The sequence below is a fragment of the Girardinichthys multiradiatus genome, chromosome 3 (genome assembly GCF_021462225.1).
Source record: "Girardinichthys multiradiatus isolate DD_20200921_A chromosome 3, DD_fGirMul_XY1, whole genome shotgun sequence".
Lineage (NCBI taxonomy): Eukaryota > Metazoa > Chordata > Actinopteri > Cyprinodontiformes > Goodeidae > Girardinichthys > Girardinichthys multiradiatus.
This window is the reverse complement of record NC_061796.1, coordinates 6,583,382-6,638,624: the sequence shown is the minus strand read 5'-3', so window position 1 is coordinate 6,638,624 and position 55,243 is coordinate 6,583,382. Positions and strand designations below refer to the sequence as shown.

The 55,243-nt window shown below is 41.4% G+C and overlaps 4 protein-coding genes across 5 annotated transcripts; 1 reads left to right on the top strand and 3 right to left on the bottom strand.

The window, feature by feature from the left end:
• Positions 1 to 323: 323 nt before the first annotated feature.
• On the bottom strand, positions 324 to 16,354 carry zgc:66448 (uncharacterized protein LOC327401 homolog). Its single transcript, XM_047360617.1, has 2 exons — positions 15,866 to 16,354; positions 324 to 4,928 (listed from the first exon to the last, which is right to left on the bottom strand). The coding sequence occupies exons 1-2, from the start codon at positions 16,248 to 16,250 to the stop codon at positions 1,468 to 1,470; spliced, it is 3,846 nt and encodes a 1,281-aa protein (XP_047216573.1). The 5' UTR covers positions 16,251 to 16,354; the 3' UTR covers positions 324 to 1,467.
• Positions 16,355 to 16,687: 333 nt separating this feature from the next.
• Positions 16,688 to 24,794, bottom strand: si:ch211-261d7.3 (nuclear receptor coactivator 2). Of its 2 annotated transcripts, XM_047360619.1 has the most exons (4): positions 24,673 to 24,794; positions 23,673 to 24,382; positions 19,357 to 19,782; positions 16,688 to 19,277 (listed from the first exon to the last, which is right to left on the bottom strand). In XM_047360619.1, exons 2-4 carry the CDS (start codon positions 23,926 to 23,928, stop codon positions 18,460 to 18,462), a joined length of 1,500 nt encoding a protein of 499 aa, XP_047216575.1. In that variant the 5' UTR covers positions 23,929 to 24,382; positions 24,673 to 24,794; the 3' UTR covers positions 16,688 to 18,459. The 2 variants fall into 2 exon arrangements, with proteins under 2 accessions (XP_047216575.1, XP_047216574.1); XM_047360618.1 differs by having other exon boundaries at positions 23,673 to 24,789.
• Positions 24,795 to 27,829: 3,035 nt separating this feature from the next.
• prss1 (serine protease 1) lies at positions 27,830 to 42,241 on the top strand. Its single transcript, XM_047360767.1, has 12 exons — positions 27,830 to 27,969; positions 28,048 to 28,204; positions 28,308 to 28,561; positions 28,661 to 28,797; positions 28,888 to 29,035; positions 34,376 to 34,455; positions 40,681 to 40,695; positions 40,802 to 40,868; positions 40,947 to 41,103; positions 41,207 to 41,460; positions 41,560 to 41,696; positions 41,787 to 42,241. Exons 1-12 carry the CDS (start codon positions 27,930 to 27,932, stop codon positions 41,934 to 41,936), a joined length of 1,596 nt encoding a protein of 531 aa, XP_047216723.1. The 5' UTR covers positions 27,830 to 27,929; the 3' UTR covers positions 41,937 to 42,241.
• A 6,220-nt stretch (positions 42,242 to 48,461) lies between these two features.
• Positions 48,462 to 54,831, bottom strand: si:dkeyp-84f3.9 (zinc finger protein 208). The gene is made up of 4 exons (XM_047359277.1): positions 54,823 to 54,831; positions 53,343 to 53,417; positions 53,078 to 53,201; positions 48,462 to 52,036 (listed from the first exon to the last, which is right to left on the bottom strand). Exons 3-4 carry the CDS (start codon positions 53,189 to 53,191, stop codon positions 48,632 to 48,634), a joined length of 3,519 nt encoding a protein of 1,172 aa, XP_047215233.1. The 5' UTR covers positions 53,192 to 53,201; positions 53,343 to 53,417; positions 54,823 to 54,831; the 3' UTR covers positions 48,462 to 48,631.
• Positions 54,832 to 55,243: the final 412 nt, after the last annotated feature.

The following is a 55,243-nucleotide window of genomic DNA, read 5'->3' as shown; positions in this document are numbered from 1 at the left end:
ATGCACAGGAAAGGGAAACTATATATATATATAAAAAAACAAGAACCTTTTTTATTGTACAGCAATAACAAAAGGTTCCCAGCATCATACTGTCCTAGGCGAAGCTACTCAATTTTTTTAAATAGGGAAAATGAGAATCTGAAGTTGACTCAACCTATAGTGGTGGAATGAAATGGTTATTCACAAAAACCCATTTAAGCACTCAAAGGGTGGGATTTGGTTTTGTAAATATAAGTACATTTCTATGTCACGTTTATACAGGATCAATTGGAATAAAGAGTATCACCAGTTTAATGTCGTATTGTTAAAAAGAAGAAGACAAATCACAAATGGAAGTTTGGTTTATTACAAAACTCACTTCTTAACAGTGTCATGAATAATGAGTTAATGGCAGCTAAATATTTATGATTCCAAGATTCATTTTACTGAAAACTCCGAACATAAACGGACCTTTTAAATAAAAAGATTTTGTTAGTTTTGTTATTGATAGTTTGGATTTCAGTCAGATTTCCAAAATGGTGACTTTACCGTTTGGCGAGACATTTGGACCCAGCCTGTGGCTCTGTGTGCCTACAAGAACTTTCTAGAAAAAAACACACTTAAAGGCCATCAGTTTGAATTTATACAGTTCTTAGCAAAAGTATTCATACCCCTTAGTTAAAAAAAAAAAATAGATCTTGTCACGTACAACAAAAAATCCATTGCATTGGAATTTTATGTGATAGATTAACACTAGTATAATTGCGAAGGGCAAAAAAAACATTGCAAGGTTTTTTTCATGATTTTACAAAGAAACTGGTGTGTTTTTCGCATTCATAGGTTTACTCTGTTACCACCAAAAATAATTCAGTGCAACCAACTCTCTTCAGAAGTCATGTAATTATTAACTATTGAATTATTAAACAAAATGTGAAAGACTTAAAGAGGTATAAACACTTCTGCATGTCAATATATGCTTTCAATAAGCACCTTTGAACAAGTTGCGCCGTGTCTAACAGGGTGAGGTCACACTTTTGAGTCTACTTTAAAAACACAAACTAGGGCCTAGAATACCAAGACAGCAGACATGCAGACTGTACTCAAAAGGCACACAGTATACTGTACATGGAGAAACACAGTACAAATGGTTCAAGACATGTGGACAGAACTAGAAAATTACTAATAAGATCTAAAACTAGACATAATTGGCAATAAATGAATTGTAGCCTGCAGAACCTCATTAATCTGCACCCCTGAAATGATCTTAAAAGACAGTGAAACCAGTTAGACACACATATACATCCTATATTCAAACACACTGCACATTCTTACATCAAACTTTAAAATCAAATGTGCAAATTGGGCCTGGTTTCACTCACATCTGTTATTTCCATCCACTCAATCATACAGCAAAGTGTCAAATGAATGAGGTTCTACAGACAAACAATTATAAAAACATAACTAAGTTTTGTTACTAGTGTACAAACGTCATATCTCCCCCTGTGCATGTTGCAGGTAATGCATCTGTAGATCCAGCTCCCGGGAAACGGAGAGCCCGCATATCATGCAGTGGAGAAGCCGCTCCGGGGGGAAAGGCAGACGGGATCCGAGTTTGTGAGGTTCGGTCTGCGTTGGGAGCTGAGGTAGGGACAGGGTCTGCGGCATATGTGGCCTCTCACTCATGACCGGCTGTGGTGTGAAAAAGATATTTGGGTGCGGAGGTCTAGGCATTGCGCCGACCGCAACGGAGTGGAGAGGGTGAGGGCCGGGCAAAGCGAGAGGAGGGAGCGGAGCAAGCGGGGGTGAGAAGAAAGGAGAAGGCTGATTTATGATGATCTGAGCGGCCGTTGCCATCGGTTGCTGCTGCAGCTCCTGTCCGCTGCCCGGTTTGAGCTGGCTGGAGAGCAGAGTCTGAGGTCCGATGGTGTTATTCTGGAAGCCCCACACTGGAGTCCCCATGCCCTGGCTGAAACGATGAGGCTCGTACTGGATGGAGATGGGAACCTTCTGTGTGGGGGTTTGAACACCGCTCCAGCCGGGTGAGACCTGTTTCTGCTGTAGCTGAAACTCTTGATTTACTAATTTTTCCACAGAGTTCAAAGACTTTGGAATCCCTGGAGGTGTTTGAAGGTCCCACAAGTTGTTAGTGACCCCATGAGAGCTGGGAGCTGAAATTGGCATGGTGCTGTTTTGGTCCATTTGAACTGAGGTGGGGGCACCTGCAAGGCCAGAAACCCATTGTTTCTGCGGCTCGCAGCCATTCCATGCCTTCTCTGGCTGAGTAACAGTCGAAGACATAACTGATGGAGGGCTGCTGATGTCCCACAGTCTATCCTCCTTCTTGGGAGGCGTGGACGGCTCGGGACCCCCCGGCCACCTTGGCAGCTGCATGTCCTGGCTGAGCCTGTTTGGGGAGCTCTGAGAGTTTGTTAGTGGAGCCGGCCGGATACTCCACAGCGCTGCTCCGTCCATGTAGGATGAGGGAATAGAAAAATCGTGCTGCAAGGAGCTCGTGGAGGCCAGGGCTGTGGATGTTGGAGTGCTGCTCCACGAAGAAAGTTTGTGTTGCCTGTGCTGCACTATCTCACTAACTACAGAAGGGCTTGATTTTCTTGGCATATGAGAGCCCAGAACAGAAGAAGTGCTTTCCTTAATGTGGGAGTCTAAGTTCGGAGCCGATCCAGGGCCCAATAAGGACATATCTGCCCACCCTGGAGTTCTCTGATGATGATGCTGCTGATGCTGCTGCTGCCCCGGCTGCATTGGAGCATCAAATTTTAGAGGCTGAGGATGGTGCTGTGTGGGTGGTGCAGACACCTCTCTTCCATCCACGCTCCACTGCAGCGGTTGAGGATGAGGTTCAGACGTCCACGTCTCACTCGGATGCCTCGTCTGTGAATCCATGCGAGACAGAGAGGACTGCTGGTGCACTTGTCGGTGCAACTCAGGGTCTCTGTGAGGTGAAACTGGGTACAGATGTTGTTGAGGAGTAACTATCTCTGAGACCCCGGATGGTCTAGACCACCCCCACACTAGCCTCCCTCCTCTCTTCCCCCTGCCCCTCATCCTGGAACCGACAGGCAAAGAGCTGTAATGGCTTAGAGCCTGCTTCTTGCGAGCGTGAATCTTCTGATGAACCAGCAGGCTGCTAAACCAGGAAAAGGATTTATGACACTCCTCGCAGCGGTGAGGCCTCTCCCCCGTGTGTGTATTCATGTGGTCCCGGAGCAGGTAGGCCAATCCGAAGCTTTTGTCGCACAGGTCGCACTTGTGCGGTTTATCGCCGTTATGCGACAACATGTGATGCTGGAGCTGGGTCTCGTCGCTGTAGCCTTTGCGGCAGCTTGTGCAGCGGAACGGCTTCTCCTGGTGTAGCTTCTGGTGAGTCCTCATGTTCTGCAAGAAGGCAAAGTCCTTCCCACAATCCGGACATTTGTACGGCTTCTCGCCTGTGTGGATAATGAGATGTTGCTGCAGGTAGCTGCTGAACCTAAAACCCTTGTCACACACTTTGCACTGGTAAGGCTTGTCTTTGGAATGTATTCGCATGTGCAGCTCTAACACTGAACGGTGTCTGAACGTTTTTCCGCACTCTGAACACTTGTAGGATTTAATACTTAATACCTTGCGCTGCGCGTCATCGCCACTTAATTGAGCTAACTGCTTTTTTGGTGCGGTTAACCTTTCTAAATACTGTACAGTTGATCCGTGGGCACTTATCAGATGTCCTTTTAAACTAGATTCCTCCCGAAAAACACTGGGACAGTGGGGGCAGGTGTGTCCCTTCTCCCAATGCTTGTTGGTCGCCACTGGAGATTGAGGCGTCCTCTCGAGCTTCTCATATTCCTCCTCGTGGAACTGCATGTGAGCTCTCAGGTTAGCTGGAACGTAGAAGGTCTGGGGACAGAGAGGGCAGCTGAAGGTGCGTTTCGTATCCTCGCTCTTGTGAGTGTTTTCCTTCCCGGGACCTTTAACCACCTCGTGTCCAGATGGGCGCGGTGGTTTTTCAGGCGGCTTGCCCAACGAGTTTGTTTCTTGCAGCCTGTGCTGGCGGCAGTGAGCCTTCATGTTCTGGGCAAAGGCAAATTTTTTGCCACATTCGGGGCAGCGGAAAGGCTTCTGGCCTGTGTGTAGGTACTGATGCTGATGGAGTAGGCTGCTATACTTAAAAGTTTTGCCGCAGATGTTGCAGAGGTGAGAACGGCTTTTGTCGACATGCTTGCGCCGGTGGTCTTCCATGACGGAGTAGTGTTTGAAAACCATGCCGCACTCTGGACACTCGTACGGCTTGAGAGCAGCGTGTGATTTCTGGTGGAAGCGCAGGGACATGATGTTGGGAAAAGTCTGACTGCACTCTTGGCATTTAAAGGTGCATTCACGGGAATGGGACATCATGTGCTTGGTGACAGACACTTTGAACTGGAAATCTTGCCGGCACAGCGTGCAGTGAAAAGGCTTTTCTGATGCATTGTTGCAGTTGTGGTCCCTCAGTTTACTGACTGTAGAGAAGATCCTCTTGCATTCTGCACACTGATATCTAAACGGCGCTTGCATTTCGTCCTCCATCTTTGTAGTCTCCAGGTTCTCTTCTTTTTCTTTGTGTTCGTTCCTGTGTTTGATGAGGCTGCTGCGGTGCTGGAAGGTAAGGCCGCATTCTTTGCAGGTTAGGGGAAGGAGCTCATCTTCATGCGCGTGAAAGTGCCGGTGCAGGTTGAACATCTCGCGCTGTCTGAACCTCTTGCCGCACTCCTTGCAAACGAAACGGCACTTTCTTTGTTTAGCCGTCGGAGCAGCCTCTTTGTCGTTATCCTCCATGCCGTCTTCTCCAGCCCCCAGGTCCTCAAAAGGCAACTTCGCTGGTGAACGTTCCCCCTTGTCAGTCTTTTCTGAATCAGCCTCAGCTTGCGCATCCTGCCTCACGTTGTTAACAGTCTGAGCAACTTTGAGGTCTGAAAGAGAAAAGTACATCGCAGGAGACAGCTTTAAAACCAGTTGGATCAGTACTGCAGATCTATGGTATTGTTATTTGTAGGGCTACCACAACTAGTAGACATATTAGATAACCATTATATAGATTATATTTATTGTAATAAACCCACATTTTCTAACATCTTTCGTTTTCAATGTAAAAATCTCTAACACTTTTCTTAAGCTTTCTGATCTTGGTCACTAAAATCTATCAGTTGTTGGGTTAAACACCTGGTGATTGTTTATTAATCTGGACAGTTATTATTTAAAAGGCGAGTTTTAATGGACAGCCCTTGAAACATTACAGCCATCCATGGCTGCAGTCTGCAGCCGTCCGTTTGGCTCGCTTTGTGTTTCCTGTACTTTTCAAACAATCATGATGATGTAAGAGAATATGATTATTGATTATAAATATTTATCAAATATTATATTTAAAATCATAATGCAGAAGAAATCAATTCTAACCAAAAATAATTTGTTATGAAGAGATCAGAGATACACTCTGGTGGAGTGATTATTGGGCTCACAGTACTTAATAATTACAATTAGTTAATCATCATTAATAACTGATAATTATGGGAGGTGTAGTAGCAGTTAGTTTCTGGTCAAAATGGGCGATGACCCAACAATGAATAAAGTGTGAGACTGAACTGGAAATAAACCAAATTTTGCCTCATTTCAATCATGAATTCAACTCCAAAAAGAAATTATGATTCTATTACACAAATTACTCAAAAACTAATGTAAGAGACTTTACCTTTCAATGTAACTTACAAGTATTTGGCTTGTATTTCAATTATGTATTATTGTTGAGTTTATATATATATATATATACTAACATTAGCTAAATAACTAAACAGTGATTAAAACTGCAGCAAGGCTGCCACTATAAGATTTTAGAATAGTTTTTAAATAACTGATTAATCTAAGCAAATCTTTATTAGTTCTCCAGACAGACGTGTCTAACTTGATGGTGCATGAAAGTTTGTATTATTTATAGGTTTATCCTGTTTAAAAGTGATTTCAATATTCACATTATGCTCATTAGGACTGAACAATATCAGGAAACTGCCACTGCTGAATTATAATGGCAAAATTAACTATTAATATTATCATCATGTCTCCACCACTTTTGCATCACGGACACTAAAAATGCACAAGTGTGGGCTTTGAGGGCGGAGAAAGTATCCAACAGGCCAAATTTATTTTTGGTATGCAGAATACTGCACCCAAGCAGTCCACTGCAGGACTGCACACAACAGTATTGTGATCACTATTTTGATTTGGTATTTACTGCAAATGCAATTAACTTTAAGTAAAACGTGATTAAGTAAATTGATTTGGTTTTAACCAATGTTAATCAAAAAGAGCAGAAAGACATTTTTAACTTGCATTCAGCAGCTTTTGAGAATTTATTGTCGCTTTATTTTTTTTGGCTCAGTAGCCCACAGGTGTGGTCTCTGCGGTGGCCTGCAACAGAACCGGACCGGGTCCAAACCCCTTCTTTATCATCACCGAATGCAAAGTAGTGCCACTCTTAGACAAGATTGGCTTTTAAAGATATGTTTGTAAAACTGCTTATTTGCCGGTGAATCGGACACTTTAGCCACCATCTCTGTAGCTCAGAGATGAACACCACCCGCACCATTGACACGCCCCACCCCTCTCCGCCGCATTTCTTGTCGGTCAACTTACAAAAGAAAATGGCCACTAGTGCAAGAAAAAAAAACAAAAAAACAACTAAGAAACTGAAAGAGAATTTCACCAAAATTATGGTGTCGATGAGGTCAACAGGTTGACATAATTGATTTTGTTGACTAGTCACCAGCGTCCCAGTTTGGACGCTCTTGCAGAGGTTTTGGGTTTAACACAGAAGCATGATGCACGTTGGTTTATGTTGAACACACTGCTGAAACACAATCATTTGGGACATGACCATCTACTACGATTTACACTGAATAAATGTTTAAATGAAAGATCAAACCAGAGTCTGGGCCACAGTTTGATTAACACTGGGCCTGCCTGTGTTAATGTGCAGACTTTATACAGCTGACTGTATTCATTTTGCTTCTGCTTGCAGCTCATGATTAACATTTAAACCAGACAAAGTCATAAATAATGCATACAGTTAATATATGCAACTGTAGTTTTTATAAGACATTATAAATATAAATATTCATAAACCAACCAATCATCTCACTAGTTCATCTCAACATAGGCTGCACCTTTCCAGGAAGTCCTAAACTGCTCTAGGAAGAAATAGGAGATTTCTTCATCTTAGAATCTTTAGTAGAAAAAACAGTTTATTTAAGGTCATAGCAGGTTGGATGCTAATCAGTGTCTGCTTGTTATAAAAGTACTAAACTACTGTTAAAGCAAATACAGAGCCAGTCTAACTATCTGGAAGGGAAGGTAATTATAAATCGTTCTGTAAGGATTATGATTATTCATTAATTAATATTTATCAAGAATTATAATTTAAAATCATAATTTAAAAATAATAATAATTTCTTAACCAAAAATCATTACTTACGAATAGAAATCAGAAATGTCCTCTGGTGTTGTGATTATGGGCTCAAAGCTCTTTAATAATTACAAATTATTAACCAGAACCACCAACTGTCACTGTTTATTCAACCACTTCACCGAAGGTGGGGGAACTTCGACCTTGTTTTGACAGATAAATCACTCTTGAACGAAATAAACACAAACGCTTCTCTTAATTATATATATGAAGATTTATTGAAGCCAAATAATCCTGATATACCATTATTCTGGTCCAAAAACCTTCACCTAACTAACAAGCACCATTCTACACAAAGGGAATAAAAATGACTACCTAACAATGATAATAAAAGAAAAACATATATGAATGCCCATTTAGTGTCTATGAAGATCAAACCAGTAGTTTGATCTTCATAGACACTAAATGTGTAATTTAGTGTCTATGAAGATCAAACCCAAAGACACTAAATGTGTAATTTGGGTTAAATGGAAAGAGAAATAATCCTCTTGTGTTGATGTCTCGATTCCAGCTGATAAAACGGTGGGGCCACGCCCCTTTAGCCACTAGCAGCTGAATGCACTGAATCTCGAACAAAGGGTCATAAACTCTGAGGCGGGAACTTGGTGGAAAATCTTCAGCAATACAACTGGAACAAAGAGTGGTCGGGTGAGGCCCAGTTGCTTTGAATGAAAAACTTTTAAAAGTCCAACTTCTAACTCCTGGCTGATTTGGGATCAGCCGGACAAAACATTAACCACCCACAATTCAACAGCAAATCAAAACACAGCTCAGCATAACATAATTCAATCAGTAATGCAGGCAACAAGTTAATACCTGAGATTAACTACTGGTGATTCTACATCACCTTAACTGCCTCATCCTGTCCAGACCTCTAAATGCACCTATCCGGTTTAATATAAAAAGAACTAAATTATGTTGAGGTTAATTTCGGCTCTCTGATCGAGGAGGGATCAGGTCTGAAGAAAAGGAAGGGAAGGGGGACCACGCGTCCATGACCAAATTAAAGAAAATAAATGGTAATTTCTCATCCGTCCAGGAGGGGAAAAGATTAACCTTTAGTCGACTGAATCAACAAGGAGGAAAACTCATCTCCTTGGACATAGAACATCTGTGGGTTTCCACCTGCGCCGTGTGTGGCGTGGTCTTCGATCGGTAAATAAATCTCCTGAACTTCTCGTATCAGACAGATTTCCAGCTTTCAAGCTCTTCCGGGAATGGCCTTGTGGAGCAAAGGTTCGCCTGCGAGCTTTTGTTTCTCCAGATAAGCGCCTCTGTTACGCTGTCCTGTGAGACAGGCGGGAAATGGCAATGAAACTTCATCTCCTCTGGGTTTTACACTCTTGATGACGTCAGAGCCGCAACGTCCGTTGAGCTGCATGTGTCAAAATGTGCGACCAAAATGGATGGCGCCAACAGTTCTGAGCAAGACAATTAATAAGGCTCACATGATTGGCTGACTGAAGGGGAAAATGAGGCAGGGAGCTCCGTTCTGTATCCAAGAAGTGAGCTGACCTAAACTTCAAAATTGATCAAATATCTGTTTCCTTCTCAGGTCTAATTAGGAGTTTCAATCCTAACTGTATGATTGTCCCTCTATCCCTTCTAAACTAAGATAAGATGTGGAAGGTTTGACACATTCAAACCATAGACACCATGTCATACTAAACATTTAACATCAACCAAAAATAAATATTATTGTAAATGAAGGAAGGTGATAAACCTTCACTACCCCGAGTTTGTCTCTAATGACGGAGCATCAGCGAGATGAAGGTTGTTTTATGTAAACAAAGGGAGAATGGCAGAAAAACGTCATCGTTTTGATGGTGTGCGGTTATGTTTATAAACATAAGATTGGCTGCAACTAAAGTGAGATTTGAATTTGTCTAAGTGATGATAAAAAAGTGATTTGGTGAGGAAGTTAGTGAAAGAGCACAGAACTTTGGAAGATGAAACGGTCCAAGGGTTGGTTAACACCTCATTAATAATTCATTTTGTTCATGCTGCAGGAGCCACTTTGGGATTAAAAGCAATTTTGCACTTTAATGCATCTTAAATGTTTGTTTACATCTTTTCTGGCCTGCAAAAACAATGCAGAATTTGGATGGTAAATAGATTAATTTGGGAAAAAAGGTCATTAATGGTCAAGTCCAGATATTTTTGGAAAATAGTTAATTATATGTTCAGAAATTAGCTCTTTAAAGATGACAAGATGCTCCAGCTCAACTGATTAGGGACCATGTAGAAACCTCTAAAAGGAAACCTCTGCTTTTCTATCATCTGCTTTTTCATTTAGAGCCACGAGGGAATGGAACATTTCCTGATGGTTTCAACATGTGAGCTTTCCACGTTTTTTCCCCATTGAGTCCAAACGTTGGCGTTTTAGTAACCAATACACCGAGAATAATGAATACAATTTAGTCAACTGCATTCTACGTTTTAACATTCAATAAGCTTTGAGTTTATAAATACACAAATCTTTGTGATGAGCTTTTATATGCGTGTGTCAGTGGAAAAAAGGAGACATGCTTCTTGTTAAATTTTGTGACAAGCTGTGTCAATTATAACATCAACTATGAACAATCCCTAGGTGCAGGTTCTGGAAATTGATGATGCTGTTTAGAAATATTGGGTGATTCGACCTTCTGTTTATATTTTTGACCTGGGATCAAATATTTACCGTCTTCTGAAACGCCTGAACACCAACAGGCTGAAATTAGATAAATGCAGCAGCTTCGTTTTCAATCTGCGCCTCTAAAGGATGGAGACCCTGACGGTGTCTTAGCCACCATCCTTCCCTGCTGATCGCAGGTTTTAAGCATGGCATTATTCAAAGATAACTCTGTAAACTCCTTCCATACATGAAATATTAATCCCATTTTGAATATCTACAGATCTACAACACTGTTCATAGACGTCCCTACTTCAATGCTCAGGCATGAAAGGTGGCAAATACCTGCCTAAGTTATGTTCCATCTGATATTTTGACCCAACTCAGTAAGAGTTGCAGGATTAAAACTTCTCTTAATCACTAATTCACTTTTCTTTCCGCTCTCGGTGGAGGAGGACGCTTTTCTCTGTCTCCCGCACCCTTCCATATCTGCCCTGGTTCAGCTCTATGTCTTGTCTTCTTTTTGGAGCCTCTTTTTGCATATCTTCCAAATTCTGAGTTATGGATTTGGTCAGCTGGTCTCTCAATGCAATTGATTATATTTTCTCGACGAGAAGACAGGGTGGAGGGGACCCTTGGGACATTTTTCTCCGGATACACAATGGACTCCTGGCAGAAGTGGAGGATTGTGTGTCTGTCGATATTGTCAGTCGAGGATGTCGAAGATGTGTCCACAATTGGATGTTTGATGACAGGATTTCTGCTTTTTATAGTTACCTGGCATATCGAGAAATTCAAAAAACATTGGCAGCTGTTCTGGCCGTTGTAAGGCTGCCTGGCATGTATGATGGGATCTGCAGAGCGATCAACACTCAGACTGAGATGTTACGTGAGCTGAATCGCAGACCGGATGTGATCCTTACACAGGATCGCAGGCCGGTTGCGGTTCCTGGACTCAGGGGTGAAATGGGATAAATCCTGGAGAAAGTTCTTCGCTCGGATCTGTCGGAAAGGACCTGGAAATTGGCTGTTTGGATTCACCATTGAGAAGCACCAGCGAGACTCTCAAGGCTGACGGAAAATTAAGAGACAGCCTAACCCAAATAATTGTTGTTTTTCTGAGTCTGGCTCCCCTGCGCGGCCTTGATGGCTGGCTATCTTCAGCTTCTCCTGGAGGTTATGTAAACATGACGCTCTGCTCCCTCTGCCCCCTCCCTTCCCCGAGGACATCTGTGGACCTGCTCAGAACTTTGTCGCCGGTTGGTGAACCTTCCATCGTATCATCAAGGACAATGGCATCTGTGACAGTCCTTCACGGACTTACTTTGCACACACTCACATGCACACACACACATGCTCAAGATAAACATATGCACCCCTTCACACCGCCTTCAGCGTTCCCGGCATGATGTTGTTTTGTAAACTTGTTGCTTCTTTGTGCTGAGGTTTTTTTGCAACCTCAAACTGAATCCTGCTAAGGATAAAGTGTGAAATATGATTTTTTTTTCATCTTCTTACACATTAGTGTGGTCTCTTTTCTCATCTACCTAAATGTGTGATTTCATTACTTTTCATAGATTTTCAGATTTCTCAGAAGTATTACCAGCAAAAACCAAATATTATTAGTATTTGAACATTTGAACTAAAGCTGTTTTTAAACCAATGACCAGAGAATTTTAGATTTCTTAAAAGGATTGTATTACAACTATATCATACCAGTGTCAGCCAAACATTATTAGTATTTAAAACATTTGGACTAAAACTGTTTTATACCAGTGACCCAGCTTATTTGAATGATGGGACCACAACTGCCTCATACCAGCGACCTCAAGGATTAATATTATCATTTTTCTTCTAGCACTGGATAAATTCCTTACTACAGAGGACTTAATGAGCTAATTACCTCTATTAGAAAGATTGGATTAGAACCAGCTCTTACCAGTAAACTCCCAAGGATTATTAGGATCATTTGATTTGTTTTTCTGTGTTTGATTTTTCTGTATCATTGTAATGTTTTTCCTCATGTACATCGCTTTGAGTGCCTTGTTGCTGAAGGGCGCTCTATAAAGGCAGCCAAACGTTTCCTGAATATTTCAAGGTCAAAACACGACACAGAACACTAATTCTGGCATTTAACTTATTTCTCTGCTAATGCACTAGAAGGCTGCTGCTACAAAGCTCTAGTAACAGGAGATCCAGACCGTCACTGTTGATTTGGATGTATGATAGGATTCACTGCGATGTCGAAAAATAAAACCCAAGACACCTAAAGGTTTTGCACCAGAACTGACTGGAAATTGGACCTGTTCGTAACATAATCCACTCTTGGGACCTTTCCATCAACGAGGTTCCGGTTTTTAACATGTTCTGGTAAAAGTACCCGTTTGGTTTTCCAAGAGCCAAGTCGGAGCCACGTTATAAACATCTCCAGCTGATGGTTGATCCTCCTGTTTTATTCTGTGTTCAGATCATCAAACATCAGTAATATTCATCCAAGCATCCCTGCTAACAGCTGCCCTAATATCGCCACCCTAGTTTAATAAAGCTGTTTCAACAACAAGCGGTGCAAGTGAACGCTTCACAATCCTAATCTGCTGATCTCTCATCTGCAGCTGGAAAACGGGAATTAAACAGGGCAAGGTTATTAATATAGCTCCATTCATACACCAGCCAATGTAAAATGCTGTATGGCTTTAAAGGGAAGGCAAAAAGAAACCAACAAGGACCTTAGAATTTGCTTAAAAGACAGCTTAACATGTCAAACACTTAATAAAAAGCATTGTTTACCAAACTAAAGTTTAATTTTAAACTTGAATCCAAACCTAATCTGAGACAGGGCAAGATTTACCAACACCACCCAGTTGGTATTAAAAGCCAGACTGTGTAAAAGAACTGAGTCCAAAATAACATTTATGAATTCAGGGGAAAATAATCAGCTGTGCGCGCAGCTATAAGTGGCGCACTGACCTACTTTAACTCTGAAGGGTGATTTCAACATAAACTGCAGGAATATGGGAGACTGTCAGCTCATGTTATTCTTAAGCTTATTTGACATTTTATCACCGTTAAAGCGCTGTTTTCTTTTTGTTTTAAGTTCACCCGATCAAAAATTATTTCAAACATAGAGCTCACTGCGTTTTGATTCACTGCTGAGCCTCTTGGTCCCAAGGAAAGCAGTTCCTTCCTCTGTTCCAGCAGCTAAATGGTGCTGGAACAGCACTGGTTTTTCAGGACTACAACCGGACTTTCACACAGAGAAAACAGGTGCTAAGTAAGCACCAGCAGCAGTTAACACTAGAACTCCCAAGCCCGTCAATTTGACGGCGAGCATTCTGGATGCGAGGGCGGTGATGACGTCATCGCATTAACGATATAAAATGTTGTTTTTGACAAGAATTAATAATAGTATTTGATCAAAACCTATTATGTTTTATTATTATTTATAAATAGGACAAAAATAATACAGAGTAGTGGGTACATTTAAAAAAAAAAAAAAAGCTTTACTAATCTGACCAAAAGCTGGACAGCTCTATGTTACGCCCCCCTTTCACTTCGCGGACATAAACTAGTGCTAAAAATGCCTTCAACTCATCCACACTCATGACCGAGAAGGAATTATCTCCTAAAACTGTGTGGGCCTCAGCCACCCTGCAGCCCTGAACGTGGATGAGCATTTCGGCATCCACCAAGCAGAGAAACGCGGTCTGGACATCTTGGATTCAGGCTCTGACGCCTCCCTCTACTTTCTTCCTCCCCTACCACTGTCCACACAGTGCCATCCTTTCCTATTTCCTCCTCCTTTCCAGGTGTGCACTCGTCTTGCGATGAAAACGCTGTAAACGCAGAATAGATTGTTGTTCCTGGGCTACTATATCTATGACCTAACTTATTATTTCTTTTTCCATTATTAGTACCTTGTTTTTTAGTTTCTCTCCTGCCAGGGAGCTGGTTTGCTGGATTTATAGCTGGGCACTGGGCACCTGGCTCGTCTCCCTGTCTCTGAACCTGCGCTGATTGTGGCACTGTTGCTATAGTTTATTGATTATTAGTTTACTAATCTATAAACTATAGCCTAAAATGATAAAATCGTTACATAGGCTAGTCTTTTACTTCCTTGAAATAATTCACCAAAACCTCCTGCTAACGGGACAACTCGTGTTTTTTAGCCGGGGGAGGCTCACTCTCTGACCCGTTGTCACTGGAACTGAATGCTGACTAAGAGCTGTCAGAATCCCTCTCGAACCCAGAATCACAATCATGTCATTTTTGAAGCATTTCCAATGCCTCTTGAGCAGAAAATATCCTTCTAGAAGCTATTTGTAGGATGCCAACAATCTCCTTCTCAGACTGCGTTCTAGAGTGGCGGTTGCTAGGCAACGCTCGCTCGTATACTAAGCCGCGGGAAAAAATATCAATGTAAATAATAGGACTGTCAAAATAGCGGCTGTGGTAGTTAGAGGTAGAAATACTTAGATCTTTTATTTACTTTGTTATTTTTTAAAAATAGAGACATAGGAACATACAAGACACAGGTTCTGAAAAAAGTCAGGATGCCAGGAAAAGTTTTAATAAACCAGAGTTATGGCGTGTCAAACTTTCAAAACCGTCAAATTGACAGCCCTGGGAGTTCTAGTGTTAAACAGTGGAAACTGGTTTGGAGGAAAAGGCCATTTGAACAATACCAGCAGTTCCATTAGGAAGAAATAACCACCGAGCATGAGACAGCCAAAGGTTTAGGTTTAGTTTCATCAGACAAAAACCCTGGATGCTTTCTTTCTTAGAATAATTTTGCCTTGCAACCCTACTCCATCGTGCAGACAGGTGAGAATAGAGATTGTTCTCCCATGTAGGATGCAACTATGTAGCATGTAGTACTAACCACAAGTACCTTTTAGCAGTCCCCCGATCAGTTTCAACATCATCTTTCAGTTTCTGTAATGTTCCTGTTGTCCAGCATTTTCTCCAACTACTGGTTACTACCTTCACTGGGCCATGACGTATATGTATATATATAAATAAAATGTTAGAGATTTCTTTTGTACCCCTTCTAGTGACTGATACCTCTGAACAAGGCGATTTTCTTGATCCTTTGTGCAAATTTAGACTTTAGCTAAATGATACGAACGTCTGTAAAAATCCTACTCGGAAACCTGAAGATTATTTCTGGGTTTTTCAGATTTCAGCAGGTATGAACTGAATTAAAAGGTGTTTCATTTAAGTATTAGATGAACAGTGAGCTAATTTATGCAACTGTGTTACTGCAGCTGTGGGTGTGAATACTTATTAAACAACCTTACCAAGCTATAGGCATCTTTCTAAACAGCAGTTTTTTCTAGTAATTCGGGGTTTTTAGAAAATATATTTGCTCTATAAAGTAGAGCAAGATGAGGAGAAGATGAACGGCTTAAAATATCTTGTGGTGGTGCTGTTTAATTGTTGATCATTTCCTTGAGCAGCAGCGGTGGAGGTTTTACCTCCGGGTATATCACCCAGCCCTTATTCTTTGCAGACCTGGACTGGGACTACAGTCTGATCAATGGTTAAATCTGGAATATGATGGGATATGATGTTAAAACAAACACATTAAACAGTAGAGTAAACACTGCCACGCTGGTGAACCACATGCATAAACGCTGGTGATCTACAGTGTGGGGTCCTGGTTTGATTTCGTTGTGATAAATTTCCTCAGCAGAGCTTGCAGTCTGCACAGAACCAGCAGAGTTTACCTCGGGTTAGCCCGGAGCTAAAGCTAACTCTAACATGCATCAACATTGTTGGCATACCACTTTTATCCTTTTTCTTCGTGCGGGGTTTCGCCCCTTCCTCGTCGTCTTCAGCCTCTGACCAGTCAAAAGCCTGCTGCTGGTTGTCGAGGGCCTCGGCCATCTTTTCGGCCGCTGCTCGGTCCTCCGGTAAGACGCATGTCGTTTTGTCTGCTGCTCCAGCACCGGACTCGACACGAACCCCCCCAGAATGGCTGGCAACACAGCCGCCGCCGTCATCCTCGGCTCCGGGCTCACAGCCTCCCGTTTTATCGCCAGCCCCCTCATTCGTCTGGTTCGGGCTGCATCCCGACTCCGCCGCCGCGGCCTGCTCCCCAGATGTTTCCACCTCCTCTGCGGGGGTTTTCTGTCGATTCGGAGACTTCGACGGGTCTGCGGCGGCCATGTTTCACCCATGCACCCCCTTGTCCGAAGCACACAAGGATCATGAAGCCAGGAATTTAATTTCCGGTCGGTACCTTCACAATAAAACCGCTGTTACAGACAAACCGACGATCTTCATTATTTAAGAAAACACATTTGAAGCTTTAAATTATACATTTCCAGTTTACTACTGTTGTGATTTTGTTGTTTCACACTGTACACTTAAAACTTTATTATAATTCACCATAACTTTTCAACTCAACCAGTGTAACTTATAAATTTGTTTCTGATTCAATGTCTTTAATTTTAAATCTGATCACTTATTTATTTCTATAACGCATTTCCAATTTTTTTATGAATCGATTATTTAACGACTTTATGGTTTATTAACTTTTAGCCCTCGATAATTACCAGCTTGACTTTTTGTGCACTGAAACAAATCCACAAGTGACCAATGTGTTGCTTTTTGCAGCCCATCGTTGTATTTTATTAAGTTTAGTTACATTTTATCCGACAGCATCTATCTACAAAATATAACTTGTGCAAAACCACATAGATGATGGCGATTTAATGCTTTCTGTAACTACTTACAAACACGTCCATGATACTGCATGCAAGATTATCAATAGCTGCTAGATATTAAGGAATGCTTTAAAAGTTCATCATAAACACGAGCTGAAATCTGAATCATACTGTGATGTCTATATCTGTTTTTTTTTTTTTTATATTTTAAACTCTTTAAAATATAAAAATTTTGTCTCAAAATGCACTTTCAGAACATAGCTTAATGCTGTCCAACCAGAACCTGGAAAAGTATCATGAAACTATTAAAACAGAGCAAGCATGAGGTGACTAGGCATGGGCTGGTTACAGATATCATCAACTGGTCCTTTTTAAAGAAAAAAAAAAACCCAAAATGCCAGAGAAAGTATTGGAGTGACCAGAGTTTTTTCCCAGCTCAGATTTACCCAGACTTATTGCTACACACTTCCGGTCAGCTGGCTCCAACACTTTTTTCCCCTAAAAGAAAACAAACAATATACCTGTTTGGAAATATTCCCAGGTTCCCCGTGGAAATTAAATGAACACAAAAACTTGGCAAACTTTTGTTAAAAAATAATTTAACACGATGAAAAAATAATTAACACAAAAAATAATTAATTTACCTCAACTGGTCTGGAAAGGCCCTGATTCTGTTGTCAAAGTAAAACGTGAAAGGTCAGTTTGATAGCCCTTTTGCACAAAGTACCAGAGAAGGTACGGATTGGAGTCAGAGCCGTTTTCTCTTTCAGGTCGAAGCACAGAATACCACAGGGCTTCCCCTCCTCCAGCAATTTCTGCTTACTGCTGGTCAGATGGCTTAAAGAGAGGTCCTATACGGTTTCCTTGATTACAAGAAAGAAAATTCACCCATTTATGGTCACAAAAATAAGGATGGTCATGGTGTGAAAAACTAAAGAAGCACTACCTTTTACCCTTATGAAGGTAACAGTGTTATAAAACTGCAGCGACGAGCTGGTTTTTAACCAAAGCAATTACATTAGGTAGTCAAATTTTCTTTTAAACTTGGTATTTACACTTAAAGTTATCATACGAAGAGAATCTTATACCGGCCCATGCCTAATGGCGACCAAATGCCTCGAACAGAAGAGCCCCAGTTCCGGTTCTTCGTAAATTTCCTTATTTTTCCGACCTTCATTTCCATCCTGCAAGGGCACAGAAACAACCCCCACCGGCCAAAATCAAAAAGCACAAGCATACAGTAGAAGGTACTTACAACAGCTGCAAAACTACAATTTATGGAAACAAGTGCAGATCACAAGTGCTTTATGATGATGCAATTAGTCAGGGAAAACTGTCAGGTCTGAATCTTGAACTTTGCAGAGAAACATGCATACTGAGCATCAGAGACTATTGTAAGCTGTTTTTTTTCTGGGAAAGTTTGTTGATTGAAGCCATCACTTTGTTGTTTAAATATTTTCTCTAAAGTCTTTAACACAGATTTATGGAAACGTTTTTTGTGGAACCAAGGTAATGTTAAGGCCACCCTATTATCTTGAGTCTACTTCATCAAACTGCTTCAGTCCTTTCAGGAAAACAGACCTAAATACACAATGGCTTACAGATATGGAGTGAGATGTGAAACAGGATATAGCGATTAATTATTACAGAAATACTGCAAGTAAAAAGAGCATCACATTGTCAAACACCAACAGTTTTTAAATACATTCTCAGCGCCGTCTTCTGCGCCTGTGGTCAAGAGCCCTCCCTCGCCGTGGCCGGTGCAGGTTTCCGCTCGTGTTTGCGGCTGGATCAGGAGAAAAAGTGCCGTGTATTTCTGGGGGTGATGGCGCTAAAGCCACCGCTACCGCTGGCTGATTATTGGAGTGTTGGGTTACCTGCGGTTGCTGTTGTAGGTGTGTTTGATGCTGCTGTGTCTGCTGTTGTTGCAGCAGATGTTGTTCTATGTGCTGCAGCTGCTGTGGCTGTAAGTGCTGCTGTTGAGGTGTTTGTGAGAGGTGCGCCTGTTGGCCCCGATGCTGCTGGGGTTGCGGTTGATGCTGGGCTTCGAGCACTCCCAGAAGCCTTTGCAAGAGGACATTGTTTTGCTGCAGACTGACTGCTAGAGCCTCTTGTGAAGCAACAAGGGTTCTCATGTCTTGTCTGAAGCTATCACCGAACTCCCGCAGGCTCTTCTCGACCCGATTCCCCAGCTGAATGGCAGCCTCCCCTAACCCTCGAAGCTCATCTTCAAGCCAGGAGCTGCGAGGGGGGGCTTCAAGAGGACCCTGCTGTGTCCCGAGTGATGGTTGGGGGCTGCTGGGCTGGGGGCTGCCGTTCAGGAAGGGAGCACTGTAAAGAGGAGAAGGAGGGAGCCATCGTTCTGATGAAGGTGGAGGTCCTATTCCCAGCCCCAGCCCCAGTCCCAGTTTGTCATCTATGCTGTTTTCCACTGGCTCACACTCAGGCTCTCCCATGTCTCTCTCACGCTCAGGAATGTCCTCTTCTTTCTCCAAAGCATCCCTTTCTGAACCGTCCACTCCTATACCTGCATGATGTGGCCATAAATTACTGCAAATACAGCTGCACACGAAGAAATGAGAAATAAATTAGACATCTGTTGTTACCTGGGTCAGAGTCAGGGAAGCAGGGGAAAATGGGCTTTGGTCTGCTGCTTTGCTTCTGCCTCTGTTGCTGGAGCCTCGGACTCAGCTGAGAGGAGCGGGCAAGCATCGAAGCCCCCCTGCTGGATGGCAGATAGCAGCTGCGATGGCGGGCGTCCGCTAGCCTGCCTCCGTTGCGCCTCTTCAGGTCATCCCAGCGCTTCTTCACTTCTCGAAGCGTACGTGGCACTCTGGACACGGCGTTGACTCTCTCCAGGATCCCCGCCCAGATGCGCTCTCTCTCTCGCCGCCGGAGCCTTCCAGCGGGACCAAAGAGCTCTCCCTCGCACCGGGTGACTTCTGACACCAGCACCTCCAGCTCCGCCCCGCTGAAACGGCTCTTCCTTTTACCCGCTCCTCCAGCCGCCAGCGCAGCTGACATGGCTCTGTCTGTGGAGAAAAGGTGAGAAGATCTACAAGTGAAACAAAGATGTTTACATACAGTACAGTAAGCCCAGGATCCATTTCACTTTGACACTCTCCTTTTGAAGAAATTTGAGTTTAAAGAAAGAACTAAAAAAAAAAAAAAACTTCTATTATTGTTGTTTTTCTTTTTCATTTCACCAATAGAATAATGTTGGCAATCCTCACTGACCTAAACCAGGAATACGTTTTTTGTTTTTTTTTCAGATTTTACCGTGCACAGTGTACAGTACAGACCAAAAGTTTGGACACACCTGCCCTGTCAGGTTTAATAAGCGGGATTTCAAGCCTTATAAATGGGGTTGGGACCATCAGTTGTGTTGTGCAGGAGGTGGATACAGTACACAGCTGATAGTCCTACTGAATAATAGACTGTTAGAATTTGTATTATGGCAAGAAAAAAGCAGCTAAGTAAAGAAAAACAAGTGGCCATCATTACTTTAAGAAATGAAGGTCAGTCAGTCCGAACAATTGGGAAAACTTTGAAAGTGTCCCCAAGTGCAGTCCCAAAAACCATCAAGCGCTACAAAGAAACTGGCTCACATGAGGACCTCCCCAGGAAAGGAAGACCAAGAGTCACCTCTGCTGCAGACGATAAGTTCATCCGAGTCACCAGCCTCAGAAATCGCAGGTTAACAGCAGCTCAGATTAGAGAACAGGTCAATGCCACACAGAGTTCTAGCAGCAGACACATCTCTAGAACAACTGTTAAGAGGAGACTGTGTGAATCAGGCCTTCATGGTAAAATAGCTGCTAGGAAACCACTGCTGAGGACAGGCAACAAACAGAAGAGACTTGTTTGGGCTAAAGAACACAAGGAATGGACATTAGACCAGTGGAAATCTGTGCTTTGGTCTGATGTGTCCAAGTTTGAGATCTTTGGTTCCAACCACCGTGTCTTTGTGCGGCGCAGAAGAGGTGAACGGATGGACTCTACATGCCTGGTTCCCACCGTGAAGCATGGAGGAGGAGGTGTGATGGTGTGGGGGTGCTTTGCCGGTGACGCTGTTGGGGATTTATTCAAAATTGAAGGCATACTGAACCAGCATGGCTACCACAGCATCTTGCAGCAGCATGCTATTCCATCTGGTTTGTGTTTAGTTGGACCATCATTTATTTTTCAACAGGACAATGACCCCAAACACACCTCCAGGCTGTGTAAGGGCTATTTGACCAAGAAGGAGAGTGATGGGATGCTGCGCCAGATGACCTGGCCTCCACAGTCACCGGACCTGAACCCAATCGAGATGGTTTGAGGTGAGCTGGACCGCAGAGTGAAGGCAAAAGGGCCAACAAGTGCTAAGCATCTCTGGGAACTCCTTCAAGACTGTTGGAAAACCATTTCAGGTGACTACCTCTTGAAGCTCATCAACAGACTGCCAAGAGTGTGCGGAGCAGTAATCAAAGCAAAAGGTGGCTACTTTGAAGAACCTAGAATATAAGACATATTTTCAATTGTTTCACACTTTTTTGTTCAGTATGTAATTCCACATGTTTTTATTCATAGTTTTGATGCCTTCAGTGTGAAGCTACAATATTCAGTCATGAAAATAAAGAAAACTCTTTGAATGAGAAGGTGTGTCCAAACTTTTGGTCTGTACTGTACACTGTGCACGGTAAAATCTGAAAAAAAAAAAAAAAAAAAAACGTATTCCTGGTTTAGGTCAGTGAGGATTGCCAACATTATTCTATTGGTGAAATGAAAAAGAAAAACAACAATAATAGAAGATCTTTTTTTTTTTTAGTTCTTTCTTTAAACTCAAAGTTCTTCAAAAGGAGAGTGTCAAAGTGAAATGGATCCTGGGCTTAAAGGCCTCTCAAAGACCAAGAAGCAATTACTCCTAAAGCAAAAAACAAAACTGATTACAGTTTGAAAATGAAACCAGAAGCCTGATTTATAGACAGCAGGGGAAGCTTGCTAGCCCAAAAACATAATCCCAACTGTTAAGCATGGGGGTGGCAGCATCATGCTGTGTGAGTGTTCAGCTGCAGAAGTGAATGCGCACTTTACAACATAGAGGACATCATGAGGAAAGAACTCATTGAAGCAACAAAGTCTGAAGACTTTAGCCAGGAAGGTAGAGTGGCCAACACAAAGCCCTGGTCTCTGTCCCAGAGAATACTTGTGAGCAGAGCTAAAAACGTGTGTGTGAGCGAGACGGACTACAAGCCTGACTCAGTTCTACCAGCTCTGTCAGGAAGAATGGGCCAAAATTCAAGCAAACTAGAGTGAGAAGCTCGTTGAAGGAATACCTGAAAACATTTGACCCACACCATTCATTTTAAAAGGCAATACTACCAGATACTAAGGAAATACATGTAAACATCTGAGTTTAAAGAGAGTTAAAAAAAAATAAATAAATAAATCTCTCTGATTAATCTTGGTACTCCTAACTGCCCTAAAACTGTTTATACTGACCCGAAAAATAGGGTAATATGTAATTTTCTACAGTAAATATCTGATTTTAACTGTAAATAATAGCTTTTCAACAACATGTTTGGAAAAACATGTTTAACTACACTTTAATAATCATGAAAAATACATTAAAAAAATAATTTCTTATTTGCAGTTACAACCGACGATGGTGTTTGGATGAACACTAAAATGTTTGTTCTGTTTTCATTGTTTTTATGTCTAGTGTTTTTAATGATTAAACCTGTTCAGGAAGCATACCGCTACCTGATTGTCAAATATGAAATTACATAGACATATATGGAAAATACAGTGTTACCCAAACATTTAATGGAACCATTCATTATTACATATTTGGTCCCAAAAGACTTCATCTTAATTTATATCTATAATCATCTTAAATCAAATGATTTTGGACCTTGGTCTTCTAGTCGCTATAATTTTCCACTTCCGTAATATCTTTGTGTGTTTCTTTCACTTAATGAATCATAAGCGAATTCATTCTAATAAACATTAGTGATTTGCTCTCAGCTGTCAATTGTCAGGACAAATTCAAATCTGAACTTTTCGGAGGCTATTTTTTAAAGAAAGCCATAAAAAAAAAATCCCATCTGCAGTTTGCCACAAGCCTGGCAGTGGTTGCAGCAAACATGGAAGAAGATCCTCTGGTCAAATAGCAAATCCCTAATACAGCACATCCCTGTGAAACACACACACACACACAAAAAAACATCCCCACAGTGATGGTGGCAGCATCATGCTGTGGAAAAAGCTGTTTTTGTTGTAACAAGGAAGCTTCTCAGATATTATGGGAAATTGAATGGAGATATGTACTTGGGGATCAATACTAAAAGAAAACTCATTAGAGGCTGCAGAACACTTGAAACTGGAAGACCAGGATATGTGCATATGTTAGAGTGGCCGGTACTTATATGTTGATATAGTGTCACACTGACTCGAAGTGTTTTTACACTGGTAGCTACGTTCATCCAGCTGCACTCACAACCAAGTTCAGACCTGAAACCAATTGAAAATATGTGGCAAGAGATGAAAATTTGGGTTTTTCCATAAGAGTGTTTCAGAAGTGCTGTATTTGAAGGCATGCCACACCTTACATTTTTTTTTAACTTTCAGAGAGCCCCAGCAGAGAGGCTCCAGAGCTGCAGGTTCTAGAATTGGGTTTGAATCCACAAAGACTTGAATGAATTTTAACAAAATGCAATGTCCAAAGTCAGATTTTCCTGGGACCAGATTAAAAGACAGTATGGCTACTGGGCGTGAACTACCATTTTACAGGAATAAAGCAACCAACACAAACTGTTGTATGGATTTCTTTGTTGTTTTGTTTTTGCTGACTCTTCCCATTCCACATGACATGAATAAATATTTAGGGAAACAGCACTATATTCCCCGTCCCGAATAGCCCTCACTTTTACAAACTTACTTTGCTCAATGGATAAGAGGTCGTCCGAGGACATGCCGGGTGCCATGATGTTGGGATGCACCACCACCACGTTGAAGGGAAGTCCTCCAGGTAAGGCGCTGGTCTGGTCACAGCTGTTCTCCGAGTCTTCATCCTCCCTGGGGAAGCCGTTCTCAGAGGCCGCCCCTCCAAAGGCTCCCTCCGGGGACTCCACTTTGATGTGCATGGGAGGTGATTGCTCGTACAGCAGCCCCCCCTCCTCGTAGTACTCAGTCATGGATCAGACCTGGTTTAGAGCAGAACTGACTGGCAGGCCAATTCTGGTACTGGCAGCCCCCTCCCCATTAACTACAGTTCAAAGTCTCATATGAAGCCGGTACTCTAACATGGCTGTGATTGAATGTGGATAAACAGACACTCTAAAGTGATTTTTTTCCTCTCCTTTTAGGAAATATAAAATGTAACAGTCTTTTAATACTGTTTTTTACAGTATCCCTTATAAAAGTCTAGGTCATAGTTGAATAAAGATAATTAAAATAATCATGTTCTCCGATTGTACATTTATAGACACTTTAATGTCTATTTCTGGCGCCTTAAGTGCATTTCAGCCATTCTCAATTCCACTACTGTGTTATTAAAACCCCATACAGGGTGCAGGGTGAGGGCTACATGAACCCCTCCATCTATCTGACACACACCAGCATCCTGCAGGTGGAGACTCTCCTCCAAACCTGAAACACAAACAAAACAAAACAAAACACCGCTAACAGTTACGTTTAACCGCCATAATACTTCTGCTTGCTTTTTTCGCGGCACTTCTCCTGTTCTGTGTCGCATCGCTGCGCATTTTTAATCTGCACAACATCCGCAATGGTTGCGCTTTCCGCATACATTAAGAGCTGATGGTGAAAGGGAGCTAGCAGTTAGCCTGAGCTGCGGGTTAAAACAGCAGCTTCCTGCGAGCTGTCGGCGTCGAGAGGAGCTGAAGCGGTTAAAGACAGGACAATACGGCGTGTCCTACCTGAAGATGAGTCCACATGGGAGTTAAAACCAAACAACAACAAAGAAGAATCTGCTGTTAACAGCCGATACACAGACCCAGAGACTGTCGCTTAATGTTTACGTCATTGGTGGGTGGCGTTCAGGAATAGTCGGGTAAAGAAGCTTCAAGTTTAATCCGACATGTCTAAACAGGAGTAAAATAATGTTATTTTTAGAACATTTACCAAGTCTTTACCAACTCTTGAACATGTTCATTTTTCGTCATTTTAGAACCACCAGCATCAGCGTATTCAATGGGGTTTTATCTGATATACCAACACAAAACAGAACATGTAAACTGGAAGGAAATTATTTGCATCATGTTTTTTGTATGAGGAAAGCTGCAAGGTGTGGTGTGCATTTGCATTTATCCACTTTTATCAGTCATCCTGTGTGTAATGAAGTCTCAGTATGAATATAACTGTTCTGTGAAGGCCTGAAAGGTTTGTTAGAGGACATTACTGAACGGAAGAGGTTTTAAACAAGGTTAGATTATGAAACAATATCCTCTTTCAACATATCTGTGCAGTTCAATCCATCACATGAAAATGGAGTATTGTACATCTGCAAAAACTACCAAGACATGGCCACTAAGTGCAGGCAAGGAAAGCATTAATCAGAGAAATAGCCATGAAGCCAGTGGTAACTTTGGAGGAGCAGCAGAGATTCACAGCTTGGTTATAAGAATTAGTTAACAGGATAGCTATTGGTCATGTTCTTCACAAACACTGCATCTATAGAAGAGTGGCAAGAAAAAGGCAATTACCTTACAAGTAAAACACTATATTTAGATAAAAACTAAGACTGACCACTACCCTGAACACACCATTCACACAGTGACACATGGTGGTGGCAGCATCATGTTGTGGAGATGCCTTACTTTAGCAAGGATGGGAAAGCTGGTCTAGAAGAAAACCTGTTAGAACCTGAAAGAAACAGGGCTGAAGGTTCAGCTTCTAACAGGAAAACAACCCATAGCATGCAACCAGAGCTACAGTAGAATGATTTAGATCAACACATAGTGTTGTTTTAGAATGGCCCAGTAAAAGCCCAGAACTAAATCCAATTGAGAATCTGGGCCATGCTATATATATACAAAAATGTATTATTTTCCTCCTTTCTAATATTGAGTGGCCTGGACACATCTGATTCGGTAAATGTACCAAATCTGAAGTTTCTTCTATTGTTCAAAGTTTGCCTGTCAAAATAGATTCAATTTCTGATTAAATTTAAAATGTGATAGTTATTGTTGAAAGCATTCTTAACATAAAATAAAACTTACAAACACATTAGCCATATTTTTTTTTCTTTCTTGACATAAAATGTGACATAACCTGAAAATGCTATGTAAAGAAATATCACGTGACAGTTCTTTACTGCATCTGCATGTTTTAAAGCATTGATTTAGGTTTCTGCTAAATGGTAAAAAAAACAAGCAAATAGAGGTGCTAAAAGAGATACGTCAGCATTCACGGAAAAACTGTTTCCATTTGGATGGAGCACCTAAATTTCCACATCTCTGGTTGGTTGATTATTCAGAAAAAAAAAGCAAGTTCGTGCTCAGACCAGCTGTGGTAAACATACAGAGATTAGATATGTGTATGCAGCCAATCCACCATATGGTGAGAGGTCCCTTAAAACACACAGGCCAATAGCGCTGAACACATTAGATCCTTTAATTATTTTTTACGTGACCAATAAACACAAAAAATGGTAAATCTATTAAACAAAACCAATAATTTTAGATTTTGTAGAGATAAAAGCTAGATACTAAAGCTATGTAATTTGTGACATGAAACACGCAAGTTGTGGGCTTATGAATGATAACAATAAATGATAAATAACTTAAGTTGTTCTTGAATGCAGATACAAAAAGATGTTATGATGTAAAAAAATGAAACCGAGATAAATCATGTGTAAATTACCTTTAATGTGACATATATCCTGTATTATTCAGTTGTAAAACAAGCAAAGAAGAAGAATGTATTAAATAAAATGTGGCTAGGTTGTGGTTTCTTAATTGTTAACACTAAACCTATATGCTTTGCTTTTTTTAAGCACCCTTTGTTGGATAAAACACCTGCAACCAAATTTAGGGAGTCTGTTTTATTTCAATGGACATTTGCTCCTTTATATGCCTTAACTAAAGACAGTTATGGAGTTAGTTACACAAGTTATACAAGCTAAAAATGACATACTTATACAGTAATATCAGTCAGGAGAAGGGCACAAAAAATCCACTGCATTGAATCAAACAGAAACCCTGTGGAAGAATGTTATGGTCTGATGAAAGCAAACTGGACGTTTTCACTAAAATTACAAAAGGTATGTCTGGCACAAATATAGTGCTGCACATTACCTAAACAACACAATGAAATATGGTAGTAGCAGCATCATGCTGTGGGGTTACATTTCTTCAGAAGGAACGAGAATATGTGTCCAAATACCAGTCAGGTTTGACCCAAAACAGTTACTGTCTGCTAGAACCCTGAGGATGAAGAGCAATTTCATTTCCCACATCACTGCAAGTTACAGCTTACACCCAAAGCAAGAAAAGTCCAACTTCACCAGAGAAAAGTTAAAGTTTTGGAATGGAGTAAAAAGAGTTCCGAAGTAAATCTGACAGAAAATCTGTGGGGTCACCCGAGGAGCAATGTGGACAAGAGAAAATATGCAAACCAGAGCAGGGGAAACACTAGCAAGTAAATATGTAACATGCTGATGGTCAAAGAAGACTGAATGGCGAAAACAAAATCAAAAGGTGCTTTAAGAAAATATTATTTTAAGGGTGTGCACACTTAAAAAAAACTAGGTTGTAGCAGATGTTTTTTTTCTTTAAGAGATTTTTCATTTGAGTGGTGCAGAATGTCTCTTCATATTGTAAAAACGTCTGAAATGATTCATCATGAACTCAATGTCTTACGTGACAAAATCTGGACATTTTAACAGGAATGTGTTTACATCTGAGAGCCACAGTAAGTCTTGATACATGTTGTATTCAGTGCACAGACATATTAAATGCAGTTAGACTCGTCAGCTTAAAAATAAGGCTATTAATGGATATCCATGTTTGTTTTATATTTTTGACCAGGATGCTTTTTCCCAGGTGAGATAATATTTAATCACTGAGAAATCCTTGGGCGCAAGGGACTGATAAAAAACTGAAAATAGAGAGTTCCCCTCTATAAAAACCCAACGCATCTACCCCAGTTGTGTGTCGATTCACTAGGTGCAACCATGAAGTACTTCATTCTCTTGGCCCTTGTTGCTGCAGCTTGTAAGTTTCTGTAAGGGATTTGTGTATTCTCATAACATTTTAATGGGAGTTTTAAAAGTCTTACATTTTGGTTTATAGATGCTGCTCCCCTTGAGGACGACAAGATTGTTGGAGGCTACGAGTGCAGGAAGAACTCTGTGCCCTACATCGCGTCTCTGAACATTGGCTACCACTTCTGTGGTGGCTCCCTGATCTCCAGCACCTGGGTGGTGTCTGCCGGTCACTGCTACCAGTCGTAAGTCAATCAACTATGTATAAAGTTCAAAAGACACTGTAAGAATTTAAATGTTTCACAAAATTTCAGTTTTCATTTTCTGCCCTCCTTCTTCTCTCTGCAGTCGCATCAACGTCCGTCTTGGTGAGCACAACATTGCCGTCAGTGAGGGAACAGAGCAGTTCATCGACTCCACAAAGGTCATCCGTCACCCCAGCTACAACAGCTACAACCTGGACAATGACATCATGCTGATCAAGCTGAGCAGGACTGTCGCCTTGAATAGCAATGTGGGCGCCGTATCCCTGCCCTCCAGCTGCGCCGGCGCCGGCACCACCTGTCTGATCTCTGGATGGGGAAACACTCTCAGCTCTGGAAGTCAGTGGAACATTAAAAACATTTCAGGGAAATCATAATAATTAATGCATGTTAATCAGACAAATATCTATTTATCTGCATACTCTCTTGTTGTTTTAGCCAACTACCCTGATACTCTGAGGTGCCTGGATGCCCCCATCCTGAGTGACACCAACTGCAGAAACTCCTACCCTGGAGAGATCACCTCCAACATGTTCTGCGCCGGATTTCTGGAGGGAGGAAAGGACTCCTGCCAGGTCAGACATGTAAAACTGCAGCACTCAGAGAACAAATCAATCTTCAGAAGGCTTTTACTCACGCCTCTTCTCATCTTCTATATGTTTCAGGGTGACTCTGGTGGCCCCGTGGTGTGCAACGGTCAGCTGCAGGGTATCGTGTCTTGGGGTTACGGCTGCGCCCAGAGGAACAAGCCTGGAGTCTACACCAAGGTGTGCAACTACAACACCTGGATTCGCAACACCATGTCCTCCAACTAGATGGAAAATGAAGTCACCGACATCAGTCATGGAGCTGAAGAATCTGTTATTATGACAAATAAATGCTCAAAATAATGTCCTTGTTTGTTTTATTCACTGGATAAACACAGATTATCTAATAAAAGATAATATTTCCTTTCTAAATCAGCACAAAAATAAATAAAAAAAACTAGAAATTTGTGATTAACAAAAGCAGACTATATAATTGGGCTACATAGTCTCTTCGGGCAGTTCACTTAACTCAGTGGCTTCTAAATGTTTACAGGTGTAAAATGAGGAGTAAAATGAAACTGCAGATTTTGTTCAAATATATTAGAGAGGTGAAAGAGAAGGACATTGGAACCAGTATATTTTTCACATATATGGGTGTTGTTGAAGATGAATTGGTGGCAAGAATGAAAAGAATGAGCAAGTACAAGTACAGATTTTTAAGTATGTAAAAATATTACATTTAAGGTAAATCAATCACTGTTTTATTGATTAAACTGCTATAATCACTGAATTACAGCTTTATAAGTGTTGTTTGTCTCACATGTATCAAATAAGCCAAACATGTACTAAGGATGTGAAATATCTTAGATTTTATTTTTTAAATATGATTTCTGTCATGTTATCATGAACAGCTATTACACAAACACAAATATGTCAAAACAATGCCAATAAATATGAATTACCAAGCATTCTTTCAATTTTAAAACCGAACCATTGATAAAGAGCTTTAGAAATCTTCATTTAAAAAACTCACCATGGAAGCACTTGGGGGTAATTAGAAAAGGTTTGAGTTTAGTGAGAAACTATGCTCATTTTTCTTTGACTGTGATGAATGACATGCTATTGTTTATAATATACTGGTCCTTCTCAAAATATTAGCATATTGTGATGAAGTTCATTATTTTCCATAATGTCATGATGAAAATTTAACATTCATATATTTTAGATTCATTGCACACTAACTGAAATATTTAAGGTCTTTTATTGTCTTAATACGGATGATTTTGGCATACAGCTCATGAAAACCCAAAATTCCTATCTCACAAAATTAGCATATTTCATCCGACCAATAAAAGAAAAGTGTTTTTAATACAAAAAACGTCAACCTTCAAATAATCATGTACAGTTATGCACTCAATACTTGGTCGGGAATCCTTTGGCAGAAATGACTGCTTCAATGCGGCGTGGCATGGAGGCAATCAGCCTGTGGCACTGCTGAGGTCTTATGGAGGCCCAGGATGCTTCGATAGCGGCCTTTAGCTCATCCAGAGTGTTGGGTCTTGAGTCTCTCAATGTTCTCTTCACAATATCCCACAGATTCTCTATGGGGTTCAGGTCAGGAGAGTTGGCAGGCCAATTGAGCACAGTGATACCATGGTCAGTAAACCATTTAAAAACTAGTCCATGCATTTGTTACTTCAAGGCTGGACTATTGTAATTCTTTACTATCAGGATGTCCACAAAATGCAGTTAAAAGCCATCAGCTGATTCAAAATGCTGCAGCAAGAGTTCTGATGAAAATTAAAAAGATAGATCATATTTCTCCTATTTTAGCTTCTCTTCATTGGCTCCCTGTTAAATCCAGAATATAATTTAAAATTCTCCTCCTCACATATAAAGCCCTTAATGATCTAGCTCCATCATACATCAGAGATCTGATTGTTCCATATGTTCCTAACAGAGCACTTCTGCAGGTTTACTGGTGGTTCCTAGAGTCTCTAGAAGTAGAATGGGAGGCAGATCCTTTAGTTTTCAGGCTCCTCTCCTGTGGAACCAGCTCTCAGTTTTAGTCCATGAGGCAGACAAACTGTCTACTTTTAAGGCTAGGCTTAAAACTTTCCTTTTTGATAAAGCTTATAGTTAGAGTGGCTTACGTTATCCTGAGCTATTTCTGTAGTTATGCTGCTATAAGCTTAGGCTGCTGGAGGACATAATGACCACTTTCACTGCTACATTCTCATACTACTCTCCAATTTTGAATTATTTAGTGTTATTTCAGCTTTTAACTTCATGTTCTCTCTCTTTTCTCTTCCTAGAAGCTACACCTGGCCTGTCTCTGTATCTGCCTTTGACACCTTCCTGGAGGGGGGCATCGTCCAAGCTTCTGCTGCCAACAACTTAATGCTCACCTTCTACCAATGATACACAGTGTTTATATATTTTTATAGGCTTATATTTTTCATTAAAATTTCAACCCAGCAGCTGAAAGTGGGTCAGTGTGTCAGAAACTCCCGGGCCACTTTTTCTCTCCAGTCCACCTGTGCATCTGCCCACATCACTTTCATAAAAAAGTTAAATAAAGGAAATATTTTCCTGGGCAGTCAGATAGCAGAGGGTTGGGTATTCAAAGAGCAGCAGTGGAGCAGAGTAACACACCTAGGTGCAACTATGAAGCACTTTAATTTATCTTCTTTGTTTGATGCAGCTTGTATAGGTGAATTCACACCCGAAAAGTCCTTTGCTTCAAACAAAGAGCAGACTTTATGTTTTTCATTTGGAGCAGTTTGCTTTCACATTGTACTTTTTGCAAGTAAACAAAGCCACAATAATTGTTCCAATTGGACAGAAATAACGAGGGCGGGACAGAGCACAGACAAACAGCTGTGGACGTCCTGCAAGCAGCCCCTTGGTTCTGCATACAGGTCCTTCTCAAAATATTAGCATATTGTGATAAAGTTAATTATTTTCCATAATGTAATGATGAAAATTTAACATTCATATATTTTAGATTCATTGCACACTAACTGAAATATTTCAGGTATTTATTGTCTTAATATGGATGATTTTGGCATACAGCTCATGAAAACCCAAAATTCCTATCTCACAAAATTAGCATATCATTAAAAGGGTCTCTAAACGAGCTATGAACCTAATCATCTGAATCAACGAGTTAACTCTAAACACTTGCAAAAGATTCCTGAGGCCTTTAAAACTCCCAGCCTGGTTCATCACTCAAAACCCCAATCATGGGTAAGACTGCCGACCTGACTGCTGTCCAGAAGGCCACTATTGACACCCTCAAGCAAGAGGGTAAGACACAGAAAGACATTTCTGAACGAATAGGCTGTTCCCAGAGTGCTGTATCAAGGCACCTCAGTGGGAAGTCTGTGGGAAGGAAAAAGTGTGGCAGAAAACGCTGCACAACGAGAAGAGGTGACCAGACCCTGAGGAAGATTGTGGAGAAGGGCCGATTCCAGACCTTGGGGGACCTGCGGAAGCAGTGGACTGAGTCTGGAGTAGAAACATCCAGAGCCACCGTGCACAGGCGTGTGCAGGAAATGAGCTACAGGTGCCGCATTCCCCAGGTCAAGCCACTTTTGAACCAGAAACAGCGGCAGAAGCGCCTGACCTGGGCTACAGAGAAGCAGCACTGGACTGTTGCTCAGTGGTCCAAAGTACTTTTTTCGGATGAAAGCAAATTCTGCATGTCATTCGGAAATCAAGGTGACAGAGTCTGGAGGAAGACTGGGGAGAAGGAAATGCCAAAATGCCAGAAGTCCAGTGTCAAGTACCCACAGTCAGTGATGGTCTGGGGTGCCGTGTCAGCTGCTGGTGTTGGTCCACTGTGTTTTATCAAGGGCAGGTTCAATGCAGCTAGCTATCAGGAGATTTTGGAGCACTTCATGCTTCCATCTGCTGAAAAGCTTTATGGAGATGAAGATTTCATTTTTCAGCACGACCTGGCACCTGCTCACAGTGCCAAAACCACTGGTAAATGGTTTACTGACCATGGTATCACTGTGCTCAATTGGCCTGCCAACTCTCCTGACCTGAACCCCATAGAGAATCTGTGGGATATTGTGAAGAGAACGTTGAGAGACTCAAGACCCAACACTGTGGATGAGCTAAAGGCCGCTATCGAAGCATCCTGGGCCTCCATAAGACCTCAGCAGTGCCACAGGCTGATTGCCTCCATGCCACGCCGCATTGAAGCAGTCATTTCTGCCAAAGGATTCCCGACCAAGTATTGAGTGCATAACTGTACATGATTATTTGAAGGTTGACGTTTTTTGTATTAAAAACACTTTTCTTTTATTGGTCGGATGAAATATGCTAATTTTGTGAGATAGGAATTTTGGGTTTTCATGAGCTGTATGCCAAAATCATCCGTATTAAGACAATAAAAGACCTGAAATATTTCAATTAGTGTGCAATGAATCTAAAATATATGAATGTTAAATTTTCATCATTACATTGTTGAAAATAATTAACTTTATCACAATATGCTAATATTTTGAGAAGGACCTGTATTTGTGCCACTGTTAAAGCTACAATATTACTGTGAGGGTCAAGAGCAGCTAATTCAACACATATTTTGCAACGTTCTATTTATAATTTTGGAACCCCCACCGCAAGATGAATGCTGCATAAAAAATGTCACTTTGAACATATAAATCATGTTTTACCCCCCTTTCTGTCTCTACAGTCGCATTAACGAGCATCTTGGTTATCAGAAAATGGAAGAAGTTCAAGATAACGGACAGTCTCCCTCGGTCTTGGGCTCATTGCAAGATCTCACCTTGTGAGGCATCAATGATCATGAGGAAGGTAAGAGATCAGCCCAGAACTACACAGCAGGACCTAGTCAATGACCTGAAGAGAGCTGGGACCACAGTCTCAAAGAAGCCCATTAGTAACACACTATGCCGCCATGGATTAAAATCACACCCCCATTAAAATCTGCAGCGCACGCAAGGTCCCCCTCTCAAGCCATCGCCTGTCCAGGCCCGTCTACAGTTTGCCATTTACCATCTGGATGATCCAGAGGAGAAATAGGAGAAGGCAATGTGGTCTAATGAGACAAAAATAGAGCTTTTTTGTCTGAACTTCACTCGCCGTGTTTGGAGAAAGAAGGATGAGTACAACCCCAAGAACACCATTCCTACCATGAAGCATGGAAGTGGAAACATCATTCTTTGGGGATGATTTTCTGCAATAGGAACAGGACGACTGCATTGTAGTGAGGGTATTGAGTGGCTCTGTAAGAAGCATCTCGAGGTCTTGAAGTGTCCTAGCCGTCTCCAGACTTGAACACAATTGAAAATCTTTGGAGGAAGCTGAAAGTCTGTACTGCCCAGCGACAGCCCTGAAACCTGAAGGATCTGGAGAAGATCTGTATGGAGGAGGGGTCCAAAATCCTGCTGCAGTGTGTGCAAACCTCGTCAAGAACTAAAGGAAACATCTGATATCTGTAATTGCAAACAAAGGTTTCTGTACCAAATATTAGGTTTTGTTTCTCTGATCTATCAAATACTTGTCATGCAATAAAATAAAATAATTAAAAATAAAACTAATTACTTAAAAATCACACAATGTGATGTTTTGGGTGACTCTGGTGGCCCCGTAGTGTGCAACGGTCAGCTGCAGGCTGTGGTGTCCTGGGGTTACGGCTGTGCCCAGGCAAACCGGCCTGAAGTTTACACCAAGGTCTGCAACTACCACACCTGGACTTGCCACATCATTTCCTCCAACTAAGCGGACACCTATGGAAACGGCATGAAACCATTTGTTAAACAAATACAGGTTGTGCAAACATCAGCATCCGATGCCAATGTGTACACGTTGACAATGTGAGCAGTAAATAAATAAAAATATTTCCCATAGCTCTTTTTAACATTATTCTATGATTATTTGTGCTGAGAATTCAAACCTGAAAAGCTTGATAGTGTTTAAAAAGTGTTTTAGTATTTTTACAACACACAGGCAGTTTTAGAGGATGCATTAAAGCAAAGGTGTGTTTGTTGTACCAAAAGCATAATGAACAAAAATGTATATACATATATATATATATACACTACTCAAAAAAAAAAAGGGAACACTTAAACAACACAATATAACTCCAAGTAAATCAAACTTCTGTGAAATCAAACTGTCCACTTAGGAAGCAACACTGATTGACAATCAATTTCACATGCTGTTGTGTAAATGGAATAGACAACAGGAGGAAATCTTTGGTGATTAGCAAGACACACTCAATAAAGGAGTGGTTCTGTAGGTGGGGACCACAGACCACTTCTCAGTATCTATACTTTCTGGCTGATGTTTTGGTCACTTTTGAATGTTGGTGGTGCTTTTACACTCGTGGTAGCATGAGACGGACTCTACAATCCACACAAGTGGTTCAGGTAGTGCAGCTCATCCAGGATGGCACATCAATGCGAGCTGTGGCAAGAAGGTCTGCTGTGTCTGTCAGCGTAGTGTCCAGAGCCTGGAGGCGCTACCAGGAGACAGGCCAGTACACCAGGAGACGTGGAGGAAACCGTAGGAGGGCAACAACCCAGCAGCAGGACTGCTATCTCCACCTTTGTGCAAGGAGGAACAGGAGGAGCCCTGCCAGAGCCCTGCAAAATGACCTCCAGCAGGCCACAAATGTGCATGTGTCTGCACAAATGGTTAGAAACCGACTCCATGAGGATGGTATGAGGGCCCGACGTCCACAAATGGGGGTTGTGCTCACAGCCCAACACCGTGCAGAACGCTTGGCATTTGCCAGAGAACACCAGGATTGGCAAATTCGCCACTGGCGCCCTGTGCTCTTCACAGATGAAAGCACGTTCACACTGAGCACATGTGACAGACGTGACAGAGTCTGGAGACACGGTGGAGAGAGATCTGCTGCCTGCAACATCCTTCAGCATGACTGGTTTGGCAGTGGGTCAGTAATGGTGTGGGGTGGCATTTCTTTCAAGGGCCGCATGGCCCTCCATGTGCTCGCCAGAGGTAGCCTGACTACCATTAGGTACCGAGATGAGATCCTCAGACCCCTTGTGAGACCATATGCTGGTGAGGTTGGCCCTGGGTTCCTCCTAATGCAGGACAATGCTAGACCTCATGTGGCTGGAGTGTGTATGGAGGTCATACAGGAACGTGGAGGCCACACACAATACTGAGCCTCATTTTGACTTGATTTAAGGACATTACATCAAAGTTGGATCAGCCTGTTGTGTGTTTTTCCACTTTAATTTTGTGTGTGACTCCAAATCCAGGCCTCCATTGATTAATAAATTTTATTACCATTGATGATTTTTGTGTGATTTTGTTGTCAGCACATTCAACTTTATACAGAACAAAGTATTCAATGAGAATATTTCATTCATTCAGATCTAGGATGTTATTTGAGTGTTCCCTTTATTTTTTTGAGTAGTGTATATACAGTGTATATATATATATATCTATATATATAGATATATATATATTTATATATATATATATATATATATCTATATATATCTATCTATATATATAGATATATATATATATATATCTATATATATAGATATATATATAGATATATATATAGGTCCTTCTCAAAAAATTAGCATATTGTGATGAAGTTCATTATTTTCTATAATGTCATGATGAAAATTTAACTTTCATATATTTTAGATTTATTGCACATTAACTGAAATATTTCAGGTCCTTTATTGTCTTAATACAGATGATATTGGCATACAGCTCATGAAAACCCAAAATTCCTATCTCACAAAATTAGCATATTTCATCCGACCAGTAAAAGAAAAGTGTTTTTAATACAAAAAACGTCAACCTTCAAATAATCATGTACAGTTATGCACTCAATACTTGGTTGGGAATCCTTTTGCAGAAATGACTGCTTCAATGCGGCGTGGCATGGAGGCAATCATCCTGTGGCACTGCTGAGGTCTTATGGAGGCCCAGGATGCTTCGATAGCGGCCTTTAGCTCATCCAGAGTGTTGGGTCTTGAGTCTCTCAACGTTCTCTTCACAATATCCCACAGATTCTCTATGGGGTTCAGGTCAGGAGAGTTGGCAGGCCAATTGAGCACAGTGATACCATGGTCAGTAAACCATTTACCAGTGGTTTTGGCACTGTGAGCAGGTGCCAGGTCGTGCTGAAAAATGAAATCTTCATCTCCATAAAGCTTTTCAGCAGATGGAAGCATGAAGTGCTCCAAAATCTCCTGATAGCTAGCTGCATTGACCCTGCCCTTGATAAAACACAGTGGACCAACACCAGCAGCTGACACGGCACCCCAGACCATCACTGACTGTGGGTACTTGACACTGGACTTCTGGCATTTTGGCATTTCCTTCTCCCCAGTCTTCCTCCAGACTCTGGCACCTTGATTTCCGAATGACATGCAGAATTTGCTTTCATCCGAAAAAAGTACTTTGGACCACTGAGCAACAGTCCAGTGCTGCTTCTCTGTAGCCCAGGTCAGGCGCTTCTGCCGCTGTTTCTGGTTCAAAAGTGGCTTGACCTGGGGAATGCGGCACCTGTAGCCCATTTCCTGCACACGCCTGTGCACGGTGGCTCTGGATGTTTCTACTCCAGACTCAGTCCACTGCTTCCGCAGGTCCCCCAAGGTCTGGAATCGGCCCTTCTCCACAATCTTCCTCAGGGTCCGGTCACCTCTTCTCGTTGTGCAGCGTTTTCTGCCACACTTTTTCCTTCCCACAGACTTCCCACTGAGGTGCCTTGATACAGCACTCTGGGAACAGCCTATTCGTTCAGAAATGTCTTTCTGTGTCTTACCCTCTTGCTTGAGGGTGTCAATAGTGGCCTTCTGGACAGCAGTCAGGTCGGCAGTCTTACCCATGATTGGGGTTTTGAGTGATGAACCAGGCTGGGAGTTTTAAAGGCCTCAGGAATCTTTTGCAGGTGTTTAGAGTTAACTCGTTGATTCAGATGATTAGGTTCATAGCTCGTTTAGAGACCCTTTTAATGATATGCTAATTTTGTGAGATAGGAATTTTGGGTTTTCATGAGCTGTATGCCAAAATCATCCGTATTAAGACAATAAAAGACCTGAAATATTTCAGTTAGTGTGCAATGAATCTAAAATATATGAATGTTAAATTTTCATCATGACATTATGGAAAATAATTAACTTTATCACAATATGCTAATATTTTGAGAAGGACCTGTATATCTATATATATAGATATGTATATATATATATAGATATATATATATATATATCTATATATGTATATCTCTATATATATATATATATATCTCTCGCGCTCACATTTTTCAATATATTTTATTATATAATTTCATGGGACAACACCTAAGATATGACCCTTTGATACAGTGTAAAGTAGTCTGTGTAGAGCTTGTATAACGCTGTAAATTAGTTTTCCCCTCAAAAAACCTAAACTCAGAGAAATTAATGTCGGAACTGTTGGCAACAAAAGTGAGTACACCACAAGGTCTAAATGTCTCGATTGTGCTTAATTTGCTATTTTCCCTCCCCTAGTGTCATGCGAGTCATTGGTGTTACAAGGTCTCAGTTGTGAATGGGGAGCAGGTGTGTTAAATTTGGTGTTATCACTCTCATACTGTCTCATACTGGTCACTAGAAGTGCAACATAGCACCTCATGGCAAAGAACTCTTTGAAGATCTGAAAAAACGTTGTTGCTCTACATGAAGTTGGCCTAGGCTATAAGAACATCGCCCTGAAACTGAGCTGCAGCACGGTGGCCAAGACTATATTCCAGTTTAACAGGACAAGTTCCACTCAGAACAGACCTTGCCGTGGTTGACCAAAGAAGTTAAGTGCATGTGCTCAGTGTCATATCCAGAGGATGTCCTTTGAAAAAAGATGTAGAGCAATGCCAGCATTGCTGCAAAGGTTGAAGGGGTGGGAGGTCGGGGACTGCGTTGTGCTCCAATTCTTTCTCTTCTTACTGTGTGATGTAAAATGGTATAGTTTAGGAAGATGCAGCTTTAAATCTAGCGGTGAGCAAAGCTAACCAAAACGTTAGCTTCGCTAAACCATAATCCGGCTAAGAAAAATTTTAGCTTTGCTAAACTGCTATGCAGACAAAAACTGGGGGGGAAGCTATCACTAACTGCTAAGACGACTGTCACTCAGTCACTTTCATAACTTGAAGAATAACTGAACACTTCGTAACTGCATTACAGAGTGAAGACTTGTCACGTGTACCCATAGTAAGACTAACAGGCTCTTCGAGACATGCCCACAACAGAAAGGAAAAAAACTTGCTAATCTGCTAAACGAAAAACTTTATTCTGCTATTAGCTGTAAGGGGACACCACTAACAGTGGAGGTTCACTGTAACCTTAGCATACCTTGATGTCGGTAACCAGCACATGCCTAATAAAAACACGTGCAGCTTTAAAGCATTTTACTTTTTTCATGTTCCTAGAACTACCAATTTTCCAAACCTCATGTTAAAAAATCCCATATAGTCACCTTTCTACATTTGATTTGATTTCTGGATTATCTGCATTTGAAGGGCATTTCTCCTATATGAATGTGCAGGGGTAGCCTCCTGTTTTTCTACATGGTTCTCGCTCATCACCATAACTCTGATTACTCTTTCTTTTGCCGCCTTTCTTGCACCTAAAAACTGTTCGCTCCCTGCTTAGTAATTTCACTGAGGTGTCATCACTGTTTTGAGAAGACGTATGACTATCTGATACAGGAGTTAGAGCATCAAATTCTGTCTCCTCTGTTTGTTGCATCTGCTGCTGTTGTACTGACAACTCAGCAACATTACTGTTCATCTCAGTCTCCTGTTTATCAGCAATCCATCCCACCTGTTTATCTGTCTCTGCTTTCCCTGCACAGGCTGCCACATTGCTCAACACTGACGAGGCCTCTTTGGAATCATCCAGTGTTGCAACTTTTGCTGCAACTTGATCATTAATCAGAGGTTTAGACCTTCTTCTCCTAACTCCATGATTGTAAAATGGTTTACTCTTTTCTGTAGAAGTCCCCTCTGTTTGCTTTATGTAATTATTACTATTATTACTAGATTTTTCTTTCTTCATTAAAGGATGTTGTTCTCCTCTACTCCTCTGGGTCCATCCAAGGTTATTATTAGGACAAGATAAACTGAAACTGGTGGCAAATGTCTTTGAAACTGTATTTTGGCCCTCCTATATTTCTTTTTACCAGTAATTCGGCATCACCATCCACTTTATCATTCAAGACAGCATTAGAACCTGATTTTACATCTTGAGACGATCCGATGGTCTGAATCACCAGTGCTGGGGTTGACTGAAGAGCCTGGCAAAGATATTGTGGCACTGAACTCCTTACGCTGAGCAGCATCAATGCCAGCAGTGCCTGAGTCCTTTTTCTCTTTAGACAGAGGTGGTCTGATTTTAGCACGCCTACCGCGCTTTCTTTGGACCTTTTGACAATCTGTTGGAGAAGTTGTAGAAGTCAGCAGAGATCCATCCTGACTTGTGACAAAGTATCCTCACTTGGCCGACAACTTCTGTCAGTAATTTTAGAGCTCAGATGGACATGTTCTGAAGCCCTTAGAGCAGTCTGATTCATTAATGTCCTCACTGCCTCCCTCATCAGCTGCTGGTGGAAGAACGTCAGAAAACAGGCCTAGGAGTGTCTTTCAGTTTTTCCACAAAAGACAGAAAGGACACTATTTTACATAGATTACAATTAATTTTACTCTGCAAATTAACAATATAACCTTTTTAAGTTCAATGTAATTTGTCGGCTTTATGCCCATAACCACTAACCGCAACATCAAAAGGGCTGAATTCATTTAATCTTGAGATGCACAGAGAAATCGTCCAATGACCAGAATCGGATCATCTTGATCTTGACAAACCGATTGGGAATCGGCTGGCTGAAAAACACGTAATTCAATGTTTGTTTTATATCTTTGACCAGGATGCTTTTTCCCAGGTGAGATAATATTTAATCACTGAGAAATCCTTGGGAGCAAGGGACTGATAAAGAACTGTGAAGATAGAGAGTTTCCCTCTATAAAAACCCAACGCATCTACCCCAGTTGTGTGTCGATTCACTAGGTGCAACCATGAAGTACTTCATTCTCTTGGCCCTTGTTGCTGCAGCTTGTAAGTTTCTGTAAGGGATTTGTGTATTCTCATAACATTTTAATGGGAGTTTTAAAAGTCTTACATTTTGGTTTATAGATGCTGCTCCCCTTGAGGACGACAAGATTGTTGGAGGCTACGAGTGCAGGAAGAACTCTGTGCCCTATATCGTGTCTCTGAACATTGGCTACCACTTCTGTGGTGGCTCCCTGATCTCCAGCACCTGGGTGGTGTCTGCCGCTCACTGCTACCAGTCGTAAGTCAATCAACTATGTATAAAGTTCAAAAGACACTGTAAGAATTTAAATGTTTCACAAAATTTCAGTTTTCATTTTCTGCCCTCCTTCTTCTCTCTGCAGTCGCATCAACGTCCGTCTTGGTGAGCACAACATTGCCGTCAGTGAGGGAACAGAGCAGTTCATCGACTCCACAAAGGTCATCCGTCACCCCAGCTACAACAGCTACAACCTGGACAATGACATCATGCTGATCAAGCTGAGCAGGACTGTCGCCTTGAATAGCAATGTGGGCGCCGTATCCCTGCCCTCCAGCTGCGCCGGCGCCGGCACCACCTGTCTGATCTCTGGATGGGGAAACACTCTCAGCTCTGGAAGTCAGTGGAACATTAAAAACATTTCAGGGAAATCATAATAATTAATGCATGTTAGTCAGACAAATATCTATTTATCTGCATACTCTCTTGTTGTTTTAGCCAACTACCCTGATACTCTGAGGTGCCTGGATGCCCCCATCCTGAGTGACACCAACTGCAGAAACTCCTACCCTGGACAGATCACCTCCAACATGTTCTGCGCCGGATTTCTGGAGGGAGGAAAGGACTCATGCCAGGTCAGACATGTAAAACTGCAGCACTCAGAGAACAAATCAATCTTCAGAAGGCTTTTACTCACGCCTCTTCTCATCTTCTATATGTTTCAGGGTGACTCTGGTGGCCCCGTGGTGTGCAACGGTCAGCTGCAGGGTATCGTGTCTTGGGGTTACGGCTGCGCCCAGAGGAACAAGCCTGGAGTCTACACCAAGGTGTGCAACTACAACACCTGGATTCGCAACACCATGTCCTCCAACTAGATGGAAAATGAAGTCACCGACATCGGTCATGGAGCTGAAGAATCTGTTATGACAAATAAATGCTCAAAATAATGTCCTTGTTTGTTTTATTCACTGAATAAACAGAGATTATCTAATGAGAATAACAATGTTTTTCCTTTCAGCACAAAAATAAAAGAAAAAACTGAAATTTGTGATTAACAAAAGCAGACTATATCACGGCCAGCTATACACAAATATGTCAAAACAATAACAATAAATATGAATTTCCAAGTATTCTTTCAATTTTAAAACTGAGCCATTAATAAAGAGCTTTAGAAATCAAAGTTTTTATGTCTCATAAAGGATTTTTTATGCACAGGACTAAAGAGATGCATTTGGAACATATTGTGTGAGTCAATGTTGTTTTCAATTGACTTATGAATTGATATTTTTAATAAGAGTAAAACAGATGCCTAAATTGAGGACTGGGTCAAATTTCTAATACTACAAAGAAACACATATAACACATATCCAATAAGTTATTTTTCTACCTATACTTTGTCATGAGAATGATTATTTGTAAAGATTTTTATTAATCATCTAATTTACATACAGACACCAAATATCAGAAGAGTCATCATTTAATCTGACAATCCTTTTTTAAATAAAGGGTTTAATTTTTTTGTATGTGAACTAACGGTTTGTGGTTAAAATTAGCAACACATCTGCACACATCGCTTTTCATAAAAAAGTTAAATATAAGAAATGTTTTCCTGGTCAGTCAGATAGCAGAGGGTTGGGTATTCAAAGAGCAGCAGTGGAGCAGACTAACACACCCAGGTGCAACTATGAAGCACCCAGAACACTTGTGGTGTCCTGGGATTATGGCTGCACCCTTGCAAAAAGGCCTGGAATTTACAATAAGGTCTGCAAACACAACACCATGTCCTTCAACTAAGTGGATGCTAATTTGGAAACATGCAGCATGGAACCATTTGTTAAACAAATACAAGCTGAGCAAACGTCAGCAAACACAGATGCCAAAGTGTACGCTTTGACAATGTGAGCAGTTCATAATAAAAATATTTCCCAGTTATTTTTTTGTTCTTTTTTAACATTCTTCTAAGTGAAATTGTGCATATTGTGCCTAATTAGCCATTTCCCCTATCCCCAGGTCATGTGACTCATTAGTATTACAATATCTCAGGTGTGAATGGGGAGAAGTTGTGTGAAATTTGGTGTTTTCAATCTCATACTGGTCACTGGAATTATGGCAAAGAACTCTCTCAGGATTGTTGCTCTACAAGATGACCTAGGCTATAAGAAGACTGCCAATACCCTGAAACTGAGTTGCAGCAAAACCATACAGCAGTTTAATGACAAATGTTCAGACCATATGCAACACATTGCATCAAATTGATGCAATTTAGTCAGCTTCAGGCACAAATATAATACTTGAGCAGCTTCATTTAATTAAGGGAAGGATAAAAAGAGAAATGTACCTGGATATTCCTGATAAGAATCCGAAGAAACGTGTGGATTTCCAAGCAAGACAATAGTTCCAATCACAGACAAGGAATCTCCTCACTGGTTTTAGAGAAAGAAAGGAAACTAGCTAGAATGGCCCGATCAGTCTTGTGTCCAACTGAAAATCTATGGAAATAACTGAACGTCAAAGAGCATTAAAAGGACACTGTGAACCAATATTTGAAGGCAGTTTGCGTGGAAGAATGTGTCAAATTCATGCCTGAGCAAAGCATGTGACAAATTTCCCCATCAGCCTACAGAGGATGTCTTAAAGGTGTCATAATCAAAAAAGGCTTTTCCTCAAAATATTTCTTCTTTGTACTTAGGACTACTTAGGTTATTTACATCTCATGTGAATTTTATGTCAATAGACATATATAGACAATAGACATATAATAGTTACTGAGAAATGCCTTGATGCATTCAATACAGTTGCATGTAACAGTGATAATACAGGTCCTTCTCAAAATATTAGCATATTGTGATAAAGGGTTAGTCTTAATACGGATGATTTTGGCATACAGCTCATGAAAACCCAAAATTCCTATCTCACAAAATTAGCATATCATTAAAAGGGTCTCTAAACGAGCTATGAACCTAATCATCTGAATCAACGAGTTAACTCTAAACACCTGCAAAAGATTCCTGAGGCCTTTAAAACTCCCAGCCTGGTTCATCACTCAAAACCCCAATCATGGGTAAGACTGCCGACCTGACTGCTGTCCAGAAGGCCACTATTGACACCCTCAAGCAAGAGGGTAAGACACAGAAAGACATTTCTGAACGAATAGGCTGTTCCCAGAGTGCTGTATCAAGGCACCTCAGTGGGAAGTCTGTGGGAAGGAAAAAGTGTGGCAGAAAACGCTGCACAACGAGAAGAGGTGACCGGACCCTGAGGAAGATTGTGGAGAAGGGTCAATTCCAGACCTTGGGGGACCTGCGGAAGCAGTGGACTGAGTCTGGAGTAGAAACATCCAGAGCCACCGTGCACAGGCGTGTGCAGGAAATGGGCTACAGGTGCCGCATTCCCCAGGTCAAGTCACTTTTGAACCAGAAACAGCGGCAGAAGCGCCTGGCCTGGGCTACAGAGAAGCAGCACTGGACTGTTGCTCAGTGGTCCAAAGTACTTTTTTCGGATGAAAGCAAATTCTGCATGTCATTCGGAAATCAAGGTGCCAGAGTCTGGAGGAAGACTGGGGAGAAGGAAATGCCAAAATGCCAGAAGTCCAGTGTCAAGTACCCATAGTCAGTGATGGTCTGCTGCTGGTGTTGGTCCACTGTGTTTTATCAAGGGCAGGGTCAATGCAGCTAGCTATCAGGAGATTTTGGAGCACTTCATGCTTCCATCTGCTGAAAAGCTTTATGGAGATGAAGATTTCATTTTTTAGCACGACCTGGCACCTGCTCACAGTGCCAAAACCACTGGTAAATGGTTTACTGACCATGGTATCACTGTGCTCAATTGGCCTGCCAACTCTCCTGACCTGAACCCCATAGAGAATCTGTGGGATATTGTGAAGAGAACGTTGAGAGACTCAAGACCCAACACTCTGGATGAGCTAAAGGCCGCTATCGAAGCATCCTGGGCCTCCATAAGACCTCAGCAGTGCCACAGGATGATTGCCTCCATGCCACGCCGCATTGAAGCAGTCATTTCTGCAAAAGGATTCCCGACCAGGTATTGAGTGCATAACTGTACATGATTATTTGAAGGTTGACGTTTTTTGTATTAAAAACACTTTTCTTTTATTGGTCAGATGAAATATGCTAATTTTGTGAGATAGGAATTTTGGGTTTTCATGAGCTGTATGCCAAAATCATTCGTATTAAGACAATAAAAGACCTGAAATATTTCAGTTAGTGTGCAATGAATCTAAAATATATGAATGTTAAATTTTCATCATGACATTATGGAAAATAATGAACTTTATCACAATATGCTAATATTTTGAGAAGGACCTGTAGTCAAACTCAATCAGCAATATCTTGAATGAACAGAGGTTTGTTTACTGCATGGTTTAAAATGGTACTGTAAATAGCATACTTGTCGGATGAAGAGTGAACGATCAAGTTGTGTAGTGCGAGACCCTCTGTTCATTCTAGACATTTTGACACCAGAGGTATCAATAACTATGGAGGTCACTGTTGGAGCCGACGTTTCTCAATTTCAGGAAAATAAAAGAAAGAAAAAATTCCACAATGTAATTTTTATAAGCATACCAAAGACAGTTTTATGTGGAAAAAGAAACTTTATTTATAAGACAAACTATGTCATAAATGTATATACAACAAAGAAGTATCCATAAAAAAAAAACTATTTTGCATGATTCCAAAATACTCAAGGCAACAGAACAAGGAGCAAAACACACTCTAATGTTTTGCAAAGGTTCACAGATACAACAGGGGGGGCAAGTTTGACGGCCAATGTACATATCCGCATATTGGTAAATAAAAGTTCACCATAATTTATGTTCATTATAATGAACATGTACAAAGCTGGTAATCAGTCTTAAAGTCTTAGTAGAAAATACTGATAAGTGTCATATCTGCTCACATTGAAACAAAACTGACCTCTAGTAGGTTGATGTTCAGTTCATGATCAAGTACACCCTCTACTATGACTTTACCTGTCAGGAAAAATATTCAGTCATCAACTACCAGTTTAAATTAGCATTTCATACCAGGCACAAAAACCAAACTTTCTCAGGCTATTAAAATTCAAATTCATGATGACACAGGATAAGGTGGAGGATTATTGATGGTTATTGTTTTTTTTCTATTTTTGCATTGTATGAAAATAACTGTCTGGTGACTAGCCAGACCACTAAATATCCAACATGTTTTTTGGACCAACGGCTGCTTCCTTTTTAGGCATACTTGAGCAATCTTAAAGTCTATCTCCATATCTGTTGTGTTTTGTTAGTTTGTTCTGTCAGAAACTATTTTAATAAATTAACGAAGGTAAGGAGCTCCTGCTTATGCAGCTTTACTAAACTAAATTAAGATTAATTTTAAAATTTTTAGTAAACCAACAAACGATTGACTATAAGTGGTTAAAGTATGCAAACATTGAGCTTGAAAATATTATAACAATAGGCATAGTCTGGTATTAGATTCTCACAGTATGATAATCTTGAGTAAAATGATCAATGTATTAAGAAAAAGATGCATAACACAGAATACTTCCAAACAGCCAAATTGGTCTTTTCTAACAGTATGAGAAAAAGTAGTAGTTTTACCAGACTGTGTGATGTAAAATGGTTGAGGTTATGAAACTGCAGCTTTAAAACTAGTGGTGGGCAAAGCTAACCAAACAGTTAGCTTTGCAAACCCATATTCCGCTAACTAAAATATTAGCTTCGCTAACACTAAACAGATAAAAAATCTTATGAAAGCTAACGCTAACCGCTAAGATGACTGCAACGCAGTCACCTTCCATAACTTGAAGAATAGCTAAACAGTTTGTAACCCCAATTGAAAGCTGCCTTCAGTTTGCTGCTGCTGTTTAGCACAGTGACGTCCTGACACAAGTAGATGTAGTAAGCATGACTAACACTCTTCGAGACATGTCCACAACAAAAAGGAACAACCCTGCTAATCCATTAAACGAAAAATGTACTCTGCGATTAGCCGTTAACAGAACCGTGCCCAGCACCGTTTAAAACCTTAGCATACCTTGATAGTGGTAACCAGCCCATGCCTAATGACAACACAAGCATCTTTAAAGCATTTTACTATTTTAATTTTCCTAGAACTACTTATTTTCCAAATCGCATGTTAAAGGGCAAAAATCCTAGTCACCTTTCTCAATTTAATTTGATTATCCTAAGATTCGATCTAAATGTAAACTCTTACCCCAACCTTTTTGGAAGCACTGGTATAATCTACAGGGTTTGGACAATGAAACTGAAACACCTGGTTTTAGACCACAATAATTTATTAGTATGGTGTAGGGCCTCCTTTTGCGGCCAATACAGCGTCAATTTGTCTTGGGAATGACATATACAAGTCCTGTACAGTGGTCAGAGGGATTTTAAGCCATTCTTCTGGCAGGATAGTGGCCAGGTCACTACGTGATACTGGTGGAGGAAAACGTTTCCTGACTCGCTCCTCCAAAACACCCCAAGGTGGCTCAATAATATTTAGATCTGGTGACTGTGCAGGCCATGGGAGATGTTCAACTTCACTTTCATCTTCATCAAACCAATCTTTCACCAGTCTTGCTGTGTGTATTGGTGCATTGTCATCCTGATACACGGCACCGCCTTCAGGATACAATGTTTGAACCATTGAATGCACATGGTCCTTAAGAATGGTTCAGTAGTCCTTGGCAGTGACGCGCCCATCTAGCACAAGTATTGGGTCAAGGGAATACCATGATATGGCAGCCCAAACCATCACTGATCCACCCCCATGCTTCACTCTGGGCATGCAACAGTCTGGGTGGTACGCTTCTTTGGGGCTTCTCCACACCGTAACTCTCCCGGAGGTGGGGAAAACAGTAAAGGTGGACTCATCAGAGAACAATACATGTTTCACGTTGTCCACAGCCCAAGATTTGCGCTCCTTGCACGATTGAATCCAACGTTTGGCATTGGCATGAGTGACCAAAGGTTTGGCTATAGCAGCCCGGCCGTGTATATTGACCCTGTGGAGCTCCTGACGGACAGTTCTGGTGGAAACAGGAGAGTTGAGGTGTACATTTAATTCTGCCGTGATTTGGGCCCCCGTGGTTTTATGTTTTTTGGATACAATCCGGGTTAGCACCTGAACATCCCTTTCAGACAGCTTCCTCTTGCGTCCACAGTTAATCCTGTTGGATGTGGTTCGTCCTTCTTGGTGGTATGCTGACATTACCCTGGATACCGTGGCTCTTGATACATCACAAAGACTTGCTGTCTTGGTCACAGATGCGCCAGCAAGACGTGCACCAACAATTTGTCCTCTTTTGAACTCTGGTATGTCACCCATAATGTTGTGTGCATTTCAATATTTTGAGCAAAACTGTGCTCTTACCCTGCTAATTGAACCTTCACACTCTGCTCTTATTGGTGCAATGTGCAATCAATGAAGACTGGCTACCAGGCTGGTCCAATTTAGCCATGAAACCTCCCACACTAAAATGACAGGTGTTTCAGTTTCATTTTCCAACCCCTGTAGCTCTACATTGATTTTGAGGACACCGACACATGTTTAAAATGTGCATTTTAAACCTGGCCTCTTGCATGCTCCATATAATGGTGAAATAGGTCTGAAACTGCAGGAAATGCATCTCCACACACAGCACACTCTAAATTTTCTGAGGGGCCTTCCTTTGATTTGCTGGCATTTTTAGTCCAGGGTGCTTTCACATGTTTAAGGAGTGTAAAAGGTTTTCCGGGCCCATTTTCTTTAATTTTGCCAGTGCAGACATCCTTTTCTTGGACTAAATGTGTCTTGTTGGAACAATGAGTGGAATGATCTATGTCTTGACCGCAATTTGGGAACAAAGGTGATGTTTGAGAATTTAGATCGGGGCATTTTTGTGACGGGCTTAAAATAGAGCTAATTCTGTCGGTCGATGGATGTGATGTTGCTGGATTATTTTTGCTGGGAGAGTGAGGAACTTTGTCTCTTGAATGAGAAATGTGAGCATCTGTGAGCAAGACTAAGTCGGTCTCCTTGCGTAGGTCTTGCACTGAGGAATGGCAGAGCTGATGAGTGAACAGCAGATCAAGCGTCCTAAAGCTACATCTGCACTGCTCGCACTGATAAGGCAGGAAAACTTTCTTTGGCCGCCCTTCGATCCAGTGGAAATCGGGGTGCTCATTCATGTGCTCTCTGTAAGAAATCGCAAATCGAAAACCCCGCCCACATCGCGGACATGCGAAGCGGCCGCTCGGCTGCCGATGAACCCTCTGGTGATGCCACAGTTTTTTCCAGCTTCCCAGTGTCTTTCCGCACTGGACACAGGGATACATTTGGTCGTGAGAATGTGTGAGCATGTGGGCTCGGAGCCTGCTCATATGTCGGAACTGTCGGCCGCAGCTTGGACACAGGTATTTCCTGGGGTCAGATCTGTTATCCAGTTGGTTTAGCCTTGAAACGAGATACGAGACGGGAAGAGGCGGGCTGACTGGTGTCTGAAGGGGCTTGTTTAAATTAACAGGGCGTTTTTTGCGAAGGTTATTTGGTCGTTTTTTCTGTGGTTTAATATCTGAAGCTGCTACAAGAGGTGGATTGGTGCCTTTTGAAGAGCTTTGTGTAGGCACTCCATAATGAATCATCGACATCATCTCTTCCTCCTTCATCGTGCTGGACATATTCTTTTCTGCGGGGCACCTATTCCGATGGGCTTCAAAATCAGACATCACACTGAACAGCTTGTCGCAATACAAGCAGCGGAACAGCTTTGTGCCTGTGTGCTCCTTCATGTGTTTGTTGAAGTTCTGCAGATGTTCGAAAACGTTCTTGCAGATATGGCACGTGTATGTCAGCAACGGCTTTATGCGTCTGTTGGTTTGGGAATCGTTACTGCCTCTCACTGGTTTGCACGTGTGGTTTTTTGCATTGCTGTAGTGGGAGAAGGACTTCTCGCAGCGGGTGCAGTTGTAACGCTTCACTGTCCAGTGCGTCAGCTCATGCACGCGGAGGAAATAGGACTGCCCAAAAGCTCTGCCACATATGTCGCACTTGTAGGGCTTCTCTCCTGTGTGGATACGGATGTGTCTCTTCAGGGCGGACTGGAATGGGAACGTCTTGCCACAATACTGACAGGTTTTGCTGACTTTCTTTTCAGGTGCAGATTCCTTCTGAATTCCTTGGGTGCTCTTGTTGCTTCCGTCTTGGCTTGGTTTTTCAATTTTCTTGTTTGGAAAAGTCTGGGGCTGCTGGTCCACCCCCTGTGTGTGCGTCTCCATATGAGCGGCATACTGCGCAATGGAGACTCTGACCTTGCACAGCTGACATTTTTGATACATGTTGTTCTTTAGGTGCATCTTGAGATGAAGATTTAAGTTGGAGTTTTTGGTGAATCCTTTCCCACATTCTGCGCATTTGAAGGGCCTTTCTCCTGTATGAATGCGCTGATGAACAATTAACTGGGACAAAAATTTGAACAGACGGCCACAGTAGCTGCATTTCAGCAGGTTTTTGCCCCCTTTTTTAACGTGGATGATATTATCTTTGACATCTGAGCTAGCTTCTGTTTTCACATCAACACAGTCAGGTTTTTGTTCAACTTCAGGCGTAGCCTCCTGTTTTTCTACATGGTTCTCGCTCATCACCATAACTCTGATTACTCTTCTCTTTCTTTTGCCGCCTTTCTTGCACCTAAAAACTGTTCGCTCCCTGCTTAGTAATTTCACTGAGGTGTCAGCACTGTTTTGAGAAGACGTATGACTATCTGATACAGGAGTTAGAGCATCAAGTTCTGTCTCGGCATTCTCGGATTTCACAGTTATAGATTGTGGTGCTTTTTTAGAGAATGATACTAAATCTGTGCTAGGAGATTCTGCCCTCTGCACATCTGCATTAACTGGAGGATCAAATGATTTGGAAGTTTTTACCTGAGACTCCTGTCTGCCATTTATCCTCAAAGGCTTCTTTTTATCGGCGTATTCAGGTTGAGTGAGGCTTACCAAATTTAATCTGTTCAGATCCTCTGCAGGAATCTTTTCAGGCTCTGGAGGGGATTGCAACTCCTCTGTTAGTTGCATCTGCTGCTGTTGTACTGACAACTCAGCAACATTACTGTTCATCTCAGTCTCCTGTTTATCAGCAATCCATCCCACCTGTTTATCTGTCTCTGCTTTCCCTGCACAGGCTGCCACATTGCTCAACACTGACGAGGCCTCTTTGGAATCATCCAGTGTTGCAACTTTTGCAGGAACTTGATCATTAATCAGAGGTTTAGACCTTCTTCTCCTAACTCCATGATTGTAAATTGGGTTACTGTTCTCTGTAGAAGTCCTCTCTGTTTGCTTTATGTCATTATTACTATCAGATTTTTCTTTCTTCATTAAAGGATGTTGTTCTCCTCTACTCCTCAGGGTCCATCCAATGTTATTAGGACGAGATAAACTGGAACTGGTGGCAGATGTCTTTGAGACTGTATTTTGTGAAGTTGTAGCTTCAGATTTTTTTGGCCGTCCTCTTCTTCTTTTTACCACCAATTTAGATTCACCATCTATTTTATCATTCAAGACAGCATCAGAACCTGATTTTTCATTTTGAGACGATCCGCTGATTATACGATGGTCTGAATCACCAGTGTTGGGGTTGACTGAAGAGCCTGGCAAAGATATTGTGGCGCTGAACTCCTTACGCTGAGCAGCATCAATGCCAGCAATGCCTGAGTCCTTTTTCTCTTTAGACAGAGGTGGTCTGATTTTAGCACGCTTACCGCGCTTTCTTTGGACCTTTTGACAATCTGTTGGAGAACTCATAGAAGTCAGCAGAGATCTCGTATTCATCCTCACTTGTGACAACGTATCCTCACTTGGCCGACAACTTCTGTCAGTAGTTTTCGAGCTTAGATGGATGTCAGACTCCACATGTTCTGAAGCCCTTAGAGCAGTCTGATTCATATCTGTTGCATTTATGTCCTCACTGCCTCTCTCATCATCAGGTATCTGTTGACAAATAGGGAAATATAGCCTCGAATGAATCAATGTTAGGTTGCCAAACTATTTAAACAACTAAAACAAATTCATACTACATTTTTTTCTTTCCCCATAAGATCTTTTTGCAAAAAATAATTGCTAGTGCATGCTGATTAACAAGTTAGGTAATAATACAGTGCCATGCAAAAGTCTTTATACCAGCCTAACGTTTTTACATTTTGCCACATTACAACCAAAAACTTCAATTTATTTTATTCGGATTTAATGTGATGGACCAACAACACTACATGGAGGCAGCAACATGCTGCGGGGATCCCCTTCTTCAGCAGAGTCAGCTAAGCTGGTCAAAGCTGACAGAAAGATGGATGGAGCAATAGAGAAAGAAAACCTTTTAGAGGCAGCAAAAGACTTGTGACTGGAGCAGATGTTCACCTTCCAGCAGCACATTGACTAAATATCAAGCCACAACTATAATTGAATGATTTACATTAAATCATTTTTGTGTGTTAGAATGGCCCACTCAAAGTTCAGATCTAAATCTAATTAAAAATCTATGTGAAATCTTGAAAACTACTGACTGCAGATGCTCATCATTCAATCTGACTGAGCTAGCACAAGATGGCAAAAAGATGTGGGCAAAAGTTTCAGCCTATGAATGTGAAAATATGGTAGAGACATACTAGAAAATACTTGGTGGTTCCATTACTCAGAGTGAATATTATGCACACTACACTTTTTATGTTTTTATTTCTAATAAAAATTAAAGTCAGGCATCCTTTTGCCTTCACTGCATTGTGTTGGTCTATCACATAAAAAACCTTCAAAATATGTTGACGTTTGAGGTTTTAAAATGATAAAACATAAAAATGTTCAAACGGTATAAATATGTTTGCAAGGCCCTGTAAGCTTAGACCGTGAGATAATATAGTGTACTGAAAAATTAAGACTGCACATGCATGAATGTACTGCTAAAAATAGCAAGTTCCCAGCATCAATACGGTTATATAACCCAGGCTTTACATTAACATGTTTTTTATTCTCAGTGGCTACCTGCTTGCAGTCTGATGGGGTATGTACAAAACTGCAGGGAGGGCTTGCAGAAGTTAAATGAGAGTCTGTGTTTTGGTCACCGCTTCCTCTGCCAAATGACATTTTAGTTCCCATGGCACGACGTCTGCAGGAAAAATTGACAAAGACGAAGTGATGTGTAATGGAATAAAATGTTTTATCACAATGCCTGGCATTGATATTTAGCATTTACAGCCTAAAAGCATGTAAAATATGGATGCAAAGCTGGTTTGTGTCAACAGCTTACAAGTGGTTGGTTGCATTGTGCTTGTGCGGGGATGATAAACAAGCATGGGCATCATCGGTTAATGGTGGTATAAATCTGAAGCAGACAAATGGGCTGTAATGAAACATTCCATCAAGGTCCATTCACATACTGCACAGTCACTCACTATGAAAATTCACACAAAAATGGTAAACCATACTATTTATTTCTACAATAAAAACCCTTTCAACATCCTAAAAAAAAGGTTTGATGCCATTTCAAATTGTTGTAAAATACAGCAATAACCAGCTGTTGGGGAAGGACCTCAGAAAACAATCCCTGGAGTTTATTTCAGTTTTTCCACTATAGAATCGAAACATTGCATTTCAGTGGGGGAATATACAAAATATACTATTCTATACTTCTACAAAGGTCACAGTTAGTTTTCACTTTGAAAATGAGCACTATATCCTTAAGTCCAAGGTAATTTGTCTGCTGTATGCCCATAACCACTGACCAAAACATCAAAAACACTGAATGCATTTGAACATCAGATGCATCATGAAATGACCGGAATTAGAGGATTTAGATCTTCACAGGCGCTGATCAGTAATCGGCCGGCTGGAAACCAAAAATCTCATCTTCTTTTCAATAAGTGAATGCACAATAAATCAGAATTAACAGTTCTTTGAAAAAAAACAACACTCTATGGTGTAGAAGTTGTTGCTGAGTGAAAACGAGTGATTTTCCACAAACTCTGGTGGCATGAAGCAAACTCGCTGAACCACTGTGGCGAGGCACGGCTTGATCACTCAACTGCTTACCTTTGCAGTAGCTACAGGAGTGACATCTGAAGCACTCTGACTCTTTATCAATGAGCTCCAACACATATTTTGGCGGAATGCATAACAGAGTTGCGGTAAGAGACAGCTCTGTAAACGTGGGCTATTTTAGAAATAATTCTAATTTACTGTTAAGACATTTACTCAAAGTTGGAAAAAAAAAAATCCCTATTTTGGTCCCATTTATAGTTCTTAGACAATCCGGAATAAACTAAAATCGGTATCGACAGAGCTTTGCAATGTCGCCAATCAAACAAAATCCCTTATCAGTGCACTTCTAAATGGAAAATATAATAATCTACTTTTCATAGCAAAGCTAAATTGGAGATACACGCTGCAACAACACAACACTAAAGCATTTGGAGACAACAATTGTGTAAACAACCGCAATAAAACCCATTCAGTTTGTCCGGATGAAGAGCAGGTTGATGTTATCAGCCTGCTCTTCTGCAGTTGAACAGTTCATCTTATGGAGATTTTCTGACCAACAATGACTTGTGTTTGTGCCTCACATTTAACCCCATTCATACCGAACGGACACAATGGCTCAAACTTGTTTCCCAAGCCAATCTTAGTCGTTTTAACCTCTGCATCTAGCTGGTATTTGACATTAGAAACTAATAACAGCATTACCAACAATTAATGTGAGGCGTTTATGGTTCGGTAGGCCAGTTCGCTACCTGTTTCTTAAAACGTTGCAGGCCAACCGCACCAAACCGTTAACCCCAGCATCTGCCTGCAAAACTTTGTTTATTAGTAAAAGGAGTGGGTAAATCATTTCACTGCAGCGGTTTACGGAGCATGTTGGACGGTAATAAATACAAAGTGCTTGCCTTGCCTGCGTGGGTACAAACGAGTCGGAATTGGTTTCTGCGTCGCAGGCACTAACCGTTGCTCCGCTAGCTAACACAAGCTAACTCAAACCTAGCTTCCTCTGTGGCTGTTTAAAAACTTTTTACGTCGTAACAGTGACCTGGACACCGAGCTGCTAACGAGGACCGGGCTGTACCTTCTTCTCGGGGCAGTTTTCTGAAACTGGGCACTCGTTATCCATGCACAAAACAGCCCGACTAATGCTAATAACGCCGTGTGGGTTAAGAG

What these genes read in the sequence shown, in the direction of transcription:
- zgc:66448 (XM_047360617.1), bottom strand. Translation starts at nt 16,250, where the DNA reads ATGGCCGCCGCAGACCCGTCGAAGTCTCCGAATCGACAGAAAACCCCC. An exon ending in GAAGAAAAAGGATAAAAGTG is followed by an intron (nt 4,929 to 15,865) that starts GTATGCCAACAA and finishes TTTCTCTTTCAG; the next exon opens with ACCTCAAAGTTGCTCAGACT.
- si:ch211-261d7.3 (XM_047360619.1), bottom strand. Translation starts at nt 23,928, where the DNA reads ATGACTGAGTACTACGAGGAGGGGGGGCTGCTGTACGAGCAATCACCT. An exon ending in CCTCTTATCCATTGAGCAAA is followed by an intron (nt 19,783 to 23,672) that starts GTAAGTTTGTAA and finishes TTTTCTCCACAG; the next exon opens with ACAGAGCCATGTCAGCTGCG. An exon ending in CTTCCCTGACTCTGACCCAG is followed by an intron (nt 19,278 to 19,356) that starts GTAACAACAGAT and finishes CACATCATGCAG; the next exon opens with GTATAGGAGTGGACGGTTCA.
- prss1 (XM_047360767.1), top strand. Translation starts at nt 27,930, where the DNA reads ATGAAGTACTTCATTCTCTTGGCCCTTGTTGCTGCAGCTT. An exon ending in GCCGGTCACTGCTACCAGTC is followed by an intron (nt 28,205 to 28,307) that starts GTAAGTCAATCA and finishes TTCTCTCTGCAG; the next exon opens with TCGCATCAACGTCCGTCTTG. An exon ending in GAGGAAAGGACTCATGCCAG is followed by an intron (nt 41,697 to 41,786) that starts GTCAGACATGTA and finishes TATATGTTTCAG; the next exon opens with GGTGACTCTGGTGGCCCCGT.
- si:dkeyp-84f3.9 (XM_047359277.1), bottom strand. Translation starts at nt 53,191, where the DNA reads ATGGGAACTAAAATGTCATTTGGCAGAGGAAGCGGTGACCAAAACACA. An exon ending in CCCCATCAGACTGCAAGCAG is followed by an intron (nt 52,037 to 53,077) that starts GTAGCCACTGAG and finishes ATTTGTCAACAG; the next exon opens with ATACCTGATGATGAGAGAGG.